Source organism: Strongylocentrotus purpuratus, unplaced genomic scaffold, assembly GCF_000002235.5.
Source record: "Strongylocentrotus purpuratus isolate Spur 01 unplaced genomic scaffold, Spur_5.0 spur5_scaffold_17, whole genome shotgun sequence".
In the NCBI taxonomy this organism is placed as follows: Eukaryota; Metazoa; Echinodermata; class Echinoidea; order Camarodonta; family Strongylocentrotidae; genus Strongylocentrotus; species Strongylocentrotus purpuratus.
Window position 1 is genome coordinate 25,878,603 of NW_022145602.1, and position 61,203 is coordinate 25,939,805.

Consider the following 61,203-nt stretch of genomic DNA (forward strand, 5'->3'; position numbering starts at 1 on the left):
AAAGTTCGCGCGTGACCTAAGTTCGCTATATCAAAAAATCAGTAAGATTACGAAAATCTGATATCACCAATGGAAAGAGGAACATAAAATTACCCAGAAGTGAAATTTTCTTTGGAATTGGGTACGAAATTGTGAAAATATTGACAAAAGATCGGCAAATTTTGCAATATTTTGCGTCCGTTCCGAAAAATGATCAACTTACCGATAAGGGTCTGAAAATCTTCAATTTGAGAGCAGATTTCCTCAAAATTGTAAGTAAAGAGTGGTACTAACTGATTGTATGATATCTTGCCTTGCAAATTATGATATTACCTTATTTTTGATGGATCACACTTTTTGATAAATCAACTGTAAACCCCCGTGCGTGAAGTTAGGTCTCGTTGTTTTTATGACTTTTTTAGATGCAGCGCGCACGAACGATCGGACATCGAATTTTTAGATCGCGATATCTCTGAAATCCTTCGACGATAAAATTTTCTAGTTGAACTAATCTGTAGTTAAAAACTTCGCCGTCCCTTTGGTTATAATTGAAATCAATAAATTTGTGTAGAATATGAGAAATCGTAGTTCGAATATCACATTTTGTAATATGTTCTAAAATGTCCGCGAACTTTGGTCACCCCTTCATATGTATTAAACTATGGGGAACAAAATGTGTTTCAGTCAAGTGGGAAGCTTCATCACCTTCACAAAGTTTGGATAAACACTAATTAACTGGAAAAACCATGTCCATTTTTATGTCCTTCCGTTACCGAGATAATTAATATGCACATTCTTAAACTACTTAACTATAATGACAATTTTTTGTGTGAAAATTAAAGGCACTTATATAGGTATTATATCTGTACTGTTTCACATCTTATACTAATAAAACAGTTCTTTTAGTATGAACCTGAAGTTCAAAAATCTTGTCTGAGTGTCCTTCCGTTACCGTGGAATTGCCCTGTGGCATCAACATCAAGATTTTCAAAATGCTTCTTCTTCGTTATTTTAACCAATTTTGATTCTGATTGTTTTATATGATAGGGCTAGGGATTTAAAATTTCTACACAGAATCGTGAAATTCATTATCTATGCTAATTTATGCAAATTCATTCGAAATTACAAAAAAGGCTTCTTCTCCTTCATTTCTCGACCGATTTTGATTTGGTTTGCTTTATATCGTAGAGCTAACTTTGGTACACGATTTTGAAATTGTTCTCGATTAATTAATTATGGTAATTTATGCAAATTTATTCCAAAAATAACAAAAATTGCTTCTTTTCCCTCATTTCTTGACTGATTTTGATTTGGTTTGCCTTATCTGGTAGAGCTAAATTTGGAACACTAAACTTTTACACAGAATTGTGAGATTTTGCTCTATTGATTATTTATGGTACTTTATGCAAATCAAATGAAATTATGTCCCTTCCAGGGCATCAAATTTTTATTTTTTGACCAGTTCAAAAGTGTACCACATAAAATTTACGATATTTGTTGATGCGAGATGCGGATGAGCGCTACGTCATTGATGTTCTGGTTTATCATATTGAATTGCGTTATGCAGGCGAGACCGCCAAGAGCGTTTCCCTTGTTTCAACTTTCCGATGTTGGCCTGGTTAGAAAGAATAATTCAGAAATTCAAATTGTGAGTCTACTGACTTTTGCCAGTCAACTTTGCCGATCAGCTGCATCGGCATGATTGTGTGTGTTTTCATGCTGTGAGTGTAATATGTGTATTGACTATCCATGTATTCAAATGCTGCCTAGGCCTAGTCTATTATTATTAACACGCAGTGCAGTGCTAGAGGTCAATACGCAGCGATTAGCATTGACTCTCTATGCTTTGCTGGAGTGGGAAGGCACGGAGAACTCCGCGCATATCGTATTGAGCGCTGTACAGTGAGTTTACGCGCTCTCATTGGTCGTTCCGCTCGAGTGGCTTCGAATTTAACGAATGAAGGCATTTGAAGAGCCATGCTTTTCAGGGAGCATGTTTTATCTGATGTTCTTCCACACTTGCATAATGGCAATGATAACACTCACAAATTACAATCTTTCATGTTTGGTGATGCTGCCACCTGTGTTCCATCTTTTATAGGGTTAAAGGTCATATTTTGGTGGCTGTCTTTTGTAAGCTCTAACTGCCATATTTCTTGACAGTTTGTTTTCAAATTTTCTAGAGAGATGTTTTATACTCTAATCTACACAATATATATTTTGGTGATGCTGCTCCTAGTCTTCACAATAGTCTGAGCCACTAGTGGCAATCTCTACGTCAGGCCTTCTCAACTGGCGGCGCGCGCGCCACTCGTGGCGCTTGCGGTCAGTCAGAGTGGCGCGCGGCTGTTCAAAAAAATTAATAAAAATTAAAAATTAAAAATTAGAGAAAGAACAACATTAAAAAATTATATTTTATAATAAAAAAACTCAGAAAAATTAAAAAGTCGCAGTCGAAGTTGAGCCCAAAATGTAAGCAAGCCATTTTGTTTGTTTGATTTTCACTTCATTTTGACATTTTCCGTGTTTATTGCACTAAAATAACTACATATAAATTAACTTCCAGTGTAGATTTTAGCCAGGAATTGTACTAATTATTTCACATCATTATGAAATTATGATTGATGTTTTATGGAACAAAAAGGTGTTAAAAATGCCACCTCTTGGCCTAAAAAAAGCCCTAAAATCCACTAGCTTCCGGAGGCTTTGCCCCCTGGACCCCGGCCGGTATCGGCTTGGTCGCTACGCTCCCTCGTAACACAGTCACCAAACCTACAGGTTGGCACTTCAACCTCAATTCATTTTTGGGGGGGCGCTTCTAATAAACTAGTTGAGAAGGCCTGCTCTACGTCATTCTTTTGTTTCAGGGAAGGGAGAGAGGATCTTTGGCCCTCCTTCAAACATAAGGATAACACAAAATCTCTGCCACCATCTCTGGCAATACAGATTGCAATATTTCTAGTTATTTTGCCCTCGACATGAACTTCATCTAGACAATTAAATTCATCTATCAAATCTACCAGAGTTTCCTGAATACATTCTGCTGTCATTGCAAGAAGATAAATACCCCGTTTTGAGCTACAGTTCTTATCTCCTACAATGGTGTAACTGACATTTATGGCCATTAAATAAAATATACATGTTTAGCGTCCCCGCCCGCTTTCTTTTTTGGGGCCGCCTCCTATTTTTTCTTTCTTCAATGAGTTAAAACATGAAAAAACATACTGCTAAAATGATCTATTTCTGATTTTATAAAAAAAATCCTGGCGGCCATCTTGAAAAATAGCCCGACTGTCAGGAAAAATGTACCGAGCAGCAATTTTGAAAAAAAATTGTGGAAGACTAGTCAACGCACGCTTTTGGCAAAACGGGGGGGGGGGGGGGGGGGGGGGGGGGGGGGCTTTGGACAAATGATCGCGTTCCAGTCAACGAGACACGACGCGACACGCGACACTCCCAACGCACCCTTTCGGCACAACCGGGGAGGGGGGGGGGGGAGTTAACGCGACGCGACTTACCCGACCTTTGGGCATAAGCCCTCCACCATTGCGCATAGTTTCACTATTCAATATGGTAATTGTATACATGCATTTTGTAGAATCTGAGAAAATGGCTATTAAAGTTTGGAGTTTTAATTAAAAAAAATTACATAAAGATACAAATGTCCTTATTCACATTTCTAAATACTGATCATATTGTATTTCATATAATGGCCTACATCATAAGTGCAAATGACAAAGAAGTCACTTACACTCATTCTCACATTGTTTGCACTTTGAAATGTAATTGTGGAATGCTTTCAATTAATTAATTCATCAAAAGTATGGTATGCATTTCTCATCTCAACCTGCATTAGAGATGTTAATGAATCCTTCCCTTCAATTAGGTTTCTCCTTAAAGTGATTGATTTTGTTCTTGCTCTGATGGTTCCTAATGTTGTTGTTTAAGTCTCTTTGTACTTGTCCAAAACTTTTGGTTGTGCTGGAGTTGCTTTGTCATTGTCACCTACAGTTTCAGAAGTGGTACTTATACATGTAGAAACAGACAGGGTTATTTCTCCATGTTGATAAACTACACAATTTATTTTCTCTCTTAGAACTCCCAGTCATCTTGCACTTTACCACTTTCATTTGTCGAGAGACATTGCTGAAATCTCTCCATTCTCCGTCGTCCTTCCTCTTTGGTTTCTGTTTCTTATTTTCTTGGTTACGGTATTTCATTCAAATTCGTCAATTCACCAAACCTACAACTTCCAAAAGTAAGAGTGAGAAAGGAATAATGATAATAATAATAGCTAGTTCTTATATAGCACTTTTCAGGACCGAAGGCACTCTCAAAGCGCTTTACAGATATTACAGACAATGTATGCACATTCTCCACTGCCTGGGGAGCATTCCAGCCAGGCGTCATTTTAACAAATGCACACTTGCTCACCTAAGCACATTAGCTTTCGCATCCTACCGGGTACCCATTTAACACCTGGGAGGAGAGTGGCAAATGTAGATCAATGTCTTACCAAAGGACATTAGTGCCACGTTTGGACTTGAACCGCAGGTGATCCAGTCCGGTGACATATCCACTCATCCACAACACCTCTAGGAAGAAGTATGCTACATGTATTAGGACAGAAGAGAAACAATTTAGAGATGAGTGTGTGAGGTATTGTGAATGGAAATTGTAAAGTGTGTTCACTGATCACACAACATAACTCTATTTTACTTTTACATGTAGCTACGAGGAAGCAAGGTTGCCATAAATAAAACAGTAAATACATGACATGGTATGCATCGAATAAACGTGTAATAAATGCAAGAGCCTAAAATCATTCGATACATAATCCAAAAATGACAGAATAAATGTTAAAAACATTGTTAAGTACAAAATGTCAGGGAACAATTAAATCGTGCACTCAAGCTTCCAAGAAGAACATTAGGCCCGTCTTCACTATCTCGAGATTGCCAAATATCCAGCTATTTGAACTATCCCGATCGCAAACTATCCAGCTATTTGCGTCTTCATTAGACCGAAGTCGCAAATTAGCTGGATAGTTGGTCGGGATAATATCCCAAGATATCTCGGTCTAGTTTGCAAAATATCCCACTATTTCCCAACTAGCGGGATAGTTTGCGACCGTCTTCATTAGACCGAAGTACGGAGTCAAATATCCCGATCCCATCATGCACAACGTATTGTGAATGGAAATTGTAAAGCTTGTTCACTGATCACACAACATAACTCTTTTTTACTTTTAGCTACGAGGAAGCAAGGTTGCACTGACAATAAAATACATGAACAAAAGTATTCCTTTTCGTTATTTTACTGGGTACTGATGTTGAAGACAAAACACTTGCAAAGTGTAGTCATGCAATTAAGCAAATTAATGATTCGATCAGAATTGCATGAATGAGAATTGATAATATTGCACAGAGTTACATTGATTAGTCATGGATGAGAATGAACATGAATAAATGCAGTGAATAAATATAGCTTACGACACATGGTCCGAATAATGAATATATATAGGCAGCGTGATGGAAAATTACTGGGAACGTGAATGTACATTAAAAGTTAAAGGCAAATGTATGAGACACTACACAATACACAAATCCACTTTGCACTGAAACGATTTGGCCATTCGTGAAGGAGAAAATATATAATTCATGCTCCTTGCAGTGCTTATCCTGTGCCAACTTCTGCCAAGGTTTTTTTTTACTTATGAATTTAAAAAAATGCAGTAAAATATTTTAAAAAAGTTATTTTCATGTTCAATTAAGCAATTTGGCAAATTTTGCAATTTCATTCACATTACTTCAATTAAGTCTAAAAATTAATTTTTCAAAATATAAAGGAGTGGAAAATAAGATGATTTTTTGCCAATTTTTGAGAAGGGAAAACTGATTAATTTAGAAAATATGAAAAACTCATTCTTGTGATATGGGCTGTAATATAAAAAGTTTTACATGTGTGTCATGCAGCTGTCAAATTTAATGAAAAACAAGTGTAATACACGTATGACCCTATGAACATGACGGACAAAGAAAGAGGACAAAATATACAGTTCCTTATTCTACCCTCAACAATTGCTGTGGTAGACAAAGGAACATCCCTTCACTGCTATTATGTAAAAATGTGTAGAACAGGTGAATATGCATGTAACACCTGTACGTTCTACATATTTTTAAATTAATAGCAGTGAAGGGATGTTGCTTTGTCTACCACAGCAATTGTTCAAGGTAGAATGAGGAACTGTATATTTTGTCCTCTTTCTTTGTCCGTCATGACTCATGATCTTCACTTTTCTATGCCTTAGTGTCATTATCGTCACTTTTGTTCACCACACTTTGAATTTCTTTGTTTAATTTCTCGCAGCTCTATCGTCATGGTGATCGTTCTCCGGCTCAAACCTTTCCCACTGACCCCTATCGGGAGGATAGTTGGCCACAAGGATGGGGTCAACTCTCAAAGGTAAGATTTAAACGACTGTAACATTCTTCCACACATCTCTGTTTTCTGCTACGCTACTACACTCCAACTCCATGTCTTAAAGCCCCTCTGAAGCGTTTGGAGTCACAAATTCCCCCAAAATTTGATGGCGAAATTTCACTAAAATTTCACTTATTTATGGTGTCATAATGTATAGAAGTGTTGTAGTCGAGTGGTTTAAGCACTTGATTGGAAATTCAATGGTCGTGGTTCTATCTCCGACACGACACTAATGTCCTTTGGCAAGGCATTAATCTTCATTTGCTACACTCAACCCAGGTGAGGTAAATGGGTACCTGGCAGGAATTAATTCCTTGAAATGCTGGAGGGCTGTAATGGCAGCTACTGTAGGCTGAAGCTGGGGTAATAGAATTTGTGCAAAGATTTCCCCCCCCCCCCCCTCCCAAATGTTTGAAGACAAATATTGATAAAATAATACAAAATTTGGGTTTTCCGTTGTACGCAGAAAACCTACATTTCGATATTCTTTCATCAATATACTACTTCAAACACATTTGTTTTTGAAAATCCTTGCAGAAATGTGTCTTGAAGGCATCGTTAAGGCAATGTTAAATCTGAGATGCATGGGCCTATACATTTGTACGTGTTATCATGCAGGGTCTGTGATATGGTGTAATATTGAAGCCCTAAAAAAGTTGTGCTTCAAAATGATCAAGAAGTGCCTCAAAAAAGTAAAAATCTTTGAGTGACCGGTTTTACCACACTCGTTTTTCCTAATAGACTGTAGTGTTATGAAAACCGTTTGGCAAACGGTTTTCAAAATTTGTAATTCCAATCATAAATATCTTGATAATCAGGCAGGCGATCGAATTGTAAAAGTCATGGAGTTCCTGACTGACCTAAAGGTTTATGATTATAATTGCAGCATGAGCTAAATCCAGGATTTTGTTTCAGAATCTAAGACAAAGTTACCGGATCCCTTTAAATGAAATTCTCTTTCACATTATGATACAATTCAAGTGAAATTTTACCATCAATTTTGTTGAACTACCAACACTTTAGAGGGACTTCAATATAACTTCCGCTCCCAGTTAGTTCTTGGTTTAGTACCTTCCACTTTTTCTTCCAATTATTCTTTCAGAAGACTCTGATGTCTTTTAGTGTTGCCTAATGTTTTTTGTCTTTCTTTCTTCAACCATTCTATCATGATATTGTGCCTTTACTTTGCACAAAGTTGAAAGAGAGCATTGTAATGAAGTATTGGTTCACTTGACCTTTTAATTTGTATAGAATTTCTGCTGGTATTGTGATCTGATTGGCCCGAATTCACAAAGCAAGGTTTGAGCTCAAACCTCCAAGTTCTTTACAAACCAGGTTTGTAAAAAACGCATAAAACGCGTCATATGACGTACGAAAACCAAGGTTTGTCGACAAACCTCCTTTGTGAATTCGGGCCATAATGCATGACCAACACAGTCAAACCAACCCCATACTGATTCTTAGCCATTTTTGTGTGTACATTGGTTACGGTAACATGATTTTGTCGGGTCAGGTGTCAGTGTCTTTGTTCAAGCTTGTTGTAGCTGGAGAATTCTGCTGGTTATCGCAGCCATCATCAAATTCTGTAGAACTTTGCAGGAATTATGAATTTGTCAGGTATGTCCCATCTGTGAAATTTAAACGTAAGCAGTGTCCTATTCAAATTATGCAAGGAAACCCATTTACTTTCTAGACTCCACTGTCAGACACTATTGACTGACTTCTTTTTTTTTTTTCTTTGGTAATAACATACATAAAATGAGCTGTTAGGGTACATGAGTATTTGTCTACATCAATAACCCACTTCTTGTAATGGCCAAAATTAAACTGATTGAATCTTTGCGCAGCACAAAACGTATGACCATTCGGTACAATTCGATACTGGTTCAGCCGAGGATGCAGGTTCGAAACTGAGTCAGGTCTTTCGGATGGTGACGTTTAAAGGTCGGTCCCAAGACGTAAAATAATCATATCTGATTGATACACGTCTGTAAAACCCAATTACACAAACACAAACAGCAATCACTAAAGTACATTCGACAACTAATGGTCGTTATTTTCCCATTAAAAGACATATTTAAGCAATTTCGTTTTGAGGGAAGTTTTAAATTAGTACATGTAGGTCCTATTATCTTTCAAATTTAAACTTTTCATCTTTTTGACCTGCAAATGGGACATACATGTACACGTACACGTACATGTACATTGTATTACACCTTTTAAAGCAATGGAAAAAGCAATAGTAGTCACATTTGTGTTAATAATCATAAATTGTTACCATTGTTAAAAAAATGTGTTGGTATAGACTCGAGAGGTCAAAATGAAATTAAACCAATTCTTTTTTTTTTCTCTCAAGCTTGGGATGCAGATGCAATACGGTCTAGGCCAGTTCTTGGGAAAGAGATACCAAGACACCGGATTCCTAAACGCAAACTACACCCGAACTGAGATCAATATCCGTAGCACTGACGTGGATCGGTGTCTCATGTCAGCGCAGAGCGATCTGTCGGGACTCTACCAACCGTTGCCAGAGATGCAGTTCAATCCTAACATATCATGGCAACCCATCCCAGTACATACCAAACCCAAAGAGAATGATTATGTAAGTTTGATGTCATTGCATACGAATTGCTTTCCAGTATGATGTATGGATGAACATTTGAAAAAAAGTACTTTTCGTTTAGTTCATGTGTAATTAAACTGATTTAGGAGGTGAGAATTTTTATCTTCTTTTACAAACCTTTTTTTGTGTGTGGTAACAAAAAGATGGAGTCAAGATACATGTAGTTCTATAGTTTTTTTTTTTAAACCCTTATTGAAATACACTGTAGCAGTCTAAAACATTAATTAGAAGATTATTTGAAAACACAGACTGTTGTTCTCGTTTGCTACTCAACTTTTCAGCTTCTAGGCATTTCATTTAATCTCTCGACTTGTCAACTCTCCCATACTCCTAGACCGTACAGTGCCTGTGATAAATGGGTATACCATAGCAGTTCAGAGGTTTTAAAGGTCTTAAACAGCTTAAATCAGTTTTTTCTCCTTAAATTGACTCAAATTGACTCAAATTTATTTTCCACTTTTTTTCCACTTTTTTCCACTTAAAAAAAAAAGGATTTTATATGAAACAGTATAAATGAAGTTGCCAATTTGTTCACACAAATAGTGATTATGAATTTCACTCTGTGTTGCCTGTTTAAAGACTTCAATGATTATTTGTGATTAAAATCGCTCTCATTCATGAACAGCACAGTCAATGTAGTGCTGCAGAAATGGAACAAAATTTTCTAGTAATTTTTCCACTTGTGCTCATGTACATATACAGCTGTATTTTTCAGAGTATTTTGGACCAAAAAATTCCATTTGACAGAAACCAGAAAATGGCTCTATGTATGCAGTCACCAAAAGATGGCGCAATTGAAAATACATCGCAGCAGTGGTAGCGATGTCAGTATTAAGTAGCCTTCCTTTAACATTCTTTTCTACCACCAGGGAGGTGTTTCACAAAGATCCTAAGTTGAACTTATCTCAAAGTTGGACTTAGAAATTATGGAAAGCCGTTAGCATCTTTGTGAAACACCCCCCTGAACTTCATTTAAATAACCCATTTATTTCTTGGTTTGTCTCCCTCTCAGTTATTGCGTACAGACGGCACATCTTGCCCGTACTATGACGAGTTGTATGCTAAGGAGTTGGCGACTGCCCGCGTGAAACAGATCAATGAGGAAAATAAGGTCAGTTTTAATAATATCATTTTTGTCATTTCATTTTATTCTATTTGTCATATACATGTAAGAACATAACAGTGATATTTACAGATAAACATACAAACAACATACATACAAACAAACAACATAACAAAAGATAAATACAGAATATATACTAATGAGGAAACCGGCAAGAAAGAACATTAAAGTCGTATGTGGTGCTGGTCCCTTACGACATACATGTACATGTACACATACATGTACATGTGATAAATGGAATACCAATACATAGAAATGTTACAATACTAGAGATGTTATAAAGAAATTGACATACATGTAGAAATGGAGTTATGACCTTCTGTGACCCTTCAGATCTATGCATTATCCCTGTATGTGTATCTGATCTCATACAAAGTAATACTGTATAATTCAAATCATATATATAATACAGTTAAACACCTAAATAATTCACACCCCTTGCAAGTTTTCTGCTTTTTATTCCTACATGTAGCTCAAGAATGAAAGGTGGACTTTGTTGAATACTTTCAGATATGAGCTTTAATATGTCACATTTTCAAGTGACATAAAGCAGGACAAACTAATTTTCCACATTCACTGTACCTGGTAAGGATATGAATAATGTAGTTATCAGCTGTAAATGTAAATCAAATAATCAGAAATAAGAAGAAAAGGGGAAGAATGGTTGTAAAATCATTTCTTTGCTAATAAACAAATCATCATTTTATTACTTATTTAATAAAAAATTGAATATGTTTTTCTCCTTTTTTTTCTTCTCATAGGATTTCTTTCAGAAGCTCAAGAAAGACACTGGTGTTACTGAAGATATCACAGTGAATACTGTGTATACGATAGAAGATCCCCTCTTCTGTGAGGTCAGTTTAATTCTCATACCCTTTTCAAAGGTATAACAAGGGACGAGCAAAACTTTCTTCACTCTACTCATGCCTTTCTCTGCTCTACATGATATTTAAGCTCAGTTTTTATGTTGCTTCATCAAGCAAGACTTCTGTTCTTTTAGATTTTACTGTACCGGTACTTTTCCATGTACATGTACATGCATGTGTGTCTTTGTTTCTCATTTCCTCTCTATTTCACTCCTCTCTTAACTTCTCTTGTCTCTTCTCATTTAATACTACTACTACTACTACTACTACTACTACTACTACTACTACTACTACTACCTCTACTACTACTACTACTACTACTACTACTACTACTACTACTACTACTACTACTTCTACTACTACTACTACTACTACTACTACTACTACTACTTCTTCTTACTACTACTACTACTACTACTACTACTACTACTACTACTACTACTACTTCTTCTTACTACTACTACTACTACTACTACTACTACTACTACTACTTCTATTACTATTACTCCATGAACCATTATCCCATAGCACGGGTTGGTTGCCCGAATCCTTCCTCTCCTCTCTCTTCTGTTCCCTGTTTGAGCCACAGTCAGATTTACTTCCCTCATATCTCTTTCAATGTTATCCTTCCAACGAGTTCTTTGCCCTTCCTCTTGATACCTTACTTCCTTCCACTGCTCGTGTCATAATGTCCTTTGCTGATTTTCCTTTATTAGCCCTTTCCAAAGTGTCCAAACCGTCTTAAATCTAATTACCTAACCTTCTCTAGGATGTTAGCTACCACGTTCAGTTCCTTTCTTATTTCCTTATTTCTTCTCTTTCTTTATTTAATACTAAAAGTCATTTATATTTCATGCAACCAATTTACTTCTCAATTTACTTCTCTTACCGACATTTGTGCAATGTTTTTCCCGCAAAATCTTTCTTTTTGATTTACCCATATTTTGACATTTTGTTGTGCTTCTGTACTATCTTTGAATGTTTTTTTTTATAGATGTAAATCATGTGCAATTTGGCATTATTGCCACAAATATTGATTATTTTAAATAACCATTAAAAAACAACCATCAAAAGATGAATATGTATCTGTCTTCCATTCCTTTTATGTATTCTCTCTTTTATACTGCCCCTACCATTTTCTATACACATAAATGTGTCTATCTTTTTGTCTCTTATTTTCATATTCTTCATCTCTACATCAATTTCTGTCTCTTTCTATCTTCTTTATTTATTTATCTTTTTTTTTTATTTTACCAATCTTCTAAAGAAAACAAAATTATGTATAGCTAGAATGAATAAAATTAACCCCAAACTACCTGTCATTCCTTAGGTAAAATGGTGAATGAAGAAAATAAAGGATAACATAGCAATCCTGCATATTGTGCTCGCATGGAACCCATGTCCACCTTGGGTTCTGTGCGCGCCTTATTCTAATCTATGCGAGTGCGTACGTGTGAGATAATTAGTCTAATCAACAGGGTTTGTTATATTGCTGAGGGGTGTATTTAAACTGCTATATTTCTTAATATAAGTAATATTCGAGCTTATATTTAAATGCAGTATAGTGCCATGGAACCCGTTACATCGAGAATTAAACATGTTTTGGTGATTGGTAGACGTTTTAATGCTCTTCCTACTTCTCTCATCTTGACCCTATCCTAACAGCAAGCTCATAACCGTACTCTCCCTACCTGGGCATCCAATGACGTCATGCTCAAGCTGGAGAATCTGACAAACATCGGCATGGCGATGCTATTCGGCACAAAGGAACTAGCCAGACTAAAAGGAGGTACTTAAATACATTCATGGTGTAGTACAGTGGTTCATTAACTTGACACTCAATCAAAGGGTTGAGGGTTCGAATCCCAATCTGGTAATAACTTCCTTTGGCAAGACATTAATTTGTAATGTTAGCATCTACAATAATATTGACCAACTTAAATTGTCTATTTTTCAAAATCGATGAACAAGTAGCTTTGTGGTAAAAAAAGAAAAAAAGGGTTGTATCTTCGTTTGTTATGAAATTCATGATGACTTACAGTGCAATTGGCATATGCTGATTTTGTAATTAAGTTACTGTAGCTATTCCAAATGTGGTATTAAATATAGGTAAGTTTATTCTTTTGCTATTTGTTAAACATGTAGAGATGGCAACATATTCAAATTCAAACTCAAACTTCAAGGATTTTATTTCTCATACAAAACATAGTACAATGAATAAGTATATGTTACAAAAAATATACAATGAAGCAAGACAAATATAATAGCAATGGCACAAGAAAAGAAGAACTAACTAGAAGCAGAGCTTGTTGAAGTATTGGTTCCTCAGATGCTGTTTTACAATACGTCTTGAAAACAAAGTACAGTATACAAGCTTGATATGATTATCAGGCCTGATAATTGCCCGATTTAAATTGGTTTCCTGATTTAACCCCCAATTTTCCAGATTATCCCTTATTTACCGTACTCTGTATTTTTCCTGATTTTTCTCTATTTTTTCACAATTTTTTTTACAATTTTCTTACTCATAAGGGGGGGGGGGGGGGGAATGTTGTTGGATGCCATTCCCCCCCCCCCCCAGAATCCTTTTTTTTTCTACTAAAGGAGAGGGTGGTTGAGGGGGGGGGGAGGATTTAAAAAAAAAATAATTTAGTGCTCACTATCACCCCTGGATTATTGTAATAATTATTCATTATTATTTGTATTATTTCCAGGTCCTCTAGTTGGAAAGATGATCTCAGACATGGAGAAGAAGAGTAAGAACGTGACGGGTACTCCAATCAAGTTCTTCATGTATTCAGCTGTAAGTCTTACATTGCTTATTCATATAATTTTCCCAACAGTTTTTATAACACTACAGTCTATTGGAGAAAATGAGTATGGTAAAACCAGTCACTCAAAGATTTTTACTTTTTTTAAGCACTTCATGATCATTTTGAAGCGCAATTTTGTTTTGGTTTCAATATTACACCATATCACAGACACTGATAACACGTAGGGCGATGCATCTCTGATTTTTAAAACTGGAAACATTGTTAAACAATGCCTTTAAAGGGCAATCCACCCTTCTTAAGTTTATTTGTATGAAAGCAGAAACATTAAATTTAAACGGAATAGCGAGAATTTGAAATAAATCGGACCAATGAATGTTAGAAATATGAGATGACTACTAAATCTATGCAGATCTCAAATTGAAAATTAGGTCAGTGGATTGTGATATAGTCATGGACAACTCTCCCATTTGTTGAGTACATGAATATACCGGTACCATAGTTACTTTCTGTTTTTCTCCTAAGTGCCTTCTCCCTTAGAGCTTTACTTAAAATGGTAGGTCCTCTGAAAAAGAACTTTCCTGAATCATGCATTTTGAAAAACTGATATTTTAGTCATTTTGTGTATTGGACAAATGGGAAAGTCCAATGCTACATCACAGAAACATTACAGATTCAGCCAATTTGAAGTTATCTGCTATGTAACATGTATCTGCACGTTTTGAGAATTCAGTCTTTAGTATTATGGAAGTTTTAAGTTTTCAAGTTTCAAGTTTATTTATTTCACTTTATTATCAAAAATAACATAATTGAACATAATGAACAATGGTAATTATTATTACTAAACATACAATATAGAAAACATAATGTACATGATAATAGTTATAACAGAGAATACAATCATATAAATCAATCAATAAAGTGGGGGATCTACTAAAAAGCAAAGCTTGTATTATGTAGGTCCCAGTTCATAGGTTTGTGTATGAATAAGGGTATCTGAATTAACATATTTACAAAAGCATATGATTACACGAGGATTATCTTTAAGTGACACATTTTAATAAACATATCGTAAATATTTGAAAAAAAAGGAAGAGTTCTGTGCTTTCCTCAGAATAAACAAATATATATATATACATTAAATAAAATGATCAGTGCTTATTTTAGTACGTTTCAAAGGTAAGCCATTTTGAGTGAATAAGTGTTTTCCTGCACATGCCGTATGAAGAGGTTATGATGATGCCAGAAATCTGCCAGTTTGATGACAAATTCAATGTTTATTTTTCTCGCATCTCTTCAGCACGACACAACGCTAGCTGCTTTCATGTCCGCGCTGGGAGTGTACAATGGGAAACAGTCTCCATATGCGTCGGCTGTGGGCGTGGAATTGTGGGAAGATGACGCAACCAAGTAAGATATATCATTGTAAATTTGTATAGTGTTCCATTCACCTGGAAGAAAGGAGATTTGTGTATAGCTAGATCGTATAAAATTGACTTTAAAACTTTACCTGGCATTCTAGGTTAATAGTAAAAGAATATGAAGAAAAGAATGACTGTAAGAAAATCCATCATACAGAACCCGAAGTCCGGCTTGGGTCCCGTGGGTGCCCAGTTTCATGCCAGCACATACGTACACATAAAACTCAACAAGTTTTTCTTATGTACTTAGACTGCAGTATGTCTTTGCAGAAGTAATATTCACAGCTCACATTATATACACTTACATCATGAGCATGTTTTTGGTGACTGGTACACCATAAGTAATCACTAAAACAAAAGGCCTGCCTGCTACAACTTGATGGAAGTACACGCTTTTTATTTATTTATTTATTTATTTACAATGGTTTTTTTTAATTAAAAACCATTTGCGGCCAAATGGCCCAATTGCAGATTCTTTTAAAATCAGAATTTAAACAATTTGATATATAAACTAATAATAATACGTTAATGTACAGTAGTTGATATTAATCCATTTTGTGTGATTGTAAATAAGGAAAGGCATGTGAAAAACAAGGAAAATTAAAAAAGAGTGCAATCAAATTTCAATTAACAAAATTGCTTCTGTTTCGGTTTGTAGATTCGCTCTTTTTTGAACCCGCGCTCGAAGATCCATCAATTTAAAAAAGAAAAGAAAATTCTTGTAGATTCTTCAAGGAAAGAATGTGGTGGAAGAGTGCCACACATCTGGTAGTAAAGGAAATTTGTCTAGAAAGAAACATTAAAGCCTGTCTGTACTAGTTTGGCCAGGAGGGATTAGACCACACAGCATGGTCACTGACAGCTGGTTATCTCATCAACTCAGTTCTCAATTAACATAAGAAAAAGAGGACCATGGGGGACCAACGGACAACACTTAGGCATTGTTTTCTAATATAGCGGGAGCAAGTGGCTACAAGTAGTACTGTGTGGGGCTTTAAGTTTTCTGTGTTTTCTCGCAGATCGTTCAACGTCAGCATATGGTTTAGGAACTCTACCACTCAGGAGGTACCCTACAAGCTGCACCTGATGGACTGCTCTGATATGTGCGGCCTTGAGCGGTTCAAAGAACTCGTCCTTGACGTCATACCTGGGAACGTGGAGGCTGAATGCGGGGCAACGTTCATGAAAAACTACAGTAAGTATTGGTTGGTTCGTTTGATGGTATGTTTTACCTGACTGCTAAGAAAGCATGTGTATGCCTGTCAGTAAAAAAAACAGGAGATTGACAGCTTTATGTCCTCTCTGAGGGGTTCGGTATCAACGATTAGCCCAAAGATGTTTAATGTCACTTTTTTTTTTCTCCCTCTTTGGGCTGATATTTCTCAGCTTTGAATGTTTTAATACATATTTTATTATTCATTAAACATTTTTTTTTCAAACGGTAAGAAAAAAAGCCGACCGTAGATTTCAAGATTTTGGGGCCGGTCGCAAAGGGCAATACAACATTTTTTTTTTACGTCTTATATTACTGTAGTAGACCTCTGTTTGCTCCATTGATTGACCAAAGCTTGTATGTTTACTGTAATTCTGTTCTTTCTTTTTTTCTTTCTAGCAATACCTATCTTGATTGGAACTAGCCTCATAGCGCTCATCCTGGTTCTCATATTCGTCTACCTGGTCTGCAAAGGAAGACATCAGGAAACAAAGCAAGGACACACGAGACTGCCGCAGGATGTAGAAGCTTAGCGACGATCTGCTACACCACAACATTGTCTTGTGTAAAATGTGTTTAAGTTTGTTCAATGCCTATATAACCAATCACTGCTTAAAGAGAAGGTTGAGTTCTGGGAAGAGGTGAAAAATAATTTGTGAGCGTTATCATTCTTATTATGCAAGTGTGGAAGAACATCAGATAAGACATGTTCCCTGGAAAGCATGGCTCTTCAAATGCCTTCATATTCTAAATATGTCATGTAACATCGCCACATGTTCTTGTAGTCCCATATACATCTTTCTGTGTACCGTGCTTGTAACTTAACCAAGACTGGGCCAAGTTTCTTATCATTTTGATGATTCCAGAACCTTGCAGTACACACCAATAATTATATGCTAGGTGATCAACCCATTCTGATCGATTCCACACCGTTTCTTTCACAATACAATCGCATGACCAGAACTCAACTTCATCTTTAATTCAATGCCTATATAACCAATCACTGCTTAAAGGGCACTGCAGGGATCTGCACGATACAAACCTCAAAACTTGTAAAAGAGTTAAAATGTTTTAAACAAAATTATAATTTAATAACTTCCTAAATGTATAGTGGTACAAGATTAGTTACTAGCAAAATTGCAGTAATTTTTTATTTTCAAATTTGAATTTTGCAACTAGCAGTGTTTTGTTTACACCATTTGTTGTGTACTAAATGAGGGCTTCATTTATTACTCATTGAGAACCACAGAGTCTTTTGCTCTGAAAGTTTGCGCATACTTTAATAAACTCATCTTGCTGCTACAGGTCACTGTTGGGATAAGTTTCTGAGGGCTTGCAAATCCCTGATAGGGGCTATAGAGCATTTATAAAAACGTTATCATCTTTTGCAGAATGTTATCAAGCTAGCTCATATCTAAAGTACTTACAAACATGCATTTGTATTTTAACCTTGTGTTGACTGCAGAAATTTATCAAGATGCCAGTTAAGAACTTTTCCTATCTTTAATCTGGCCTTGTACGGGGCTACAGTTCAGAGAAAAGTTGTAATTTTTTTTTCAATCACTACTGTGCCACCAAACTTACAATCATAATTCACCAAAAACATTCTGTTTGACAAAATAGTGGTGTGTTCACTTGACTCTCTGTCCAAAGGTTGAGGGTTCCAATCTCAGTCGGCACAGATGTAAGGTCCTTTGATGAGACATTAATCCATATTTGCCACTTTCCACCCGGCTGCATTCGGGTACGTGGCAATTTATTAATGGGGTAACAGAGATGCCAACCAGTACGATTGATCGTATTTAGTAGGATTCAAAAAATGAAATACAATATCGCCTCTTGAAAATACGACTTTTCATCTTTTTATTTTTTGAAATATCTTACACTTTTTTTCTACTTTTAATAGGTTTATAATGTCAGTTAACAGGAATGTGGCTCATATTTCCATGAGTATTATGCAAGTCTATACAGTAATTTTTTTCTCACTTCTACTTCTGGCTTGAACCGAATTCTCATTGGCTCAAAACTTTATTCTCATTATGCAACACTCTGTTTGCATCATAAGAATCATTGCTTTAAAATGTTCTCATTAAATGTTAATGAAAGAGCAAACATATTACTTGTCTGTTCTTACCAGTAAAACATTTTCATGACATTTTACTGGCCTGGGACCAACGGGCCAGTGGTAGTGTCAAGTTTTCGTGAAAATCTGATTTTTTATGCCTCCGTTACGAAGTAGCCGGAGGCATTATGTTTTCGGGTTGTCCGTCCGTCCGTCTGTACGTACGTCTGTACGTACGTACGTCTGTACGTACGTACGTACGTCCCGTTCTCGTGATCGCGTTATCTGAAGAACCGATTGATGGATTCCTACCAAACTTAGGTCATGTATGTATCTTGCAGAGCCGATGAACTGATTAGATTTTGGGGTCACGAGGTCAAAGGTCAAAGGTCACAGGGCTCATTATGTATGCAAAAACAGCTCGTGATCGCGTTATCTCAAGAACCGATTTATGGATTCCTGCCAAACTTTGGTCATGTATGTATCTTGCAGAGCCAATGAACTGATTAGATTTTGGGGTCACGAGGTCAAAGGTCAAAGGTCACAGGGCTCATTATGTATGCAAAAACAGCTTGTGATCGCGTTATCTCAAGAACCGATTGATGGATTCCTGCCAAACTTAGGTCATGTATGTTACTTGCAGAGCTGATGAACTGATTTGATTTTGGGATCATGAGGTCAAGGTCAAAGGTCATGCGGCTCATTATGTATGCAAAAATAGCTTGTGATCGTATTCTCATTGGAACAGATTGATGGATTCCTGCCAAACTTGGATCATTTATGTATCTTGCAGAGCCAATGAACTGAGTAGATTCTTGGTTCATAAGGTCAAAGGTCATGGGTCATTATGTATGCTAAAATAGCTTGTGAACTCATTCTCATTAGAACTGACAGATGGATTACTATTTAACACAGGACATCTTGCAGAGCCAATGAACTGAGTAGATTTTAGGGTCATGAGGTCAAAGATCAAAGGGTCATATATGTATATGAGAAATTGCTTGTAGGCCTAATCACGATATTCTGAGAACCTGTTAATGGATTACAATTGAACTTGAATTTGAAAAATTTCTTCTGTTTTGGTTTGTAAAATTGCTCTATGACGGAGGCATCATTTTCGACTGCACGCAGTCGAATTCCATCTAGTTTTTTTTTTTTTTTTTTTTTTTTTTTAAAGGATATTCAGTCAGTTTTTGGGTATCAAGAGGTTGGCATCTCTGGGGTAATATTAATTGCAGGGCCCTCATAAAGAACAGCATTGATGCTTAATATGAGGCTTCCTTGGGTAAACAACATTTTTCTTATAATTATAATCGTGTCAATCTAGCCCATGTTATTTTACATGTATATCACTGCTATCACCTATTACTGCAAACTACATTTATATAACACTATGTTTATCCCATCACTGCTAAATGCATTTATATAACACTGTCTATGAATTCGTGCAGAAGAATATCAAAAATCTAAAAATGTATGTATTGTCTGCGTATTGTTTGCATGCTAGCTAATGCCATTTTTTAAATCTTTGCTCGGAGCAAATATACTCGTAATGACACTGAAGTTTCCTACTGAAGAGGCAGCTAAGATTGCAATATTAAATACTGCATTTTTATATTATATGTACATTATTCAGGTTATGCTTATAAGAAAAATATATAGTAGCTGCATCTAACAAAAATGTTTGACACTCGATCGTTAATAACTCAAAGTTAAATCACGTATCAGCCTGAGGTTTGGACAATGTAAAGTGGGAGGATGTCAAATTTATCGGAAGTAGTTTTCTTACATTTCTTTGAATATCATTCTTAAAACAATGCTCTGTACTCGATACCTTAAGGGGCACGTGCCCGCCAGTGTAGTTATCGGAACATGCCATGTTCGTAAGAGCCGTATTCTGTTGGTGTCAATAGGCAGCTGTTGCGCCGTCCGCCAGCGCGTACGTATTTTGAGCGCCCTCTGGCATACAGGGAACATGCCCCTTTAATTAGATTTTCACTTTTTGAAAAATCAAGACCGAAAAAGGATACACAACCTTGGGTTAAAAGAGGTGTTCTTGGATTTTAGCTGCCACGCACAATGGCAACTGTTGTATACACACAGCTTTGTGGTCTTGGTTTTTCATGAATTGATAATCTGATTCAATATTCAGAGCATTGTATTATTAATAGCTTTAAAGGGATCCGGTAACTTTGTCTCAGATTCTGAAACAAAATCCTGAATTTAGCTCATGCTGCCATGATAATTATAATCCTTTAGGTCAGTCAGGAAACCCATGACTTTTACCAGCCGATCGTTTGTCTGATTATCAAGATATTTATGATTGGAAATTGAAACCAAATTTGCGTTTTCCTAACAGTTTTCATAACACTACAGTCTATTGGGGAAAATGAGTATGGTACGGTAAAATCGGTCACTCAAAGATTTTTACTTTTGTGAGGCACTTCTTGATCATTTTGAAGCGCAAATTTTTTAGGGCTTCAATATTATACCATATCACAGACACTGATAATACGAAGGGCCGTGCATCTCAGATTAAACATTGTTAAACGATGCCTTTAATATATTTTGACATCCTTCAACTTTACAAGGTTTATATCTCAGTTTGATACAAGTAATAACTTGTTCTGAAGTTCTGAAAATTTACAAATAAGTGTCATTTTTCTACTCTTAGTACAAGTTCAGTCTTTCTCATTTTTGTTATTACATGTGCATGTATACCAGTGTATATTACTAAAGCAATTTCTTCTCTGAAATATGTTGTTTGTTTGTTGTTGTTTTTTTTGCTTTTGCCATTCACCATGTATTGGTGATTAATGTGTATATCACCTAAAATTATCATTTGTGACAGTAAATCTAGACAACAACAAAAATTAAGAAGAAGAAAAGGATTTAAAAAAAAAAGTTTTACCTGGCATTGTGTCGGTTTAGTGTTTATTAGAGGTACATGTATGAAGAAAATGTGAGATGACATAAAACTTGACGAACGGAACCCAAGTTGAAGTTCCATGCAGACCCTGTTGCAGACAAGCATGTTGAATTGAGTAGTCTACTCCCAAGTCACTTGTATGTTAATTGAGAGTGTATTTTGACATGCAGTACCTCTTTATAGCAGTATTAAATGAATTACATATTTGAAATTGAGTTGGCCACTTGTTACCCCAAACATACAGAAAAAAATATATTTTGGTGATTGGTACACTTTCATAGTCTGACTAGTGACTAGTTTTAAGCAATATATTGTGAACAATTTGGATTTTCAACCATTCTTAATCTTTGTACTTGATAACCAAATAAGCAGTGCTGATATTTGTATCAGTAAACAACTGAAAGCTGAGTTGCTCTCGAGTTTTAAGCAATATATTGTGAACAATTTGGATTTTCAATCATTCTTAATCTTTGTACTTGATAACCAAATAAGCAGTGCGTTTGTTTTGTATCAGTAAACACATTTGTGTGCCATAAATTGTCTATATATTTTGTTTTAATTGTTTTTTAGTTTGCAAGTTTTTGTAAAAATCATTTTTGTTTTTTCTTAGATGTTTATCATTTTTTAAGTATATACATGTTTTTTTTAAATCTATTTTTGTTTGTATTGTGAATTTATTTCTCGTCCATATTTCTCAATAAAAGAGTTTATAAATATTTAAGTGAAAAGCTCAGGTCTTGTGTGAGCTCTTTGTACTTGGATTACTTTCATATGTATTTGTGACTGTTGGTTAAAGCATCTCCTGTTCATTTAAAAAAAATCCTTGTTATTGTTGTACTTGTTTGTAGTAGTAGTAAGAACTGTAGTACTCTGTAATTTTTCCTTTTGTCTTTTTTAGGCATTTCATTGCCATAAATTATTGTCAGAAGACCCTGCTAAGATTGTCAAAAACTGTTTATACTTATGATTCTTATATCGATTTGATTAAATTATTTTGTGATTGAGTATTTTAGCAATATGTTCACTTTGCATATACAGTAGTCAAAATTGGTGCTGTTGATTTCTGTGTTAGTTTTAATTCAAAGAGATATATGACAATATTTGCAGTATTATTCCATTTGAATTAATTAGTAATTCATCAACTTCTGTTTTTGTTTGTTTTTTAACCCCCCCCCCCAAAAAAAAAAATATGGTTTTCTGAGGTAATAAATAAATGAGTTTGGATTGTGGAAGCTACAAGTAGTAGCTGGGAAGCATATAAATCAATAGTGTCTACATGATAATGTACAAAAGGTTTCCCAAGTGGGATTGTTTTCCCCCTTTTCATTAGTTTATACTACAGTGGATATATATATATATATATATATTATACCAGATGAGAATAAATCGAAAGTGCTTGTAAAGTTTACCCCATGCCTCTTATGTGTTTCATCTAGCGTTGTGAATTGATATATCATTTTCAACTATTTTCACTCTGCATCTCATTGGACATTATTCCTCTTAGCATTTTCAATATACTGTAAAAGTATTTACATTCTATTATATAGGCGTGAAGAAAATGGTCTAGGAACGTGAGACGTAGCTGTACTAAAATTGTATTACGAGCTTTCGGCTTGTGAGGCCTTCTTCAGGTTCTGAAGTGCAAACACATACAAAAACAAATACATTGCAGTGGCGGATCCAGGGGGGGGGCCGAAACGGCCGCGGCCCCCCCTATTGGCGGCGCAAAAAAAAAGAGAAAAAAAAAAAAGGAGAAGAGAAGAAAAAAAGGAGAAGAGAAAAGAAAGGAGAAGAGAAAAGAAAAGAGAAGAGAAAAGAAAGAAGAGAGAGAGAGAGAGAGAAAGAAAAAAAGAAGAAGATCCCCCCCCCCCCCCCCCCCCCCCCCACCTCACTCCCACTCCGGGGTCGGAGGGACCGATTGTGTATTCCCAAAATTTCCGATAAAGGGTTACTTTTCACGCAACGAAGTCCGGCCCGTAATACACACAAATCCGGCCCGCACTGACTCTACACACCGAAGATAAAGGGGTGCTTTCAAACTAAGAGAGGGAACATACATGCGCATACCCTAGATAACACTGAGTGGGTGGGGGGGGGGGGGGTGGGAAGGGGAAGAGAAAAGTCGGGTGAGAAAGGGGGAAAGACAAGGTAATGGCGCTAAGTGACAGTAACGACGAATAAGGGAAAAACTGTAATCGGGAGATTTGGGGCCATTCCAGAAGGCTTGGGAAACGTTATTGAATAGAGGGGGCCGGGCGCCGGCCGCATAAAATCTCGAGCCACGGATTCAAAGTTAAACGTTACAAACAGCCCCTGCTTTTTGAAAAAAATTGAAAAGGGCACAATGTTTTTGATGTCTTTCAAATAGAAGCTATATACTAAACAGTCAAATTTTAAATTAACGGTAGGGCCGCTTCACAACTCTTATTTTGCCCTTCATTTGGATTCGATCAGCTCATACCAACTCGCTTGTGCTTATATTTGAACTCATGTAGGCCTAGGTAGTGATAATGGACAGCGGCGGCGATCCTGGGCCCGATAGAGAGACATGTCCCCCCGGAAATTTAGATATATAGCTAGAAAGAAATATACATGTAGCGGAAAGAACGTACATATTGGACAATGCATAATTTCAGCATTCTACATTGCAAAATCTCGCTTGGTCGCTCCGCTCCGGCCCTCGCCCGATAACACAAAACTAAGATATGACGCTCCCGGTCGCGATTATTTCATGGTTGGTGTATACATAGATCTTTTTTCCCCTTTCATTTCTACTGACCTAATTGTATGCTATCACGATCATGATTGTTTCATTTTCCCTTTAAAGCATGCGTAGCTAGGGGCGGTAGGGGCAGTAAGAGGACATAGGACGAAAAAAGGAGCAGACAAAGAAACATTTTTGACAAGTCTAAAACGGGACAACAAATAATCTTCTTTCTCTAATAATTTAATGAAACGTTAAGCTTCTGCGCTTTGCGCTGGAGGGGAAAACTAAATTCAGAGAAGGATTAAGAGTCGGGAATAAAACAACGAAATATCTTCTTTCTCTAATAATTTCATTAAACTATGAAAGGTCAGAGCTTCCGCGCCTCGCGAGGAAGGTGGAAAATGAATTCAAACAAGGATTAAGAATCGAGAATGATACAACAAATCATCTTCTTTCTCTCATAATTTAATGAAGCGTCAGAAGCTTACGCGCTACGCGCGGGAGGAGTAAAACTGAATTCAGACAAGGATTAAGAGTCGAGAATGAAACAACGAATCATCTTCTTTCTCTAATAATTCAATGAAACGTCAAAGCTTCAGCGCTTCGCGCGGAAGGGGAAACTGATTTCAGATTATGATTAACAACCGAGAACGGTACAACGAATCGTCTTCTTTCTCTAATAATTTAATGAAACGTCAAAGCTTCTGCGCTTTGCGCTGGAGAGGGTAATCTAAATTCAGAGAAGGATTGAGGGTCGAGAATGGAACAACGAATTATCTTCTTTCTCTAATAATTCAATTAAACGTCAAAGCTTCCGCGCTTTGCGCGGAGGGGGGAAACTGAATTCAGACAATGATTAAGAACCGAGAACGGAACAACGAATCGTGTTCTTTCTCTAATAATTTAATGAAACGTCAAAGCTTCTGCGCTTCGCGCGAGAGAGAGGGGGAACTCAATTCAGACAAGGATTAAGAGTCGAAAACGGTACTCTTTCTCTAATGATTTAATGAAACGTCAAAGATTCCGCGCTTCGCGCGGGAGGGGGTTTAGAAACTGAATTCAGACAATGATTAAGAATCGAGAACGGTTCAACGAATCGTCTTCTATCTCTAATAATTTAATGAAACGTCAAAGCTTCCGCGCTTCGCGCGGGAGAGGGAAGGGGTGACTCAATTCAGACAAGGATTAAGAGTTGAGAACGGTACTCTTTCTCTAATGATTTAATGAAACGTCAAAGCTTCCGCGCTTCGCGCGGGAGGGGGTATGGAAACTGAATTCAGACAATGATTAACAACCGAGAACGGCACAACGAATCGTCTTCTTTCTCTAATAATTTAATGAAACGTTAAACGTTTGCGCTTCACGCGGGAGAGGGGGGAACTCAATTCAGACAAGGATTAAGAGTCAAGAACAGTACTCTTCTTAAATTTTAATGAAACGTCAAAGCTTCCGCGCTTCGCGCGGGAGGGGGTATAGAAACTGAATTCAGACAATGATTAAGAATCGAGAACGGTTTAACGAATCGTCTTCTATCTCTAATAATTTAATGAAACGTCAAAGCTTCTGCGCTTTGCGCTAGAGAGGGTACTCTAAATTCAGAGAAGGATTGAGGGTCGAGAATGGAACAACGAATTATCTTCTTTCTCTAATAATTCAATTAAACGTCGAAGCTTCCGCGCTTTGCGCGGAGGGGGGAAACTAAATTCAGACAATGATTAAGAACCGAGAACGGACCAACGAATCGTCTTCTTTCTCTAATAATTTAATGAAACGTCAAAGCTTCTGCGCTTCGCGCGAGAGAGAGGGAGAACTCAATTCAGACAAGGATTAAGAGTCGAGAACGGTACTCTTTCTCTAATGATTTAATGAAACGTCAAAGATTCCGCGCTTCGCGCGGGAGGGGGTATGAAAACTGAATTCAGACAATGATTAAGAATCGAGAACGGCACAACGAATCATCTTCTTTCTCTAATAATTTAATGAAACGTTAAACTTTTGCGCTTCACGCGGGAGAGGGGGGATCTCAATTCAGACAAGGATTAAGAGTCAAGAACAGTACTCTTCTTAAATTTTAATGAAACGTCAAAGCTTCCGCGCTTCGCGCGGGAGGGGGTATAGAAACTGAATTCAGACAATGATTAAGAATCGAGAACGGTTCAACGAATCGTCTTCTATCTCTAATAATTTAATGAAACGTCAAAGCTTCCGCGCTTCGCGCGGGAGGGGGTTTGGAAACTGAATTCAGACAATGATTAACAACCGAGAACGGTATAACGAATCCTCTTCTTTCTCTAATAATTTCATGAACATTAAAGCTTCTGCGCTTCGCGCGTAATGGGGGGGGGGGGGAGGGGACAGCGAGCTGCCCGAATATGAATTTGTTATATCTTTTCTCGTATATTTTGGTGATAAATAACACTTTCACAAAATACATATTATCTTCAAATTTTTGCTCGCTCGCTTCGCTCACTAGCCGAATTGTGAAACCAGAAAATTACATTTTCGGGCAAGAGGCTTCAGCCCCCCCCCCCCCCCCCGATGAAAATGTCAAAAAAATTACCGGTATGGTGCTTCTTATATGACCTTGTCAGTATTGGTATGTTGAGTTGAAAAACTGTCTGCACAATTTTCAAATTTCCGGCCCCCCCCCTATTTGAAAATCCTGGATCCGCGCCTGCATTGTATGAACAAATATACATGGCATACAAACTTAATATCACTCAATCATTCTATATATATTTATAATTGTAATGTCGTCGTATAAGATGTTACAAGGGACATTTTTGGCGATTTGTGACCGCAGTTTTGGGGAAAATACCAATATTGCCATTTTCTTTAAAATGTATAACCATTGTGCTTGTGTTTATAAAGGTATCTTTATTATCTGTGAACTGTGAATGGATATTTTGGGTAAGAGCACATTTTTTTTTGTCCTAAAATTTGACTGATCGATATTTCGTATCGTTGGGGGGAGGGGGGTAATGTCAGCTTTTTGGGGTCACCCATTACCACAATTTTTTTTAAAATTATTTTATTAAAAAACAGAAGGGGGAGGGGGTTTCATCCAAAACACACACATAAAAAAAGTTAAAGGGGGTGGGGGTAACCTCCACCCCCCCCCCTCCCTGCGTACGCGCCTGTATAGGCCTATCAATTCCTTACAACTGAGGACAGTATATACGTACCCTTTTCTTGAACCGTTGCTTCTTTTCCTAGTTTTTTCTTTCTTTCTTTAAAACACTTGAATAATAGGTCAGGAAGTATATAGACCCACACAGACAAGCGTTCAATCGAGGATCGTTCTATATTTTAATTCATATTCAGAATCAAAACCCTCGTGAATTTTGGTTAATTCATTGTATCGTCCTCTCTCTCTCTCTCTCTCTCTCTCTCTCCCCCCCCCCCTCTCTCTCTCTCTCTCCCCCCCCCCCCCTCTCTCTCTCTCTCTCTCTCTTGTCTCTCTTTCTCTCCCTGTCGCTCTCTTTCTTTCTTTTTTTCTCTCTCTATCTCCCTTCTTCTCTCTCGCTATCTCTGTCGCTCTCTGTTTTTCTCTCTTCCCATCTTTTTTCCTCTGTGTTGGTAAATCATTGAAAATACATGATTTATTCAGCATATTGATCTTGTACGGTTCTGGCCAATCAAAACCGTGTAAAAGGGTATGATAGGCAGGATAGGATCTATATTTTGCTTTGAAAATGGTAAATTCATCAACTTCTTTATAGGAACATAATTATGCCTGTTTGCAAGAGGGGTAGCCTATGTCGTTTCCACCTTTCCACCTTTCCACATTTTCATTTGTCGTAGGGTATAAAAACATATTTTAAGTCTGCGAGTTGTTTTTTCCTCCTGGAAATTCCACAATCTTATACAAAATTCAGCAAATTGCATGCCATGGGCGCAAAACTGCCTTATTTTCTTAACTTAAATGAATTGCTATGACATGTTTGCTTTGTGTGATAACTGATGGCAGGACACTAATTGGCGTGAGGTCCAGGTGGCCCCAGAAGCTCAGGGGTTTTAGGCATTAAATTACCGTCAGATGAGCATCCATGTGCCTGACTTTTGGCCCTAGGTGAAAACAGGGGGCAGAGCCCCTGGAAGCTCAGGGGTTCTAAGGTATTTAATCACGGTCAGATGAGCAAATGATGACACAATGTTTATTCTCAAATTAAAATGGCGGCTTTAATCGTGAAGGGATGTATGATGGCAGTTATATAAGGTAGCCTAATGGATTTCGTAGAAAGGGCAATATGAAGATTAAAAATGCTTGTAAATTGTATTATGATACATTTTCCATATTGTTCCATTTGTTATTACATGCGTTGTGCACAAGCTTTATTTCTATCAATTCAATTCAATTCATTTTTGTTTTGAATTGAATTGAATCTAAGTTCAACATGGGATATTTGTTCACATGAAAAACATAGGCTCGATCAGACATTGTTTACAAAGAACATAAGTAGGATACAAAATATGGATACATTTTGGTGATGACATAATAATGATCATACATAATATGGATTTTGGTTTGGTTATGGCTCGTTTAGTCTCCTTAAATCAAATAATTTAGCTGTCTTCATGTATATTTATAAATGAATATTACCACTATAAACATAGCCAAATTCAGCTTTTAAACTGAATAAAAGTAAATCGGAATAATAATAATAATAATAATAATAAAGTAATTTTTATATAGCGCATAATAATAAATTCTCTGATAAACGAGATATTTAAGAAAATCAAAATAAATATGACTGACTCTTTTATTATTTCCTTAAATATTATTTTAAATTGTTCATGTAACTCATTTCATTATTAAGAATAGATAGGCCTAAACGAGCTAATTACCAAATTCAATAAACATGCAGTACAAAATTGATGTCGAACAGGTCTATTGCCGTGAACAAAAAGAACTATCCTAAAAAGCTGTTTAAATAAAACATCACATACATCATTTGTTAAGTCATGGCGTAGTTTACATTTATTCACACACCGCATAATAACTTCCACTAGATATTCATTTTCACTCTTTCATTCAAAATTAAATTGCGTACAGAAACTTAATATTCATTTTTTTTTGGAAATGCAGAAACCCTGGATGATAAATAGCGTTTTGTTTGTTTACATGCCTTGATTGATTACGGAAGGAATGGGTTTGTAAACCGCTGCATCCTACATCTCAGTTACCTTAATCCTCTCCCTGATCTAAGAAGCAATCAGTCTTTCAGTCTTTTTGTTGTTCCCTCTCTCATAAATGAATATAAGCCTTGAAATGTTGTTATAAAACGTGACTTTAAGCAAGAGAACCGCAGAGGCAGCTAATACAATTTTTATTGTCACTGCACCCTCTCTTTTTGCGCTAAACCGCAGTGTCTATTCTTTCATTACTTTGAACGACTTAAAGTAATTTGTAAAGTCAACTAAATAAACATGATCATGATAATAAAGACAGTACTGTTGGTGAATTGATAGGACTTCAACATATGAATAGACTAACACCATAAATTCAAGAAAAAGAATTAAACAAAATGTGAAAAAATGTATCTGATTTAGCCTATTATAATTATGACCACTAACAGTTATTATAAGATGATGAAGCTGATCCTAATCTACTGATTGGTTGAACGCGTACACCTTACCAGGATTTATTTTGCCTAACGCGTAATTTTACTAATGACTGGTCATTCGTAAATACTTATGACCGGTCATTAGTAAAATCATGTTATAAAACATCATCTTATAAGACAATAATGCACATAATTTTGTTCGAGCATTAGTAAAATTACCCACACTCGGTACCTTCGAAACAATCCAAACACCCTCGGCTATCGCCTCGGGCGTGTTCGACTGTTCCAAAGGTACCTTGTGTGGGTAATTCTTACTAATGCCCTCACTGCTGTGTATTATTTGTATAATTTTGTTCTGAAAGTGATTATTAAGCTCTCGACTTTTGTCCTATCACCTTCATATCAACTAGTCTACACATAAATAAACATACGTATAAACATGTGAAACTGTTATATTTCATGTATGAAATAATCTGTGTAACAATAATTTTGAAATATATATTTCTATCATATTTATAATGACACTCAATATTGAACCGAAGATAAAATAATGTTGTAGAAATTTAGTACTTTAGAAACAGACAAGAAAACAACCATGTGAGAGGTAACACTGTTTTCTGTTTAAAATCCTCTCGTTAGCAAAAAAAAGAGGAGTCCTCAAAAGGGCTACATGAAAATGATTATTTTGGGGAGGGTTTCAGTGTGACCCCCAGAACCTCTAAATCGAAACCCACTCGAAACTGTCCCCAAAAGAACATATCATTGTCATAAGAATTTTAAACTTTTAAAAAAAGTGAGAACAGTTAACCCGTTTATTTCTACTTTAAATAAAGACGTAGGGCAAAAGATTCCCTCATAATCTTGTTCTAGCGTCATTGATATTGAGATAAAGTGCATATTTGTATCGATATAACATTCAGTTGATAACCACAAGAGAGGGGGAAATTCTTAAAACCCCTTTAAAGTTTTGGGAGCCCCAAAAATTTGATGGCAAAATTTCACTTGAATTGTATCATAATGTGAAAGAGGGTGTCATTCAAAACACCTTTCTGCAAGGATTTTCTAAACAAATGTGTTTGAAGTCGAAAATTGATGAAATAATACAACATTTAGGTTTTCTGCGTACAACAGAAAACCCAAATTATGTATTATTTTACCAATATTTGTCTTCAAACACATTGTTCGGGTGGAATCTTTGCAGAAGTGTGTCTTAAATGACATCCTATTTCACATTATACAATTAAAGTTACATTTCGCTATTCTGCTATCAAATGTTTGGCTCCCGACACTTTAGAGCGGCTTTAAATTGTATGATGAGTTTCGATGAACACGGAGGGTACACACTATGAACATGACAGACAAAGAAAACGGACAAAATATACAGTTCCTCAGGTAGACAAAGGAACATCCCTTCACTGCTATTATGTAAAAAGGTGAATATGCATGTGACACCTGTTCTACACATTTTTACATGATAGCAGTGAAGGGATAATCTTTTGTCTACCTGAGGAACTGTATATTTTGTCCGCTTTCTTTGTCAGTCATGTTCATAGTGACAGTTATTGGTGGCAGTATTTCCGCGGCCTGATGAAAAGGTCCAATACGGTACGACGAAACAGCGGTTGTGACACGACATAACAAATGGGATTGCAGAAGCTGTTCGCTATCAGCAGATAAACGAAGAATCGGCGCACTTCTCGCGGGAATGCTCCGAAGAGAGCCGGGTTGACTGAGTAGAGGAGATAGATGATGGCGTTTGGTAACCAGGCAATGATGAAGGAGAGGATGATGTAAGACAGGGTACGATTGGCTTTCAGCATCTCGTTCTTGGATTCGCGGTTTGCTCCACTCCTTTTCTCGGCCTGTTTATATATGAAATGGATCATGAACTTGATGATCATTAAGGTGTATATAATTGACATAACTATGCAATCAACATCAACTAAACAAGAAAATTTAAATGACTGATTTCCGCCAACAATTTGTGTTCTTTTCTTTATTACGGCGTATAATAGGGTGTAATTACACCGTAAATAAAGGGGGTAATTACGCCGTATCTTACAGGGCATGATAACACTGTAACTTAGGACGTATAATAGGGCGTAATAACGCCGTAAATTAGAGTGTAATTACACCGTAAATTAGGGCGTAATTACGCCGTAACTATGATAACACTGTAACTTAGGGCGTAATCATGCCGTAATACGGCGTAATAACGCTGTAATAGGGCATTATTACGCCGTAATAAAAATGGGGAAAGATTGGCGAAAATCAGCTACCATAGGAAAAAATATCTTTCATAAATTTGCATGCAAGTACCAGAATTAAATACTTCAATCTTGTTTTAAATTTCATTTAGAATGATAGCCACTTTTCTATATTTGTATTTTTAATAGAAAGAGCCGCCATAAAGATTATTTTTCACAAACATTTTTCATTTAAATTTGTATCTTGGTATGCAAATGAAACTCAAGAATTCCATCCAATTCTTTCAGGACGGTTTAAAATAAATCCAGGAACATTTCCAACAAATATCATGAATGACTTTCTATCGTGCTTAATAGGTCACTAAATATTCTTGGAAAGCAATAGAAAAACCCAGCGTGCTATATTATTTAGGTGCGGAAAGAGTGTTTGTACAGTAACCACTCTTGTCATTGTATAAAGACAGTCATAATATAAATGTATCTTTATTTTTCATGAATCAATGTCCTTTGCAAGAAAATTGTGTTTTTCGTATACACTTTTCCTTCTTTATCATATTTTGTCAACTAGATGAATTTATCAAAAAAGTTTTTTTTTTTTTTTTTTTTTAAGATGAGACTTTTCTATATAGTATTGTTTTCTCAAATATTCTTCGAATAATCCTAAAATTTCAGTCCAAAGGGAACGGGTTCCCTGCAATGTGACACGAGTTTCTTTCCCTTTAAAATATCTTTTTGCTTCTCACTAGTTAGGAAATGAGGACATACCCTTACCGACCCGCCCATATTTAGATAACAATGTTCTGTCATCATTTTGTTTGAAAAAATATCTATGTGATTTTGTGCCCATATACCTTTGTAAACTTATATATATATAATCAGATTATTCATGACATTTTGGTCCTACCTTTTCTGTTTCGTCTTTGTCTTTGACGGGTTCAACGTTCCTGTCAGTCAGGTTGTTTATATCTTCGCAGACTGTCTTCATTTCGGTGCTGCTGATGATAGAAGATTCCACAGAAGCCCCTCCACGAATTTCTGCTATCACGTTTTGCGTGCCATCCTTAAAGTCCCGACTGACACCCTTTCCACCAATGGAGGCCTTGATCTTGATGTAGATTCTGAAGTAAAGCAAGCAGATGATGGCCAGTGGGACAAAGAAGGTAAGGACATTCTGTATCACATTTGCAATGGGGTCTCGGATGTAGGCAGCAAAGCAATTCTGAGTCGAGTTGATATTCACGATGAAGTCCCAGGCGGTGGAGTAGCAGAGCCAGAAACCTAAGCCCACCACCCAAGTCAGGGTGTTCATAATGACGGCCTTCCGTTTATTTCGTGATATGAAGTGGTTGATAGGATCGTAGGTTGCTCGATAGCGGTCGATGCAGATGACCACGATTTGGAGGGTGGAGACGAAGAGGAGACCCTGACGGACACCGATGTAGACCTTGCAGAATCCTTGCGAAAAGGGAAAGCGCCCTAGGAAGGTGTGATAGACGCCAATGGTCTGGCTGACGCCTATGGCGAGATCAGCCAACACGAGATTGATGATGAAGTAGTTGTTGTAGGTTCGGAGACGGCGTTCGACGATGAAGGCAGCCAAGCTGAGGATGTTGGTCACGCAGATGAGGATCACGAGTAGGATCCCCAAGACCAATCCCTCGACGTCCAAACCTCTGGGGAAACCTGCTGAGGGACCATCGTCTTCTGTGACGACGTCAGTGACGTTCTCGAAGCTACTTTCTTCGTAGAATGATGTATACGTATCATTAATTCCAACACTTTCCATCTTTTATCTCTTGCTCCTTGATTACGTGTTTTTCTTCGTTTATCTTTCTCTAAAAATTTGATACCGTTGATCAGTGGATCAGTGGATTTTGGTAAAATCTTTTATCTCTTGCTCCTTGATTACTTGTTTTTCTTCGTTTATCTTTCTCTAAAAATTTGATACTGTTGATCAGTGGATCAGTTGATTTTGGTTTTTTAAAAAAGGTTATATTTGGTTGTTGTAGATATCAGATCGAAATAAGACAAGGTATCTGTAGCTTACTCGAACCCAATTATTCAAGTTATATGGTTGTGCTGCCTGAAATCAAGAGTAGAATCGTTTTAGAAGATGCTCAGTATTTTATATCTACCGAATCAATACACTATGTATTACTCTATCTCTTCGCCTGACGTTAAATGAAGACAACCAATTAGAAACTTTAGACCAACTTATCTTCTCGAGCTGTTCCTTTATATTTCGTTTTCTACTTGAAGTTTGTTTGCAGTATTCATTTCAAAGTCTTCTGCGATATGAAACTATTTTACAAAGAATTATGTTGACAATGCGATAATGGCCACGACGATCTTTTGATCATTTTACTGAATGAAATTTAAACAAATAAAAATCCGCTGAAAAAAAATACCGGATATTTTTAATAGGTCAAAATGACAAACAAAATGCGTCTCTTGAAGGAAACGGTATTGTTCAATTTGACCCTTTATACTTGAAGATGAAATGAAATCAACTACTTCTCCATCTGAATTAATTTGCCAACCGTAATCTTTTCAGAGATGAAAACTGTTCTACAATGCTATCTTCCAAGAAGAAATTACCGATGACCTGTATATTTATTGTCTAAAGAGAAACCTTAAAGGGATAGTTGAGTTCTGTTTTCAGACCGCAAATGCCTTCAAAGTGCATGGGTATTGCTCTTATTCTAATCTATGACATTTCTAGTGCCCTTCTAGAACCTAAAATTGCTATGAAGGTAATTTTAGACCCCAAAATGTGTGAAATTTAGCCAATACGATCATACCAATTCAGCTCCACTTTCAAAAAAACACGGTGACCGTTAATTAATCATTTAATTCAAAATAACAATACATGGACAGGCTGGTTGAGCGTAATATAACCAACACGAAAATGCCAACAAAAAAGCCAACATCGGCATTGGCAGAAGTACGACGTACAAGACGCTATTTCGTTTTTTCAACAGCTTTTTCAAATTATCTAATATTTGTGGTGGAATACACAAGTATTAATTAGAAAGCGTTATATTTATGAATATTTCAACCGTCTCTGAACCGATTTTGATCAAACAAAGATGATTTTGTCATTTGTATTGTATGTTCTTTCAAATTTGACGTTTAGTTTTTCATTATCTCACCAAAAAAATATTTTGTGTAGCGCCCTCTGCAACAGAACTCAACTATCCCTTTAAAGACTCCGCTTCTACAGGAGAGGTTTCATGCAAAGAGGATTCTATTTCCAAGCGTATTGTATTAAAATTAGGACGTGTTTTGGCATCCTCTGTGCTTTTTTTCTGTTATCTTGAATCCATTAGAAAATCCATGATAAAAACGTTTTAATGAATCAATGCGATGCAACCCGAACTATAATATATCGAGGTTAAATCCATTAAGATTGTTTTCATATCAAAAGCATCCTCTTTACAATACTTTTGATTGGGTGGTCACGTTATCTAAAAAAAAGACGTTGAATGCTGAGTTCTAATGTGCCCAATATGTTTAGTAGGAACCTCCAGATTCCAGTAGGCAATGGATTAAGAAAACTAGATTGAGATTTTTAATTTTTTTTCCATAACCACTGCATACTGTGAAAGTGCAATTCTCAATTCATCTCACCCTAGTTAAAATCTCTCTCTCTCTCTCCCTCCCTCTCTCTCTCTCTCTCTATCTCCCCCCCCCCTCTCTCTCTCTCTCTCACTCTCTCCTCGCTCTCTGTTCTCCTTTGTCCTTTCTTTTCCAACCTTTCTGACGTCGATTTTTTATCTACCATAATATTTATATTATACAGTTATTGACTGGCAGGGGGTGTAATACGACATTACTTGGACTGCTGAAGGGAGTTATATTTCCCAAGTGGTTATATTTTCCCAAAACGCGCAGCGCTGAGGGAAAATATGGTTACGAGGGAAAATATAACTCCCTTCAGGTCCAAAGAATGTTATATACCCCCTGCCAGTCAATAACTGTTATATTAGATAGCCCTGGTTTGATTTTTTTAAAATATTTTTTTGCCCGAAATTTTTTCCATTTTTTTTTCGGGTACAATCACAATTTTAGAAAAAGAAGTGGAAATAAAAAAATTGACTGAAAAAAAATATTTCGAGATTAAAAAACAATTTAAACAAAAATTGGGGAATTTTTTTTTGCATTTTGGAGGAAAGAAAACAAATTCTTGCATTTTGGCGGAAAGAAAAAAAATGTGGAAAAAATAATTTCAAGGGGAAAAAATAATTCATGAAAAACGTATTGAAGGAAAAAAAAATGGCCCTCGGTAATGGTGTAATGTGTGTAATTAGTGACATACAGTCCTCAAGAGGGCGACATGCATTGAATATTGAACTCACTACATTGGCTTAAAATTCACCACCGCATATCCTTCAAAATTCTTCTCCTGTGCTACAAAGCTATCAATGGCTTAGCCCCCTCTTACCTTTCCGATCTCATATCCTTACGTTCCCGTACGTCGTCACGAACACTTCGTTCATCTTCCACATTACTGTTAACACCTGGACCCCGCACTAACACCCGGTATGGTGACCGCGCCTTTTCAGTTATTGCCCCCGCTCTCTGGAACAAACTGCCCGCCTTTATTCACTGCGCCCCCTCTGTATCTCAATTCAAATCTCTACTCAAAACCTATCTTTTCAAATTGTAAATTGCAGTTGTGCGTCGGTCAATGGAGGTGCGCACCATATTTGTCTTTATTTAGTTGATTGCCACTGTTTTTCTTACCTTATCTATGTTACTTTTGTATTTTTGCTTTTTCTTCTAATTTAATTCTACGGGTTATAGTCTTCTCTTAATCAGAACACTGTGCGCTTAGAAACATCAGTATTAAGCGCCTAATAAATGTTATGTATTATTATTTATTATTATTGATTAAAAATATATTCATTTCACCAGCTGGTAAAATATAACACTGAATAGTTACCGGCCAGGAAAATATAACAATTTGGATCCTCGCAATTGACGAGCTCTGGACCAATCACATTTCGGTATCTGCATGTCGAAGCTATTTAATATATTTAAAATTTAAATAGCTTTTAGGGGCTGTGGTTTAAACTATTCTGTGATCTATCCGTCATGCATGTAATTCTTTCGCTAACAATTCAAAACTCACATTAAAATACTAATGCAAGTGGGCTTGCTTAAAATGGCTGCGGAGTGTGACAGCCCCCCGCCCCCTCCCCCTCCCCCCTGACAGTAAAATGAATATCTTATTTTTTCAAGCGGTAAATGTTAACAAGTTAATTGTTTTAAAGGTACTATGTCCCATTTGCAGGCCAAAAAAATGAAAAAGTTAAATTCCAACTGCATTTGAAAGATAATACTAATTTAGAACTTCCCTAAAAAAGGTGGGGCTTGAAAATGTCTTCAAGTGGGAAAATAACGACTATTAGTTGGCAAATCGACTTTAGGGCTATAGAGCCCAAAAGTAATAGTCTTGATTTTCAGACAATTGTACCGAATGTTCATACGTTTTATGCTGCGCAAAGATTCAATCAGTTCAATCTTTGCCATCACAAGAAGTGGGTTATTGATGTAGACAAATGCTAATGTACCCTTTACAACTCTTTTCATGTATGTTATTACCAAAGAAGAAAAAAAAGCCAGTCAGTCACTCAATAGTGTCTGACAGTGAAGTCTAGCAAGTAAACGGGTTTCCTTGCATAATTTGAATATGAGGACACTGCTAACGTTTAAATTTCACAGATAGGACATACATGACATATTCATAATTCCTGCAAAGTTCTACATCATTTGAGGTTGGCTGCAAAAGGGACATAGTACCCTTAAAGGGTAGCTCGAACATGAATATCACATAGGCCTAATCTATTTCCCACTTTATTTTTCCATTTTGTCTTACTTATTCGATATGTAATACATGTATACCATGCCGGTGAGCCAAAAAAAGTTTACACCTAAAAAATTGCTAATTATTTTAAAACTCGTCTATGAACAGTAAATCAGTACATCTTATGAAAGAGTGTTTTATCCCAAATCATTTGATATAATTTGTGTGTGGTATGTGTTCACGCTTGGATGAACATGAGGCATTGTTTGCGAGAGTGCAAAAATAGACTTGACGCCTACAGCATGTATTATGTTGGGATTAGCGGAGTGAAATGCATTGCATATGCTTTTTGCAGAAGCAAAGTCACACATGCTCACACAAACGCACACAAATGTTCGTTGATATTTGATATTCGATATTTGATATGTGTGGCATGATTAATTTTGTTAGGGATGTTATTTGGATCTGTAAAAACCGATTAAATACCCAAATTCCAATTATTTTATTAAAACATCACATAAGCGACTTTGGCGCAAGTCGATTTTTGCACTTTTACAAACATTGCCTCCTGTTCATCCGAGCATGAACACATACCACACAAAAATGATACCAAATGATTTCGGATATAAACACTCTTTCATAAGATGTATAGTAATGTACTGTTCATAAATGATTTTGAAAATAATTAGCAATTTTCTAGGTGTAAACCTTTTTTGGACTCACACTGCATGTATACGAGTATGGGCAGGCGCGGATCCATGGGCCGATTCTACCGCCCCCCTCTCTCTAGCCTGCCAAACCAGTAAAAGAAAAATAGGAAAGTAACGTAAATTTTACCTAAAGCGGCCCCCCTGACCCCCCCAAAAACAACAACAACAACAACAACCCCAAAATAACATTTTGCCCCCCCCCCAACCAACAAAAAAAAATCCCCCCCCCCCCCCCCCCCCGCTCATTCGACGTTCGCCGGCTGGCTGATTCGCCGCTAAATATTTTCTCATGATTTGCCCCAAATTTACATAGAAAGAGAAAAACCGGAAACTACAAAAAAGTTGGCTATGATGTGAGAGAAAGGGAGAAAGAGAAAGAGAGAGAGAGTGATTCGAAGGAGAGATAGAGAGGGGGCGACAAGAGAGTGGAGGGAGAAGAAAAGCTGAAGGAGAAGAATATAAGGTATTGTTTTGAACTAGGAGGAAGTTTTCAAAAACAGAACAAAGGGAAAACTAATACAAATCCTGACTTAAAGCAAAACATAGAGACCCATAAAAACCAAACACAAACAAATGCACAACAAACGATGCGCGAAACGGGGCAAAACGAATGAAACTAAATAACTGTAATTTGAATTGAGCACAATTTTTTGCCGCATGATGGCGCTAAACTCCTTACGATTGGCAGCCATTACTACGTACAACATCAATGACAATCTTCAATTTCAGTAAGTAAAATATTTTAAAGATTTTTCTCGTTATATCTGTAATATATTTCAATCTGTGTAGAAATTATGGATCCTTAAATAGCGATTTAAACATAACGATCTGTGTTGAGTGAATTTATACTTGGATTGCTTCATAATTGTGTTTTGATTTTGCTGTGTCGCGTAGGTTCGTTACAATGCCATTTTGTTAAGTTTAGTCCCATACGTTCTTATTTGTGTAGGGTCTATGTCACGGATAAACTTTTGTCGATTGTGATTGTTGGCGTGCTTATATTAGATTTTTTTCAATTTTAAGGAGGTTAATTTTATTGGGTTAGATGAATTCCCAAATATTTCCACATTCTGTAGTTGATAATTTGATTTTGCAACACAGTAGCTTAATTGAGCTTGCTTGCTAAAATTTAGATTAATTTCATTGTTGTGAAATGTGATTGTGACAAGTCTAGAAATCAATAACGAATTATGCAGAGCTACCAAGTGTCACGCATTTCGAGTGTCTGAAAATGCTCTACGCTATACGTGTGTTATACCCTCGCCTGCGCACTCGCACCTCGAGTCATGAAAATGTCATGCATAGCTAGGCACATTCATGGGGCACTTGAGGGTGCTTCGCGCGCGTACGAAAATCTGAATGGCCTTGCTGTGGTGGGTCGGCAATAATCAGCCCAAAACTTGGATATGGGAGGTTGGAAGGATATATCTTTTTTATAATGTTATCCGGTCTTACCCCTAACCGTCCTATGTTTAATCTAAGTAGAAATAACATGCGAGTACAAAAAGAGAAACATCGGGCCCATTACTGATGCAACTTTTTAAATATCAGCCTAGAAATGACCACCAAACGGAAAAAATTGACATTTTTTTCTGACAAATCTTCATAAAATCTGAGTTTTAAACAACTCACAACTAGGTACGGTAATACAAATGCGATTTTCTGAAAATTCAGGTGTGATTTTTTAAGCTTCTTTCAAGTATATTTCTGCGCATCACAGCGCCAACTTTTTTCACTGCTTCAAAATCACCCTTGAAATTTTTTTTTGCAGCGAATTTGATACGAGGTCTGCGAGTGTTCCCCGTTCCTTGTGTGTTGAAAGTTTGGTAATACATAGTTTGCATTGACTCGCTTACGAAAAAATGGCTCGAAAACAAATGTCAAATGAAGAAATAAACAAGCTTTTGTATAGTTATAAGAGATCTACATGTACCAAGGTTTCTTTGTCGATTTAATTTATTATATAGTCTCAATTAGAATTCAGAATTATCTCACTGAAAAGTTAAGAAACCGACGATATTCTCGATCGTAGTTATTTTCACTTTGCCAGCAGACGATCTAGCGTTGTTTTGGCAAAAAGCTAGCCCGCCACCTTCCCACCTTGAACCTTTTTAGTTTCGCTAAAATTGCACGCTGTGGAGCTCTGAAGGTGCGTTGGTATCGCTGGCAAACTCTCAGCCGGCTAGCTCCCAAAGACGGACCATTCCCGGTATGGCGAGAATGTGTGTGTGAGGTACGATTTTGGATTCATAAACGCACGTAACGCAACCGTGCGCGTCATTTTCAGCTGTCGAATGTCTACGACCAATTTTACATGTAAGATTTTTAGGACAGATACTTGGTCAGTTTTCTTCTGATATCTTTAGTTTTACAACATTTAAAAATATAATTTCTTCAAATTTGCTCCTGACTCGGTTCAGACTAATTGTCTGATGTGTTTTCAAGTCAATTTTTTTAATATATTTTTTTGCATGAATTTGCCTAGCATAGTTGATCTTTGAACTTGGTGTCTCTGGACATGACAATTCTTGAATTCAAAACCTGATCAGTAATGTATCATGTAGTGATACTCACTCAAACAATGCATGAGGTCTAACCAGTAGGGGCGCTGGTCCAAGAATGAGGATGGTCTACATAAATGAGGATATCCTTGCCCTTGGATACATGGACAAAATGTGCCTTAAAAATAAGTATCGACCGCGGAACAATTTTTTTTCCGGCGTTCTGCGGGTTTCGCTTGCGATGTGAAAAAAACAAATTCCGCGTAATAAAATACCCCTATTTTAAAATTTGATTTAGATTTTCAATCATAAATATCTTGATAATCAGACAGGCGATTGGCTTGTAAAAGTAATGGGGTTCCTGACTGACCTAAAGGTTTATAATTATCATTGCAGCATGAGCTAAATCAAGGATTTTTTTTAAGGATCTAAGACAATGTTACCGGATCCCTTTGATTTAATCATTTTCCAGTTTTCAAAACAACATCTACAGTATAGTAATGCAGAGCACTAAGAATGCTCAAACCCCTTGATATTCTCCAAAACAGAGATTTTCTTTGGCAAAAATTTTTGTTAGTAGTTTTCAGTTCTAAACAAGAGGTGTATTCCAATAATCTAGAATTAAGCACCTTCAACTTCCATGTACATGTATGTGTTCTTCCTTAAAGTGACTTGGTAACATTGTTGAAAGTTGATGAAAACAATTTCTTAATTTGTGTATAAAATGTTACTTACTATATTCCTTCTACTGTTCTAACCCTCTGACATGCATAAAATCCTGAAAAATTTCTCAAACCACAAAGATATCTATGGTTTTCTTTAAAGGCATTGATGTACGACACCCTCTAACAGGGATTAACATTAATTTTCCCAACCATTTTTGAATTTTCCCAACCATTTTTCCATGAAAAAAAGACATAAAACAGGCTATAAAAAATCTGTCAACACTTTTAATGTCTGGAATAGAATGTAGAGCCATTTTATTGCTTTGTGAGATTTCCATTTACCTAAAATGTAATTAAATTGTAATAATATAGTTGGGAGAATTTAATTATCACAGTTTTTCCCAATTTGTACCATGAAAAATGGTCCGTTTTCACTCAAATATTCAGATTATCTTTAATTGTACATCTAGCATTGAAGTCACTACCTTAGCACCACTATTTCTCATCTGAACAATGTTACCAAGTCCCTTTAATGGTATTTGATTTTTAATTTTTATTATATTTTTAAAACTTTGTATTTGTCTTAACTATTAGTTTGTTTGTTTTTTTGTGTGCAGACCAAGACAATCCAGATGAAAGAACACCTTTCAAGATGTCTGGACAGTAAGTATTTGCTTTCCAGCAAAACCTCTATATAATGGCTACTCACGTGAGACAAGAAATGTAGTCTTTATTAGCAGGTGGTCTTTGTGTGCAGGGTGTACAAATAGCATGTGTCGTTTGATTTGTTTTTGCTCAGATAGGGCCGTCAACTTGACAAATCGTCAGGTTTAGTAAAGAGTTTGAAGATGCCGGTAAGCGGTAACATAATAAGCCAGTTCATATTTGTAGTCTGAGCATGAGCAGATAAAGGTCATTGCAGACCAAATTGTGCAATACACAGAGACAAAATACTGGATACTGTACGTGCTCATGAAAGTTATGTAATCATTATTCATTTATGCCCAAGCAGTGCACTCCATGATACACAGGTGCAAGTATTCTTTGAAAAGGGAAAATAAATAAGGCTATTTATGTAGCACCTCCATTGTTGTAGGAGTGATTATTTCAAAAATTACAAAGTGGGACCTCTTCATGTTTTGAAGATCTGTGGATATTCAGGGTCATAGGGGACATGTTCGAACCGTGAACTGGTCTATCAAAAAAGTTTCATGGACATCCTTAATTCAGCTTTCAAATGAGGAGCACTGGTCATTGGGGGGGGGGGGGGGTGGAGGTGTATGCCTGTTAATACATGTACATGGCCTTTCTGTACAGGTGGTCTCTATCAAGTTTCATTATATGTTTATTGAAATACTGAATAGTAATATTTATTTGCACATGAAGGCCATTTCATGTTCAGATATATTATACAAGATAAGTTAATGAATCAATACTTGTGAAGAGGAAGCCATAAAAAGATGAGAGATATTTGTAAACATGTTGTTCAATGTATCAAGATAACGTGTACAGTGTGGGTCGCCTTATTCTTCTGCTGAGGATCAAAATATGTAGCTTTAAACTTGTTTTTAAATGCCTTTAGTCTTTTCAATTGTCTTCTCATCAATCTTTAGAGAGAAATTGTAAAAGAGGATGTTTCGGAGAAAGCAGTAAGCCTAATTCTGTACTACAGCAATTTGAAAAACTGTGCTTAAAATTGTTTTTAAGTGCCTTTGGTCTTCACAATTGTGATAGAGAGAAATTGTAAAAGAGGATGTTTCGGAGACAGCAGTAAGCCTAATTCTTTACTACAGCAATTTGATAAACTGTGCTTAAAATTGTTTTTAAGTGCCTTTGGTCTTCACAATTGTGATAGAGAGAAATTGTAAAAGAGTAACTATGTTTCGGAGACAGCACTAAGCCTACATGTAATTCTGTACTACAGCAATTTAATACAGAAAATATAAGGGGAAAAAAGTTAGAATCTCTCCTACATGTACCGTCTCATCTAAACACATGCATGTTTTATGAGATAATTGATAGTGAGCCATTTACTCTAATTTACATGATCATCACTTTCAAAGGACAAAGAAATGATAAATAAATAAATCAAAAGTGTGCAATACCGGTGAAATGACCATGGTAGATACACTATCCAGGAAGTGGAGATGGTGCACACTGTGCATGGATAAATCTGATGACATGGGTAATAATACTTTGTAAAGTGCTTAGAGATGGTACTTTGTTGTAAGCGCTGTATAAATCTAGATTTATCAATTATCTTTTTCTTTCCCTCAATTTAGATTTGGTATGACGCAAGAGATAAGGAAACCCGGTGCAACAGACTTAACATCACAAGGTAAGAATGACTTCATTCAGCTAAAAATGAACTTTTAAAAAACTCCCTTGAAGCTTATCAGATTTCTGTAAATCATTAAAAAAATAATGCCATTAGTACACATTTTCTGACATCCCATTGAACATGTGTGTTGTAGTTAGCAACTTTGGTTACATTTCATTGGGATGTCTGTGAACTTGTACTTACATGTATGATGGTTTTGTGAAACACTACCCTGGTTATGGAATTGTATTGTTCAAGAAACTTAATGAAAACCAAGAGTCTGAATGTAATTCTGAATTGTATGTGTACATGTACATCATGCTGTGGAATGCTATTTAGATTGGCAAAGTGTAATGGAAAGTTTGGAAAAGCTTGCTAAAGATATCTTACTCGGAAAACTATTCACACATACATGGGCTTCACATTCCATTAATTGGCCAGATAGAGATAATAGCCTAATATTCTCCTGCTTATCACCAAGCTTGTTCACGTACATTGTAGATGTATTTTCTGTTTGGTTTTTTGAGTGTATATCATTTGATCAAAGGAAGTTTGAACACCCAGTGTAAAATTTGTTAAATTGTGTTATTATATTCCCAAAACTGTAGTGTCTGTAGTATTTAAAGTATGGGAAGTATCTGTAGTATTATTAAAGCAATATTTTAGAAATGACAATGCCTTTATGAACCCAAAACTGAAGTGTCTAGTATTTAGAGTATGGAAAGTATCTGTAGTATTATTAAATCAATATTTTAGATGATGCCTTTATGAACCCCTTTTGATGGATTGTGTATTTGGCTTGCCGCAGAATTTTCGTTATTAGGGAGTAGAACGAAAGAGAAGACGAGTAAGATGGGTCCTTACAAGGAAGGAGGAGACAATGACTTCGGTGATGCCATGTTCTTCAACCCTGCATCCATGTTCCCTCCTCACAGACCAGAAAAAGATGTAAGATAATTTATGTGGTGGTGGTGGTGGTAGTGGTGATGGTGGTGGTGGTGGTGGTGGTGGTGGTGGTAGTGGTGATGATGATGATGATGATGATGATGATGATGATGATGATGATGATGATGATGATGATGATAGTGATGGTGGTAGTAAATGATGATGATTACAAAGTGGTGGTGATGGAGATGGTTGTGGTGGTAGTGGTGATGATGATGATGATGATGATGATTATGATGATGATGACATCATAATCATAGTCATGGTGGTGGTAAATAATGATAACTACAATGCAGTGGTGGCAGTGGTAATGATGGTGACAGAGAGGGTTGTGGTGATGGTGGTGGTGTAAGCAGTGATCATGGTGATGATGATATGAAGATAATGTGGCACTGGTGATAAGTGTGATAATTATGAGGTGGTGGTGGTTGTTGTGGTAAATGGAGATAATTGCAATTTGGTGGTGATGATGGAGATGGTCATCTGATTGTGGTGGTGGTAGTGGTGATGATGATGATGATGATGACGACGACGACGATGACGATCATGATGACGATATCTTTGATAAGCAAGATTATTTCTCAATTAATTGAGTGTGTTTCAAGAAAGAAAAGTCACATCCCAATCTTTCTCTTCATCTTCCAGTTAATGACGTCGCAATCCCAGTCTCTCTCACAGTTCTCAGGAAGTTTTTATGGCAGTCAGCAAGGTAAGAACTTAGGAAATTTGTCAATTGTCATTAAGTCCTTCAGTCCCATTGGCTGCAAATTCTGCCCAAGAATTGGAGTGTTTAAAGCCTGTCTGCACTACTTGTAGTTACTTGTGCCCTCTATATAGCAAAAAATGCCAAAGCGGTACCCGTTAGTCCCCTCTTTTTTACATATATCCATGGAAACATTATGTCTCTAATTGATCAAGGAAACAAAGAACTGTACATAAAAGATTATTCTTGAAAGGTTATTTATATTCTATAATTACATGTCCATGTACATGTATGCCAAGAACAAAAGCCTCACATTAACAATCAAAGCTATAGATAGAAAGCCGTAAGGTTGTTCTGAATGAGGAGGATGCTAAATACAAGAAGAAGTCGTGGGAGGGAGTGTCATCATGGCACAAATTTCAGTAACCCCTCTTAGAGCCCCACTGTACTACTTGGACCTACTTGCTCCCTCTATATAGAAAACAATGCCTACATGTAAGTGGTGCCCGTTGTCCCCCATGATCCTCTTTTTCTTATGTTAATTGAGAGCTGAGTTGATGAGAAAACCATCTGTCAGTGACCATGCTGGGTGGTCTAATCCCTCCTGGCCAAACTAGTACAGACAGGCTTTAAGAGAGAAGAATACTGACTTTAATAAATGATGAAGATGAATTTGATTCCTTGACAGGATTAGGCATCCAGAATGCGTTACCGCCGAGAGGGATGTCCAGTCAGCAGCAGCAGCAGCAGCAAGCCTTCCCTCCTCCCCGGAGTTCAGGCATGTCAAGCCACTCCAGTCTTGGTCTCCCTACATCATCATCGGGCATGCCCATGCCTTCCATGCCACCTCCTAACCCGGCATCACCAAACAGGTGAGGTCAAAGGTCATGTGTTGGTTTGAAATGGACCGGTTTACTATCCGGCCAAAAAAAGAAAGATGTTGTATAGCCCTTTAGGTGCCAAAACATGGGTCGGGCGGTCGGATATCTTTTTTTTTAATACTTTTTTCTCCGTCTTTGAGCTAATTTTTCTCACTTATGAATGCTTTAATATTTTTTTTCTGTTCTCCAAAAAGAGGTTTTAAATTAAAAAAAATTTTTAAGCCGACCATAGATTTCCATAGACCATAGATAGCCGACCATGATTGTCATATTTCATGATAATTTCTTTATTTGTTTAAAATGCTCTTCAGCTTTTGTTCTGCCAGGTCTACAGAATCCCTTTATTTTTGTTTAAGTGCAAATAATGTTTATTTTCCATTAATATTTTTTTAGGGGGCTGCTTAACATGGGTCACAACAGGACCTCACCCAGTATTCTAGCTATGCAGCAGAAACATTCGTCAGCACAGCAACAACAACAACAACAGCAGCAACAACAACAGCAACAGCAGCAACAACAACAGCAGCAGTCGAGGGTAATAGGAAGCGGAGTAACGCCGACCAACTCAAGCGGTATTGGCGCGTTCAATCGACCCCCAAGCTTTGGTGGAGGACAGAGCGCGTTATTAGGCAACTTTGGCGGTTACGGAAATGGTGAGTGGTGATGGATGTGGCAGGTGGTAGATAACATTTCATTTGGGAATACTACTTTAAAAATATTTTATTTATATGTATTTATTTATTCATTGTATAAATACAAAATGTGTTAAAGCCCCACTGTCCTACTTGTAGCTACTTGCTCCCTTTATATAGAAACCAATGCCTAAGCGGTGACCATTGGTCCCCCATGATCCTCTTTTTCTTATGTTAATTGAGAGCTGAGTTGATGAGATAGCCACCTGTCATTGACCATGCTGTGTACAGCTTACAGCCGGCCTTTAATAGCAGCAGATGGGCTGAATTGTTCACATTTTACCAGCAAAATTTTTAAAATACATAGAATACGATATTGCAAATGATAGAAATATACAAACACCAAGGCCCTGTTGCATAAAACTTACCATTGATGGTAACTTTACCATCAATGGTAACTACCATGGTAACAGGGCTCAACAGCCTATCAAAATGGCAAAGTTACCATCAACGGTAAGTTTAATGCAACGGGGCCCAGATGATAATCAGGGTAGATAGACCACATGTAGTTTAAACATTCAAGAAAAACAAAAACAGAGCAAACATAAGTCATAATAACATAATTCATTATGCAAAGGAGAGAAGTAATTGCATTTGTGATCAATAAACTATTTCCAATAAAATATTTTATTTACAGGTGGAATGTATAAATACAACCTAAACAAACCTTAAATCCTGTTCTATTGGTTAACAGTTTAGTATGGAATTTGAAGAAAATCAAGAATAAAATTAAACCCTGTGAACGGAACCAAAGTCAGAGTTGTTTTTATGCTGATTGAGAGTGTCTTTGAACCTGCAATATTTATTTACAGAAGTAATATACAAAGCTCATATATATTGAATATTTCATTTCATTTTATTTCATTTATTATTTCACTCTCTTTTAAAAAACATCAAAAGTATATTCATGTTCGTTCATTATCAACATAACATAAAAGGAAGTAGGGAATCATGAAAGCCAAAATTGGCTTGATGAGAATGATCCCCAAATAAATACTTACGTAAACAAGATATAAACTCATTTTATATAAAAAACATAATACATACATTCACAACAACAGAGGACAGAGGAAAGATAAAGATAACATAAAGGTAAAGACAGTCGCAGGAAGAAAAGAAAAGAGAAAAGATAAGAGACAAGAAGAAGGAAGTTACAGCTTTTACATTTTACATAATAAATGACAATTTCATTTTGTTCCACTTAAATAACCCTTATACATATATTTGAAGCATTTCAATGTATATAGTCCTAACATACAGAGAAAATGTATTCTGGTGATTTGTACATGTGAAGCCACTGTAAAATTGAAACCTTTGAACAAAAGAAACCTTCCGGTACAGTGTCATAACCAAACTGACCTACATGTGCAACTGAAGATACACTAGAATTATATCAAAGGAGACAAATTTAACCTTCTAATTTATTTGTGAAACTTGCCTACAGTGTTTCATTTGGAATTGATCAAGCCATACTTTAATAAGTTTGCTCAGATCTTGAATGGCTTGAACTTGTGCATAATAAGATGAGTCCTTCCCTTCTGGCTTTCTTTAAACGTTTTGAGAGAATCTAAGATTAAAACCAGCAAGATATTTTGGACTGAAATGTGTAAATAACTGCCCTGTATCTTTCTCTACCTTGCAGCAAATGACACCTCAATCCTTGACAGCACGGACTTTCCAGTTTTGGCGGGCACAAGAGGGCGACAAACGGGAGAATCGTCATCAGGGAATGTCAGTTTGTTTCAGCCAAATCCAATGGCAGGCAGGCCTGCTTATGGTAAATATTAAGTCTGTGACATTCCTTTTTCTTTTGTCCCCCTCCACATTACTTTGGTCTCTGTAATAATTTTAGCTGTGTCAGTCTGTTATCCCCCTCCCTCTCATTTACCCTCGCCCTGCCCCCCCCCCACTCTCTCTCTCTCTCTCTCTCTCTCTCTTTTTGTCTATTTGTCTGTCTCTCTGTCTATCTCTCCCATGTTCTCTCTCTCTCCCTTTCTCTCTCTCTCTCTCTTTCTCTGTCTCTCTCTCACACCCTTCTGCCTCTGTCTAGCCACCTCTTTTCCAGTTTTCCTGCTATTTCTCTTTGCCTCCGTCCATCTCACTCCGTCACTTTCTTCCTCTACCTGTTTGTGTCTCTGTCTGTCTGTCTGTCCGTCTCTCTTTTTCTCTCGCTCTTCGTTTATGTGTCTGTCTCTCTCCCTTTCTCTCTCCCTCACTCTCACACACCCTTTCTATCTCACTGTTTCTTCATGACTCCCTCTGCCTCTGTCTGGCCACCTCTTTTCCAGTTTTCCTGCTATTTCTCTTTGCCTCTGTCCATCTCACTCCCTCAGTTTCTTCCTCTTTCTGTTTGTGTCTCTGATTTCTGGTGCTGTGAATTGTGTTTCAATTTTCAAAGGCATTGTACAATTTTCATAGGTGAGGCATATTTTTTCTTCTCCTTTTTTGGTTAGTGAAAACCTGTATAAAAGAATGATGCCAAGAATAAAAAGAAAATCAAAATAAGCTTTAAAATTCTTAAATTGGCAACATATTGGGAGGTTCAAAATCTTTGCTTATCAATCAACCATATTTCAACTTACCGAAATTTTCAAATTTTGTGTTTAGTTTTGAGAGCCATAATACATTCTTATAGAGTAATATAGCATCGAAACTGAAATATTGTTGCCAATTTGAATAACAATGATGAATTAAGCCTTTAAGAGATTCCGGTCCCGACAGCGTAGTGGAATGGGATGGGTTTTTGTTTTTTCTTGTCTGTCTCTGTTTCTCTTCTTCCCTCCCCCCGTTTCATACTTGATGCAGTTGGTATGGTAAGCAAACAAGCGGAGCCGACCCCGGAGTTCCAGATGCAGAGCGAGGACTTCCCAGCGCTACCAGGAGCAAACATCAAGAGTGGTACGTTTCTCAACTCTTTATTCTTTTTTTTTAATTATATTATTTATTTATTTATTGCAACCATGAGTTGGATTTCATACAACAAAAAGGCAGACATAAAAATGTTATACAATGCCATTGTGTAGCACAAAGCATTTGTATCATTTGGGTCTATTGTTTAGTGCGAAATTGCATGTGTAGCAAACGAGCGACAGTGCAGAGAGATGAAATGAGGTCTACTTTTGGTAATCTACAACATCTGTTTAAAGGCCCACTGTACTACATGTACATGTACTTTAAGCTACTTGCTCCCTCTATATAACAAACCATGCCTAATCGGTGACCATTGGTCCCCCATGATCCTGTTTTTCGTATGTTAATTGAGAGCTGGTTTGATGAGATAACCACCTGTCCAGTGACCTTGCAGAGTGGTCTAATCCCTCCCGTACACTAGTACAGATGGGCTTTAACAATGTTAAATATGAGATGCACGGCCCTACATGTTATCAGTGTCTGTGATATGGTGTTATATTGAAGCCTTAAAAAAAAATCACGCTTCAAAATGATCAAGAAGTGCCGCAAAAAAGTAAAAAACCTTTGAGTGACCGGTTTTATCATACTCGTTTTCCCCCAATAGACCGTAGTGTTATAAAAACCGATAGGAAAACGAAAAATGAAATTTCAATTTCCAATCATAAATATCTTGATAATCACACATGTAAAAGTCATTCTAGACAGGGTTCCTGACTGACCTATGGTTTATAATTATCATTGCAGCATGAGCTAAATCCAGGATCTTGTTTCAGAATCTGAGCCTTCTGAGGCAAAGATACAGTACTGAGTCACTTTAAATACAGGGGCCACCCGTTTCCCATAGGCAATGGGTTGAAAACAAATAGATTTTAAATTTCAATTATCTCATGTATGAATCATGATGATGATTACATGCATGTATTAAAGAAATGTTTGTTGATGTCGATGTAATCATTATTTTTGTCTCCCTACCCTTCTTAGAACAAAAAGACAATGCAAGGTTTCCTGGGGACAAGGCAAACAACAACACGGAAGAGAATGGCAACGGGAATGAGGTCAAAGGCATCCAAATACACGCAGATGGTATGTACATGTATATGAACAGTATTAGACAGGTTTTTTTTAATCAAACACAGTACTTCAATGCCCTGTATCCTCTGGTAAAGGGGCCATATCAATCCAAGTATTATTATCATTATGAATTCTTGGTAGCCATTGCAATGACGATATGTGTTTTTCTTGTGTTCAGGCAAATTAATTTTTTAAAATATAACCCTAAATGTGGATTAAAAGTTAAGACTGGTAGTAGTAAAATTGTGGTTCAAGGGATTTAGGTGCAAAATATCAATTCAATATTGTTTAAATATTGCATTCAGAGGTTTAGAGGGCAATACTTCAACCTAAATTTGCAACAAAGCTGAAAATTAATGCCTGAATTTTCAATGTTGAAGTGCATTTGTGATATCTATCTAGGCCGGATCGATAATTTACCAAATATATCAATTAGTAGGCGGTTTCCCGGCAAAATTTGTATCATCACGTATTAGTCAAAACATATTCTTTCACATGATTGGTAAAAAGAGCTTCCATTTCCTTTTTTGAGAGGGGGGTGTTACCAAAACTGGTCTTTACCTTTAAGCGCATAGTACCTTATTATCAAACAACAGTTAGCAAATATTTTAAATTCATTTTTTTTGTGTTCAGGTAAAGTGATGAACATCCCACCAGGAATGTTAACGGATCCATTTGGTATGGTAGGACTTCTAACCTTCATCAGAGCAGCAGAGACGGACCCTAATCTCGTCCAGTTAGCCCTCGGGAGCGACCTGACAACGTTGGGACTCAATCTCAATTCACCAGAGTAAGTCCATGGGAGAGTTTCACAAAGACCAAGATCAACTTTAAGTTGGACTTAACTGTGGCAGGCCGTTCATGCCACTAGTTCCTCTAACCATTCCTGGCATTGCTTTCTCAAGGGACGTACAATTTGTGGTCACAAATCTTCAGAATTTACCTTTTTTGATAGTTCATTGTTGAAGGACAAAATTTAATCTAAAGATCATAATTGAGAGCCCAGTAGTGAGAGCAACCAGTGGCATGAATGGCCTGCTATAGTTGAGTCCAACTTAAAGTCGATCTTAGTCTTTGTGATACACCCCCTTGTTTTCTCAGGTTTTTCTCTCTAACTCGTGTGGTACCGATGTTGTGTAGGAGTAACTACTTGTTAGTAACTGTGTGCATAAAGTCAATGGCATCATGTGTGTTTCAAGTACATGTAAAGATTATGTTTTCATGTGCTATGGTAAACGACTCAGATCCATAAACTGTCGTACTCAAGGTTTCCTAAATTCCTTTGTTCCTCTCTCTATCCATACTGTTACAAACAATCAGTCTACTATGTAATATCAAGTTCTTTTGTATTTTCTTGGTCATGTCACACAACCACTTTTTAGCCTGTAAGTAAGTCAAAACAAAATACTGAATACTGCTCTTGTTTTATCCCATTATAACATCTATCTATGCCATGTACGTGTATCAATGTACATTATGTTATCTTAAGCTGTGTGTAAGATGTGAGCAAAGTGGATTTTCACGGGACAATAAAATGAAATTGAAATTGAAATTAAAATCAGACAATTTTTTCTGGTCATGAAGATACATGTGGGTAATTGTGATTCTTATCCTGTAATTTCTTATAGAAACCTGTACAGTACGTTCCAGTCGCCGAGTTCGGATGCACCAAGCAGACCTCAAGACATTGACTATCACGTACCCCAGGAGTATCTCACCAATCTCCACATACGAGATAAGGTTAGTCTCTATCACCAGTGAAACGCCCTCCCTCCCTCAACCCCCCCCCCTCCCCCCAACTCTACCAGCAAAATAAATCTGACATCGCTGAAGTAAAGTTAATTGTATTAGTGTAATCTATTTTGTGTAACTCTTTCATTTAATTTTACATGTTTTCTTATTGTTGCAATTTTTATATATACATATTTTACGTGCACTGCAAAACTGAACTGAACTGAACTGAACTGGACTGGACTGGATTGGACTGGATTGGACTGGACTGGACTGGACTGGACTGAACTGAGCTGAATTCAATTGTTCATATTGTTGAAGACAAATAAACCCATTGCCTACTGGAACAGGATGGTGTCTGTATTTAACCTATGGGAAATATGAGAATTCAGTCGTTGATGGGTCCAAAATATGCGCCTCTTTGGTAATGAGGGATTTTGATTTATTGCACCCTTCTTTTTATTTTGTTTTTCAGCTTGCACCTATCAAGTTATCAAGATACGGAGAAGATCTGCTCTTTTACTTGTACTACACGCATGGTGGAGATGTGTTACAGTTAGCAGCTGCTGCAGAATTGTAAGTGATGATACTTCTTCTAGCATTATTTTGTGTTGATTGAATAAAACAAAATTAAAAAATGCAAAACAACAAATTCATGCCAGTGTTCAGTCACAAATGGGCCCTGTTATCAATAACAAGTTGCAATAACTGTTATAAGCTACTAAAATCATGGCTTTTCATTGGCTGAGAGCAAATTTGTCATAGAAATTAAGCATTTCTGATTGATAACGTATTTTACGAAACAGGACCCAACTTGTATCTATATTTGGAGAGCTTAAAGGGAGTCACTCGTCAGTTTCCATGTGCAGAAGGCCATAATTCGCTGACACCAGACTTGGTCCAACCCGTAGGCCAGTCAACAATTCCCCCCTAATCTCTTGGAGAATACTTAAAGGCAATTGGGTCGGAAGAAATGTAGTTGCCGACAACAAAGCTCCTACTTGTCCCCGTTATTGATTGATGTAGCATAAGGTTGATGTAGCATACAGGTGTATGGAAAGCATGTTATGCTTGCATCATTATCTATAGATAAAGAAAAAGAAAGAAAATTTAAATGTGATCAACCTGTGAACAAGCCAGCATGTCAAAGGTCAAGAAATGTGTTTGTTAGCAATTAATATAAAGTAGCTGTAATAGGGCTTCTGTTATGTTTATTCTGTATTGTTCATTCTTATTTCTGTGTTGTTTGTCTGCCAATTTATTTTCAGTCTTTGATATTAATTGACATTTTAATCCTTCGATGGAGGGGTAATTGAATATCTAACGTCAATGAATATGTTTGTTACCAATTACCAAGAAATAGCTGTGATATATGGCTTCTTTGATGTTTATTCTGTATCCTTCATTTCTTATTTCAGTCTTGTTTGTCTGACATTTTACTGTCAATCTGTAATAATTACTGACGTTTTGAGTCTTTCTATGGAGGGATAATTAAACCAATGTTATTTGCTTCACCTGTTTATGCTAATCAACAATTCGTTGGCTGGCTGGCAGAAGGGCGTTAGTGCGCAAGCGACTTTAAAACTACTTTTCGAATTGTTCGCATTTAAAGATTTGTTTTATATTCAAATTGGTTTAAAACTTAAAAGACTAATAGCAATGTTATAATAGAACACGTCCACAAATTTTTTCCGGAAATAAGTCAGTTTTATAAAAGTTTGAGGCGATTTAATGCTAACGCCCTTCTGCTTAACGTTTCATTTTTAAGCTGAAATTCAAGCTAACGCCCTTCTGCCAGCCAGGCGACGAATTTTAATGTTAAAGTAGCCACACGAAGAAATCAAAAGTGTTTTGAATTGATGCAAAACTCATATCATTGTGAAGGGGAAGCCTTGCCGATCAAATACAACAACTCTTCTCTTAAAAATATGTTTCGGGCCGCAGTAATCAACTCTCAAAAATGTTAGTTTTGAGATCCAGATTTTTTGCGTTCAGCGGTCCTTCGTAGAGTGTCAATATTTGTGACGTCACATACGGGACACGGCTGGCTACATGTAGCTGCATACCTCTACACAGCACTGAGCTGTTCGTCCAGTGTGTGATGTCACAATTCAGAGCTTGCTACGCTTGTGTGTTTGACTTACGTTCAGGGGCGTTCCGGGGTCTAAGGAGGGTCTTGAAAAATTGCATTTTACGCCTTTCCATGATATTGATATGATTTCTCAGCAAATTGTTCGTGTTTTTCAAGAGAAAATCTTTCTATCCATATGTAATTTGTTCTAATCATGAGTTGTTAGTGAATTTTCTTTGTGTAGCTCCTTTAATGATGGTCTTAAGTCCGGGGAAGAAACCTTTATTAAGAAACTAACTGATTGGAAATTGTTTTCTTCACATAATCTCTTTACAGAGCTGCCAACTAGTACGGATTTCCCGTAATTGGTACGGAAATTAACGACCATTACGGAATGTTGTCTCAAATTACGGATTTTTTTTTTTTTTTTTTTTTTTTTTTTTTTTTTTTTTTTTAATTTTTTTTTTTTTTTAAATTTTTTTAATTTTTTTTTTAATATGATTTATCTTAACGAGTGCTGTGAAGTATGGCGGCCTCCAACACTCGCTGAGAAAGACGGAAAAGTATCAAGTATTCTATTAATAGGAGCCATTTTTCATGGAAAACTGTTGTGATGACCTGAAACTCAATATTTAACAACTTTGTGTGAGTAAATTAGTCACCAAAAATTTCAGATAATCATGCGTCCGCGCAGTGTTGGCGTGCCGTTTTTTTTAGATTCATAGCGCAGCATAGGAAATTACTGATTTATACCTAAAATTACTGATTTTGAGCCTTGTGATTACTGATTTTCTGTTCTGGAGGTTGGCAGCTCTGTCTTTAATCCATCCCTACTATTTTTAGCTTTCATGTCTACCATTTGACGTCAATGATAACCTTATTTTATGGGGTCGACATCTATTTTTAAAAAAAAATTCTATATAGGTTTGTTCAGATATGATGCAGTAAATCGCTGTGAAAAAGCAGCCATTGAGCTATGTGTTATAAGATACAGGAATGTGTAGCGTATTACATTTTACAAGATCATAGAAAAAACTGCAACGGTTTCGCCGTGTTATATCTGAGCAAGGCTATAGTCCTTGTTTATCATGCATTTAATCTGCTGTTGGAACCAGATGATGTAAACAAGTTTTTAAATTTGATGATATTCTAAAATGATATTCTAAATGATATTCTAAATGATATTCTAAATGATATTCTAAATGATATTCTAAATGATATTCTAAATGATATTCTAAATGATATTCTAAATGATATTCTAAATGATATTCTAAATGATATTCTAATATTCTAAATGATATTTTAAAATGATATTCTAAATGATATTCTAAAATGGTATTATAAATGATATTCTAAAATGAAATTTCTAAAATGACATTCTAAATTGATATTCTAAATGATATTCTTAAATGGTATTCTAAACGATATTCTAAATGATACTCTAAATGTTAAAATGATATTCTAAAATGGTATTCTAAATGATATTCTAAAATGGTATTCTAAATGATATTCTAAATGATATTCTAAATGATACTCTAAATGACATTCTAAATGTTATAAATGATATTCTAAAATGATATTCTTTAATGATATTCTAAATGATAATCTAAAATAATTTTCAAAAAGCACCAACATTATTACAGAAATATGCATACATGGGACTATTAATCCAACTGTTTGGCCCTGTGCATTTGTAGCTAGAAGGGCGTTAATTCATATACATAACACAGAGTTAATACCATTCTAGCTCTGAGCCCATGTACCATACATATATCTGCTCTCATGAATTGGCTATTGTATGTTTGTATAGATCTTGTTTGTTTGTTGACAGCTGTCATTAATTATAGTCCTAAACTTTTAACATTCAGTGTAGTTCTTTTTTAGTATAATAGTTATATTCATATTTTTTCTTCTATGAATACTGGATGATAGTACTCAGTAGTCTAACATATTATTAACTTCGAAATCTAAACAAAAATTGAAACAGTTATCGAATAGCTTCCTGAGAAGCCTCTCATTATCACATTATCTTGGGATAGGGATTCTTTAATTGTTTTTTTCTTTAACAAATACCTTCATTTCTATTTTAAGCTTTGTTGTCTAGCATTTAACATTCAAGGGACTGCTTTTTATTGCCCTTTCAATGCTTGTGTAACCAAAGTTATATCATTTAAGTAATGTTACATTACTTAAATTATATCACTTTGGTTATGTACAGTCTGAGTCAGAAAAAGGTTTACACCTAGAAAATTGCTAATTATTTTAAAAATCATCTATGAAAAGTAAACTATCATACATCTTATGAAAGAGTGTTTTATCTCAAATCATTTAGAATCATTTTGTGTGGGATGTGTTCACGCTTGGATGAACAGGAGGCATTGCGCCAAAGTTGCTTATGTGATGTTTGAATAAAACAATTGGGATCTGGGTATTAATTCGGTCTTTGCAGATCCGAATAACATCCCTGACAAAATTAATCATGCCACACATATCAAATGTCGAATATCAAATATCCACGAACATTTTGTGCGCGTGTGTGTTTGTGTGACTTTTCTTCTCCAAAAATCATATGCAATGCATTTCATTTAATACATTCAATTCATTCTCTCACTCCGCTAATCCCAACGTAATACATACTGTAGGCCTCACTTTGGCGCAAGTCGATTTTTGCACTCTCGCAAACAATGCCTCCTGTTCATCCAAGCGTGAACACATACCACACAAAAATGATACCAAATGATTCGGGATAAAACACTCTTTCATAAGATGTATAATAATTTACTGTTCATAGATTATTTTTTAAATAATTAGCAATTTTCTAGGTGTAAACTTTTTTTGGACTCGCACTGTAGTATGTCTATCATGAACTAATGGATTGAAAACATGCATGAAACCCAGGACCTCCAGGTTACGAGACCACTGCTCTGTGTACAGCATGACGATAAATAAACAAAGAATTGGTCATTTTCATTTGCATGTTATTTGTGTTTTCTCCTCAGGTACAATCGTGATTGGAGGTACCACAAAGACGAGCGAGTCTGGATCACCCGAGGACCCGGCATGGAGCCCCAGGTCAAGACGAGTACGTTCGAGAGGGGCGTCTACTACTACTTTGACTATAACCGCTGGTGCAAGATGGCCAAGGACTTCCATCTCGACTATGACAAGCTTGAAGAGCGCCCCCATTTGCCAGCATCCTTTCATCACAACACCTCGACAAATCCCGCATTCCAGAAATAGTTCTCTCAGTATTTCCTTTTCTACATTTTCTTTTCTCCCCTTCCTCTCTCTTGCCTCTCTCTCTATCTCTTCCCGAACCTTTTTAAGTTTTGTTTTGTTTTTCATTGTTTTAATGAGCCCTGTTGTAAGGGTGTTAGAGTAAAAAAAAGAAATAGGGTTGGGAATGGTCGTGATAGAGAAAAGTTTCAGGTAGAGGCGGTTTGTGTTGACAATCTTGGAACACTGTGATTTAATATCAAGGGGATTACCAAATCTAATGCTGAAGTTAGACTCCATTAATCTGTGATATAGAGAGTGGGATTAGGAAAGACACAACCTATCTTGACACAGGAGAATAGTTGAATACACAAAAGTCACAATGCTTGGGATGATAATGTTGAGTTCTGGTCATGGGATTGCATTGTGAAAGAAACTGTTTAGAAATGGCTGAAGATTCGGACTGGTTGTTTGTGAATTGAGGGGGGGGGATGAAATTGTGTATCATGAGGTTTAGAATCACCAACAAGTTTAGATAAAGAACCAAATCTTACTGGATTTTTTTTTTTTTTTAAATAACTGGACACTGACATGAGCATGTGGGACTGCACATTAATTTTGCATTGGATGTCATGTCCGAAATTATAAACTGTTTCTAGCCATATTGGAAATATGAGAGCATTTTAAGCAAAGTCCTTTTTTCATGGGGAAACTGCTACCATCTTTTCCATATGAGGATAGAAAGAGTCGTACAAAGTTCAATTTTTCACCTTACCCAGAATTCAACATTCTCTTTCAGCAGATATTGTATAACTGGTATGTGAGAAAGGATTGGGGTAGATTTATTCACTTTGATGATTTTAAGAGCTTGCTGCATATTTGTAAACAGTATTTCGTACATGATTCCGTTTTTTGATTCAGCTGTCGGGTTGTACAGGATCTAAATCCAGGTTTTCTTCCTCAGTCTTCAGGTTGGCGTTTCTCAATCATCACTTCTTTATTTCTTGTCATGGCCTTCTCATTCTTCACTTACATTTTGAGGTATTGTGGTTGAGGGGTTTGACACAGGAGATACGAAGGACATGGGTCCAAGCCTCAGTATAGGACTTCACACTAAACGTCTGAAGTTATGTTCATAGGGTCTTTATCAATAGGCCTCTGCTGTAAATTTTGAAGTTGTGGGGGTCTTAAAGGGATCTAATAACTTTGTCTCAGATTCTGAAACAATATCCTTGATTTAGCTCATGCTGCAATGATAATTATAAACCTATAGGTCAGTCAGGAACCCCATGACTTTTAGAAGCCGATCGCCTGTCTGATTATCAAGATATTTGTGATTGGAAATCGAACCCAAATTTTGGGTTAGCCTAACAGTTTTCATAACACTACAGTTTATTAAAGAAAACGAGTATGGTAAACCAGTCATTCAAAGATTTTTACGTTTTTGAGGCACTTCTTGATCATTTTGAAGCGCAAATTTTGTATTACACCATATCACAAACACTGATAACACGTAGGGCCATGTATCTCAGATTTAACATTGTTAAACCATGCCTTTGAGTTAACATTTAGGTGCCCATGTGAGTCAGACCACAGTAAGTGCTAAGCCCTGCGTATACATCTATGATATTCTTAAGCAAGGTATTTTATCAACATTTCTTCTCTCCACCCATGTGTATCGACAGGTACAACTTTGGATACTCAGGCCATAGTGGCTTAAGTGAGTGGGTAGTATGGTTACCAGATGGTATGCTCTCCATGGAGCAAAAAGTCATTGTTGCTGAATCTGAGACTAGTGTTAAATGCTACAAAGCGTCATGATCATATTTACTTGAGATCTGGTAAACATGGAAAATAAATTCTCACAGAATCCAACGAAACTTACACTGAATGTTCAAGATTACAAATAAATTACATGTGCCAAACAATGTTGGTGAAAAATGTATAGGGCCGAGTAATGAGCATAGAAATATAAGGAAATCCAGATAAGTAGGCCCGACACCATGTGCTTAACACAGCCAGGTCAATCTGTGCAAATCGGATTTGTGTTTTTTTATCAAAGATGATGCCCAGTAAGTTTTTGTGCATTCGCTTTCATTTTACTGGTTCAAACAACCAATCTACTGCAGGATAAACAATCCAGAATAAATCACCGCAATTTTCTCCCAGAATACGATTCCAATACCAGAGCTCAAAGTTAGCTATAATTGCAAAATGTCTCCATGAAAGCAGTAATGAGTAACAGAATTCGCTGATGTACACAATCTAAATTTTCCATCTGATAAAACCCTGATTATTCCAGAGATGTTATTGATTATTTGGAGAGATAAGCTCCGGTACCTATACCTAATGCATGTATGTACACGTGCACAAAGTTCAGTCATTTAATGTTTTGTTCGATGGTCCTGTCACACCTTCCTTTGTAACGAAAGATAATGTAAGCAGAATTATTTCAATTTTAGATGTAAATGATAATCTAGGTTGCCATCATAATTATAAATCTTAAGGTCCGTCAGGAATCCCACGACTTTTACAAACCGATCGCCTGTCTGATTATCAAGATATTTATGATTGGATATCAAAATTTCATTTGTCTTTTTCCTTATGGTTTGAATAACTCTACAGTCTATTGGGAAGAATGAGTATGGTTGAACCAGTCACTCAAAGACTTTTACTTTTTTGAGGCACTTCATGATCATCACAGGCACTAATAACACGTAGGGCCATGCATCTCAGATTTAATATTGTTAAATGATGCCTTTAATACCTGAGTCGAACCAATGAGACCGACATGAGACCGACATGAGACCGATAACAGACTGAACTAAGAATGACATCACCCCTAGAATCGGTCACACTATGAAATGACCGACAAAGAAAGCGGACAAAATATACAGTTCCTCAGGTAGACAAAGGAACATCCCTTCACTGCTATTATGTAAAAATGTGTCACATGCATATTCACCTGTTCTGCACATTTTTACATAATAGCAGTGAAGGGATGTTCCTTTGTCTACCTGAGAAACT

General features: G+C 36.5%; 3 protein-coding genes across 6 annotated transcripts in view; 2 read left to right on the forward strand and 1 right to left on the reverse strand.

Annotated features, from left to right (window-relative positions):
• The window catches only part of LOC579609 (prostatic acid phosphatase), a 17,845-nt gene extending 755 nt beyond the window's left edge, over positions 1 to 17,090 (forward strand). Inside the window, exons 2-10 of the mRNA XM_779714.5 lie at positions 6,349 to 6,444; positions 8,819 to 9,064; positions 10,098 to 10,196; positions 10,970 to 11,062; positions 12,740 to 12,863; positions 13,789 to 13,877; positions 15,146 to 15,255; positions 16,286 to 16,461; positions 16,879 to 17,090. Coding sequence (XP_784807.3) covers positions 6,349 to 6,444; positions 8,819 to 9,064; positions 10,098 to 10,196; positions 10,970 to 11,062; positions 12,740 to 12,863; positions 13,789 to 13,877; positions 15,146 to 15,255; positions 16,286 to 16,461; positions 16,879 to 17,012 — 1,167 coding nt within the window. The 3' untranslated portion in view covers positions 17,013 to 17,090. The remainder of the gene's footprint in view (positions 1 to 6,348; positions 6,445 to 8,818; positions 9,065 to 10,097; positions 10,197 to 10,969; positions 11,063 to 12,739; positions 12,864 to 13,788; positions 13,878 to 15,145; positions 15,256 to 16,285; positions 16,462 to 16,878) is intronic.
• A 14,213-nt stretch (positions 17,091 to 31,303) lies between these two features.
• LOC589051 (5-hydroxytryptamine receptor 1F-like) lies at positions 31,304 to 33,737 on the reverse strand. The gene is made up of 2 exons (XM_788708.1): positions 32,856 to 33,737; positions 31,304 to 31,606 (listed from the first exon to the last, which is right to left on the reverse strand). The coding sequence occupies exons 1-2, from the start codon at positions 33,735 to 33,737 to the stop codon at positions 31,304 to 31,306; spliced, it is 1,185 nt and encodes a 394-aa protein (XP_793801.1).
• Positions 33,738 to 39,121: 5,384 nt separating this feature from the next.
• LOC578835 (CCR4-NOT transcription complex subunit 2) lies at positions 39,122 to 60,052 on the forward strand. 4 transcript variants are annotated; one of them, XM_030987977.1, is made up of 14 exons: positions 39,122 to 39,198; positions 42,254 to 42,299; positions 43,919 to 43,974; positions 44,765 to 44,904; positions 45,547 to 45,610; positions 46,272 to 46,476; positions 46,879 to 47,138; positions 48,820 to 48,954; positions 49,980 to 50,075; positions 51,069 to 51,170; positions 51,792 to 51,948; positions 52,787 to 52,898; positions 53,365 to 53,465; positions 57,960 to 60,052. In XM_030987977.1, the coding sequence occupies exons 1-14, from the start codon at positions 39,180 to 39,182 to the stop codon at positions 58,198 to 58,200; spliced, it is 1,734 nt and encodes a 577-aa protein (XP_030843837.1). In that variant the 5' UTR covers positions 39,122 to 39,179; the 3' UTR covers positions 58,201 to 60,052. The 4 variants fall into 4 exon arrangements, with proteins under 4 accessions (XP_030843837.1, XP_030843838.1, XP_030843839.1 ...); XM_030987978.1 differs by having other exon boundaries at positions 49,983 to 50,075; XM_030987979.1 differs by having other exon boundaries at positions 49,986 to 50,075.
• The last annotated feature ends 1,151 nt before the right edge of the window (positions 60,053 to 61,203 follow it).

Excerpts from the sequence above, each read along its gene's own strand:
- LOC589051 (XM_788708.1), bottom strand. The coding sequence starts at position 33,737 with ATGGAAAGTGTTGGAATTAATGATACGTATACATCATTCTACGAAGAA. Across the intron at positions 31,607-32,855 it reads ACAAAGACGAAACAGAAAAG|GCCGAGAAAAGGAGTGGAGC; the intron begins GTAGGACCAAAA and ends ATATATAAACAG.
- LOC578835 (XM_030987977.1), top strand. Across the intron at positions 45,611-46,271 it reads TTTTTATGGCAGTCAGCAAG|ATGAATTTGATTCCTTGACA; the intron begins GTAAGAACTTAG and ends TAAATGATGAAG. Across the intron at positions 46,477-46,878 it reads AACCCGGCATCACCAAACAG|GGGGCTGCTTAACATGGGTC; the intron begins GTGAGGTCAAAG and ends ATATTTTTTTAG.